Raw genomic sequence first — 72,089 nt, forward strand, 5'->3', positions numbered from 1 at the left:
GTGAGTTCCCCATGTGATGAAGATTAAGTTCTGCCATTAAATTCTGCAAGCTTTAGAATTTTACTAGATTCTTGGGGAAAAAAATAAACACAAAGGTGGCACATTTAATTATGCTTCTTGCAGGGATACTTTTACAATTGAATGAAGAAATATACAAGCTGTCAATGTAACTATAAAACTGTAACTGTTTTTTTATATATTTTAAAATTAAAAAAATACTTTTTTAACTTGCTTATACACTTTGAGAGACATGTTTGTAGCATTTTTCTTCCATGTGAATACTATACATCCCATATTTTTTGGATTTAGGTCAGCACGCTAATTTTATTCCTTTGAGTGCCTATTAACATTTTATATATTATTGGAATCACTTGTTCTAAAGTATCAGAAACAGTTCCCACTGTTGACATCCAGGCCCTTCTTTCTTAATATTTAAATCTAGCAATGTATAATATAAGTATAAACACTCTTTCACACAAGAGACTGCTTAGTTTCTGAAAGGAGGTCTCTATCAGTTCTCCTTAGCATTTGACAGTAAATGCATCTCTCTTCTCTTCGGACCATGGCGCCTTTCTGTGATTTTTGTTAATGGATGCCCTTGTCAGATTTTTTAAGTATTACTTATGTTATCTACTGTATCTGTGTTGAATTACTGTTTCTGAGCAATGAACTGAAAGTAACTCTGTTCTATAACTGTGTTCATAGTTTCCTTACTTTTGTTTCGATACAAAGACTAAACCTCAACTGCAAATTTTCACGTGCTTTAACTAAACCTTCCTCTTTTGTTAAATTAATGGTTGTCTCAAATAAAAACCCTTTCTTTTAAGAAAGCTCTCCCCCTGTTTTGAGTAAAAGAGCTGGAGACACAACATGCACTCACTGTTTCACATAGCTGAATTTCATATAACCATTCCAACCAAGTGTATAAAGTAGCTTATGTTGAAATTCCTGAGCTGGCTATTGGCACACAGGAAATTTGTGCTAAGAAACACACATTGCTTCTGGAGAAACAGTGGAGAATCTGGAGAAACTCAAAGTATTTCCTCAAAAATGCTTGCATTGTTTGCTGAAATTGGTCAGGATGTATCTACATGACTGTATGAGGGTGACCTGATCTTCACTGCTCTGGAAGCTGGTCAAGTCACTTTGATGTGGTGCTTTCCTTCACCTAACAAGGCCATTCTCACTTGTGGTTTGTTCATTTCCATTTTTTTATTTGTTTATTTTCTTAGTTTTTTGAACGTACTGCATTATATTATACTACACTCAACTCAAGGAGGTACCATCAGTATGAGCTTGGTTACTCCTCTAGCTTTCCTTATGTGTTCCTGTGTCATCTAGCATGTTCACAACTCTAGAGACTCCCCTGTGAGGTCAGACATTCATTTCATCCTGGCTTATAATCTGAATCATTTTTTTAAAATACTTATTGTCCTTTTTCATTAAGCAATGTTATGTAATATATATTATATTTCATCATCCACAGATCCTAATGTTTCAGATAGTAAAATTTACCTTGAGTTGGCTAAGACATCAGGCTATCCTTTCTGCCTTCTTACTAATCTCAGATTATATCTTCTGCATCCTCATCTTGCCCTTTATAACATAATCATATGGGTGTTTTTTTATACGCTAAAGACTGTTCTAATTAAACAAATGTTAAAATAGGTTGAAATTTTTTCTAGCTCACTAAATTACCTAAGGAGATAGTAGAACTTCAAATAATTGAAAGAAAAGTTGTCACAAAAGTTTTCAATGAAGGATTGAAATGTTGCATATTTTAGACTTTAGCTTTTTGGGAAATTTTAACAGAAAAGGTTTTTCTGACACAAGCATAACTTGTTCAAGATAATTCTGTATTAGGTTCCAGTTTAATGTACAAAAGTGAATTGATCACTTAACTAAACTAAATTATTATCTAATCTTGCCTGATTATATTTAAATACTTTAAATAGATAAATACTTAAAAATACTTAAATACCCAAGAAACAAAATACTGCAACAAATTAAATTTTGGCAATGATAGTTTTGTCCCTGCAGTGAGGCTAAAAAAGATGGAAGCACTAAATACTATTACTGTTCATTTATGGGAAAAACACAAATAATACTTACAATTATTATAATGGGATTTTTTTAATTCCAACTAGGAAGGAGCTTAGTTTTAAAACTTTCCATTTTGACAAGCTGTTAAGCTGAAGAATCTCAAAATCTAAGAAATTCAATCCATCAGTGTTTTAATAGGTCTCAGAATACTTGGGCAATGTCCAGCATCCTAGGCAAGAGCGGTAGTGATGTGCTTATACTTAGATTATTACTGCTTTTGACCACTAAACTAGTAAAGCTGGTATTGATTCTAGCCAAAAATCCTGAGGAATTGGATGAGTGAAAATCTCTTGTTGAACTTCATATGGTAACAGGCTCCCCAGCTATTGGAAACTGCAATTTCAGCAACTCTGAAATTTCTGCCTTTAAATAAGATCTGAAGGCTCGGCAGTAATCTGAGACATCTCCCAGTTTATGAAATTAAATTAGGACAGATTTAACAATAGATTATTCTGTCCCTATTTAGGAAATAGAGCCAAAGCAAACTCCCTGAGATATATCTCTGTATAGATACATTGCAGTTGTATAGTCTTTCTTTGAAATTCATAGCCTGAGTATGGCATTTTCCCACCAGAAAATGAGATCATATTTTAAAATATGAGTTATTCAACCATAAGAAGATCAGAAATTGTTGAGGAAAGTATTTATGAAGTCCAACAGAAATGTTTCTTTTACCACGTTGAGCTTGTCACACCTCTGGTCTTTTTTTTTCTCTTGCAAAGAATTCTGCTGTTGTTAGGCCCTAACAGAAATCCTCCTAGGAAAGTAAAACCAAAGAATGACAAAACCAATTATGTAAGTCTACCCTTTTCTAAGCATATATTCCCCTTTTGCAGAAATTAGGCAAAATCTGTCAAGAGAAGAAATAGAAGTTCGGAAAGGTGGTTTAAATTAGTGGGAAGAAAGTGACTAAATTTAAAAGACATGATATTCTAGAAATAAATTAAAGTTTTTAATATTAGAACTATTCTATCTGGGATTTAATTGTACAGTTTGAAAATGGGACAACTTGCAAATAGCTAAGAAAAAAAAGTGGAATCATATCTAAAGAGACTGCATAACACATAGAAAGCCAACTAACGCCGAAGAAAAAATCAGGCTTACTGCTATAAAGTTCTGTGTTGCTTTCTCAAATGTGGTTGACTTCTTCTAGACATATTCTGAGAGTGTGTACTCGTCAGACGTGCATGAGCTTTTGAGAGCTAAACACAGCTACATGCGCAAATTAGCTGTTCTACTATGTGTGAAGAAAAAAACCCCAAACTATAAAAGACATCCTCAATCAGCAAGTATTTTATGAGTTCATCAACTAAAGGCCCAAATGGATATAAGACCTAATTAAATTATCTGAATATGTTTTTGAAGGGGCACAACATTGTCTGTTGCTATGAGCAAAGTTACCTGGAGGCCCAAGAATCTCTCTGTCATACTCCTTGAAGAATAGGCATGTAGACCTAGAATTGGAGAGGGAAAATATATTTAATATAGACAGCTAATGAGCCTAAAGAAAAATTTAGAATATTTTTTTAAGTCCCTACAAACCTGGAGTTTGTTTTGCCCTATGTTCTGTTTCCAGGTGAGGTCTGCACTGTCTCATAGCAGGTGTTTGGTTGTCTCTTTACTAAAAAGCTAACTGAGGCTGACATGAAGGAAAGAAATTTTTTAAAGAGTGAAACATGAATAAAAGCTTGAATAAGCATGGTTTATATTATTAGCTCTTATTACCTACACATCTCTTATGATTTGATCCCCAGTTGGACAGAGTCTAGGTGCAACATACTAGTCTATGCTTTGTGGTAGACTTGGTCTGTATGGGAAAAAGAGCAACCAAGCATCCACATTTATATAATCACCAATTAAAAAGTTTTTTCAGGAAAAAAAAATTTGATGTTTTCTTTGAATTTTCCAAAGAAGTTGGATAGAGAAAGCAAGCATATTTGGCTTTATTGATGGGTTTATTTATTACACCACTGTAAAATAGTAAATATTTTTATAATTTTTTAGCACCAGCTTTCAAGTTGTCAAAAAGAGCTATATAAAGTTTGTTCTAAACCTTTTAAGTGATGTAAAATATATAAATTGGTAAGACTATAGAACAACAGCAAATAATTTTTTCTGTAATTTTAAAGGGTAATACTAAATATAAACCTTGTGAAAGGGGTATATGGTTAACAAATTAATTCTATATACAGGTGCAGTACAGCACAGGAAATACTTTTGCTACTTTTATTTAGTTTCTTTACCATCCCTTGAATCTCTTTGGTAAGATTCTGATTTTCCTGTATCAGACCTTCAATTTTTCTCTGAAAACTTCCCTGAAAAATTCTTCACTGGTGTGTCTGCAAACTGAAGGATGTGCTTAATGGGGCTTTGATTCACTTTCACCTAGCTTTTGAGCACCTTATAAGACAAACACTCATTAGCAGCAATAAAGAATGCAGTTAAACTCCAAATAAATGAATATAGAAACTGTTAAACTTGCATCTTCCTGAGTTTCTCTTTTTAGTTTATGTGAAGAATGATATCTGCAGTTTAAGAGTTTTGACCTTAGTTCTCTGAATTGGTTTGACCTAGAAATTGGGACAAGCTTGAGAATAAGATACCAGGACATTTAGTCACTAGCTCTTGTTATTTTACTTAGTACCTATTCACTTCTGGTACCTTAAAGAAGTTATACCATTTCTCCCCTAAAATTTTATGTATAGAAAAGGGGAAAAAAACAGATAATAAGTTCCATCTGCATTCTAGTCTCATGCTCTTTCAAATTTATTTACACACTGTTTTTATATTTATTGCTGCTCCATCCTACAATGATGGTTTATAATCTTAGTTTCCTTAGAATACCACAACTCACAAGACAAAATCACTACATAACCTGCCTGACCAGTAGTTCTCCAAACCACTAGTTTCTCTTTCTTATGGTAATTTCCTCTTGAAATGTAGGATTGGAAATTAGTTTTTGTTCTCTGATGGAGCTTAGATTCTTGTTAGTGAAGGTATCTGACTATTTTATCCATATTCATCAATGTATCTTTAGATTAAGATTAGTTAGATATTACACATTAATTTTAGAAGCTTTTTGATTCTTAACAAATATTTTTCCATAGTGAATGTAACAGAACATTTATTTTGTAGGCTACATTGACATAATTGTACGTCTGAGATAATAAGATGTGTTTTCCTGAGTTTTTCAGTGCTCACGGTGCTATAAATGGTGCTACAGTTGAAGACTACTACCTGGAACAGAACAGTATCAGTTGTAAGTCAGAGTAGTGTTTGCTATCAAGGCTGTAACTTCACAAGATTTGCAATGTAATTTTGAGGGAATTTCTGCATATTGGTTATTCCACAAGCGGTTGTGGGTAGTTTTGTTAGTTGAATGTTGACCATTTAATCAGAAGTTAGCTAGCAAAATATATTCAGTTGATGTATTCAGTCTTGTTCTAGAGAAGACATTTTTGCTACAATAAATTTTGGAAATCAGTCTACTCTGATGAAATATGGGTGAACATTATTTAATTCCACATAGGGAAATATCTTGATGACCAAGACATATTTAGCTGCCAAAATTCCACTGAATTTCTCAATCATTTCAATGAAAAAAGTAGACAGGACAGTATGTTTAAAAAGTTTAAAAAATAGAAAGATGTGTATATCCTAGCAAATATTTTTGCATAACTTCTTCATACGTGAGCTGTGGTTCCTAAGCATAACAATTCTTAGACTGAAAACTGTAATACAGAGATAATGAACTTACAACAGACATTATTATTATTAAACAGAACCAAGTGCATAATGAGGAATCTAGAAGAAAAAAGATAAAGACAGCAACAGCACTGGAAAAGATGATAGAAAATAAGTAATAAAATTGTAGAATCATACAAACATTTCTATTGAAAAGACCTTTAAGAATACAGCCATTGATCCAACTCTGCCAAGTCCACCACCAAACAATGTCCAGAAGTGCCACACCTAGACATCTTTTAAATACCTCCAGGGATGGTGACTCCAGCACTTCCCTAGGTTTCCATTCCAGTGCTTGAGAATCCTTTCAGTGAAAAAGCTTTCCTAATATCTAGTCTAAACCTCCCCTGGTACATCTTGGTTCATTTTCTCTTGTCTTATTGCTTGTTACCTGGGAGAAGAGATCAACACCCACATTCTACAATCTCCTTCCAGGTGATTGTAGAGGGCAATAAGGTCTCCCTTCAGCCTCCTTTTCTCCATGCTAAACAACTCCAGCTCTCTCAGCCGCTTCTCATAAAGGCTTGTGCTCTAAACCCCAGGTCCTTTTCCACTGGGCCACTTTCCAGACACTTTTTCCCAAGACTATGTTGCATGGGTTTGTTGTGCCTCAAGGGCAAGACCCAGCATTTCACCTTGTTGAGCCTCACAGAACTGTCCTTGACCCATCAATGCAGCCTTCCCAGATCCCTCTGCAGAGCCTTCCTACCCTCCAGCATGTCAACACTCCCACTGAGCTTGCTGTCCTCTGTGAACTTACTGACAGTGCACTCGATTCACTTATCCACATCACTGATAGAGATACTGAGCAGGGATGGGCCAAATACTGAGCCCTGGAGAACACCACTTGTGACTGGCCGCCAGCTGGATGTGACTCCTTTCATCAACACTCTGGGATTGGTCATCCAGCCAGTTTTTTAGCCAGCCAACAGTACACCTATCCAAACTATGAGCAGAGTTTCCCCAGAAGAATGCTGTGGAAAAAGGTGTCAAAGGCTTTGTTGAAGTCCAGGTAGACAATATACACAGCCTTTCCCTCATCCACTGGGCAGGTCATCTTGTCATAGAAGGAGATCAGGTTAGTCAAACAGGATATGACTTTCCCAAAACTATGCTGATGGCAGTAGCCAAATTAATTTCTAGGTGGGCTTTTATCCGTCTAATTTTCTCTCTGCATAACCTCACAACATCCTTTTAGTCCTCCTGAGCTGCCTGCCCCATCTTTCAAAGGTTATAAATTCTCCTATTTTTCCTGAATTTTAGTCAAACCTCTCTGTTTAGCTAGGCTGGTATTCCCTGATGGCTCATCTTTTGGCACATAGGAATGTCCTGCTCCTGCATCTATAGGATTTTCTTCCTGAAAAATGGCTAATCTTCCTGGACTCTTTTGCCCTTCAGGACTGCCTCCCAGGAGACTGTCATCAAGACTCCCACACTGGCAAAAGTGTTCCCTCTGGAAGTCCAAGGTATATGTTCTGGTGACCCCCCTTCTTACTTGTCAAAGAGACTAAAATTGTCATTTTGTGATCACTGATGAAAAAAATCAAAAGCTAGTCAGCAAAGAGAAAGCATTTAAATGTTTACATATGAAAAAAAGTCATTGCTAGCAGTGGCATCCAGTGGCTGTGGGACTAAACTGCAATGGCCAAGAGATGCATTCAGGAGAGGCTCGTTCTAGTAGGAAAGGTTTTCCTCCTCTGGTCATATTACTGACTAAAAGAGGCAAAAATTTATTTAAAATGTCACATAAATGTAATAAGAATAAAAAAATTAAAGATATTCTCTGCAAAACAGCCTCTTGTCTCAGAGTTCTATACTTCAGAGATGGTGTATGCAAGATACTCTCTGTATCGATCTCTACCTAAATGGTCTTCACTGTACATGTTACCTGAAGCTGACGGAAGATCCAGTCATCTTGAATTAGGCAACTATTTAGAGATGATAGTCATGACCTTCATCAAGGTTAGTGCAGGTATTGGATACTACAGTTCCTCAAAGGCAGTGTTTACTGCCTACAGCCAGATTCAAAGCTCAGAGAAAGAAAGGATTCCTACCTACCTCTTGACTATAGTGGTTGAGGGAACAGGATTTATTTAGCCTTAGAAGAGAAGGTTAGGGAGATTCCTGTTTGCTGTCTTCAAATACTTTAAGAAGGATTATGAAGAAAACCAAATCAGACTATTCTCAGAGGTACACTGTGGAAGGATGAAAAGCATAGTCATAAATGATAGTGAAAAAAGTCTAGATGAATGTGAGGAAAAATATTTTCACAATAAGAAGAAATTGTCATTGTCGGAGATTTTCTGAATTTAACTGGGCAAATCCAAAGCAACATGATCTGACCTTGAAGCTACTTTTACTTGTAGCCAGAGTTTGGACACGATGACTTCCAGACACCCTTTTCTTACACCAACCTACATTTTCCTTTGATTTTATATTCTTTCTCGGGGCCTATGCCTCAAAGAGCACTGTTTTAGAAATTTCTTAAGTATAGAAGACAAATTGCAATATTTTTGCACTGGCTTTACAGTCTTAGTTGTGGAGTTCCTACTACACTGTGTTATCAGAATCATGCTAAAGATTGGGATATTTTTCAAAGACTATCAGTATTTCTCTCAACTTCATCACACATGTAATGCTGAATATAATAACTATTGTGCTACAAACTCCATATATTCAGTTTTCTTTGTGTTGACAAACAGTACAGGCTCAGCATCGCATCTATGTCTTTTTCTTTTTTTCTGAGATCTGGAATATTGGTTAACCTATTGCATTTTTACTTTTTGACTCTAAGAATGGAAACAGTGCAGAGGCTCAAATATGATCATTAGGTAAAGTCATGTTGGACTAGGTAAACTAATCAAATATGATTTGAAATATTCTTTGTTGAACAGCTTAACTCCATTGATGATTTTGTTGATTTGTTATGATGCTGATTTTTGCTGTCAGAAAGAGGATGTGGAAAGTTTGGGATTAGGTTAGATGGTAAACACTAAGTAATTTGATTGTCTTCTGAACAGCCATTCGGTTTGTGGCACTAAAAATGGGAAAAAATAGCTCATTTTGTTTTGCCATAATATATGCTGGTTTAGGAAAGCTTCAGAATGTAAAAGTTTTTGCTTAACTACTACATTTACAGAAGCATTTGCAGTGTCTCTGCCTCTCTAAGTCAGGAGATAGGGATAAAAAACAAAGTGTAACTTCTGCTTAACTGGTCTTTTACCTCAAATTATCAGACATCTGGTTGCATGTGTTAGTTGAGTGCATTCTAACAGGAACAAAAAAGAAATAAATTTTGGCTGAAACTTATTAAAACTTTGCTATTTAACTGCTTATTTGTGGAGAGGGAGGCAAAGAAGATGAGAGAAGCAATGCATAAAGCAAATTAGGAGTTAACCGTGTGATTGCTTTCTAAGTTTAAAACCATTTGGGAGTGCAAAAGTAAATTATAAGGAAGGGAATAACCTACAGTGAGCAATCTACTCACAGGAAAAAGGACTAACAGGATACAGACGTCAAAGGAAGCCAAAATAGAAAAAAAAAGAACTTAAACCGAGTTCCACAGTACTCTTTTATTGCTATTGGTATTGAAAATAAATATATTGGCTGCTTTTAGGAGACATGTGAAAATCTAGCTGTTTTTTCTGATAAGTTTGCAGACTGAATTAACTTTATAAGGTTGTAAAGTGGTGGACATTAAGGTATGAATTCCATACAGTGTAGTGCTAATTAAGTACTTTGTTGGTTGCGTGGCCAGAACAGCTACCACTGTTGTGGTGAACCTAAACAGGGAGAGCAAGGTATTTCATTACCATGAGCATGGTATTTGTTTAGTGTTGTTTCCCCATGGATTAAAAAAGTTAATAATGTGTTAAGATGTTCAGACATAATTTAATTGCAGAGTTGCAAATTGTACTTCTCCATTAAATCATCATCAAGTCTGAGAAACCAAATTTTTTGTTTTCAATGAAATGGTTTGGTGACAGCTGTGAAGAGACTGATATTATTTCAACATTAGAATTAGAAACATAATCTCCAGAGACACGATTATCAGCAACAAAATATAACTGTTTTATAAACTGCTTTTCACAAAGAATTCTCAAATAATAATAATAAAATAATGTAATATGTATAAAGTAATTATAATAGGATAAAATATCAAATGTGATAGACCTAGAAAACTATTAAACATGGATGGGCAACTCTTTGCAATAACTATGTGGTCACCACGATTTTTCACTATGACTTCACACCTACACATAGAAGTTGTTTTACTTGTTCACCAAATAACACAAACAAATATTATATTGACTCTCAACCATTTAATTAAGGGGAATATATATATCCTGTCAAGTTCTTCTGGATTCTCTAACTGACAAAGTAAGAAAATGAGACTAACATGTATAGAACATGTCTCGAGGCACACTGTTTTTCTATTTACACTTGGACATATATAGGAGTCTAAATTGCACTTGAGATGTGAATAAGACTTTTTTTGTCAGTGATGGTCTTAATACTTGAATTACTTCTGGCATCTGAATAAACAAAACTGCTAATCTTAGACAGCAGATTATGTTAATCTCATAGCCGCATAAATCATGTAATGAAATCAATAGTTCAATAAAATAAGGTAGAAAAAAATAAAGGAAGTTAGAGACCATCCTCTGAAGCAGCTTACTACTTATAAAATCTGCCACTGGTCAAACTCTGTTTAATATTTAATACATTACATCTAACAGTAGAACATATTGAACTTGCGTAAAAATATAACGATTAAGGGAATTATTCTTTTCCTGTTACATATTTGTCATAATTTTTGAGATGTTGACCTGTTCTTTTTTCTACCTTTTATTTCTAACTCAAACACCTATGTAACGTGTGACTTAAGTTATCAGGAATTCAATTTTCTTCTCTCTCTGTTTTGAAGAGTTTGCTTGCAAAGGTTTTTGTAAGTGTGTTAACATTACCATTGTGTGTAAATGTTGCTACACACAACTTAGTATTTTCCATGCTGAATGTAAAAATTTAGTGGCAGGTATTGCTATTAGTTGAGCTACTGATGCATAATAAAAATGAAAGAAGTACTCACAACATCAATAATAAAAGATAAGACCTTTTCTTTGAAAAGTAAATTATATGCGAGAGAAAAGACTAGTTTAGAGAAAGAGAAAGTTTAGCTACTAGTGACTGTACCACAGTTAAGTACAACAGAGCATTAATGTGACAAGTGACCTCTCTTGTGTAAACTCATGTATGACCTTTAATTCTGATGCTATAAACTGCCAGAGAATCTCAGGTAAGACCAAACTCATGGCTCTCTGAGCTGGCAATAATAGCGATGGTCACTGCTCTACTTGAAGTTGAGGGAGAACAAATTGTGGAATATATGTTGTTTAATTTTGGTTTCATAAATTAATGATGAATAGCTAGAAGTAACTAGAGAATTTCTAATCTAAGTAAGCAGAGAATGTGTGTGTGTGCATGTGAAGATATATGAACATCATATTTATGCTTTGGTGTGGAACAACAAAACCTTGAATAAATAGTTTAGTACAAAAATCCTCTTCATAAATAAATTTATTTTTAAGAAAGCTATAAATTTTCTACAGATTTAGTTTTCTACTTTAACTTAAAGGTCATATGAAAGCACAGGTTAAAATGAAGCTTTTCATAGAAACTTCTAAAAATTTGTCTTAGAGGATATGCCCGTGAATACCTGCAACCTTGAGATGTATAAACTGGATTTCTTTCCAAGGAAACTAAACTATAGGCTCCAGATGGGCTTCAAATGCACTTCAAATACTGGTGGAAATGTGAATGTTCAGCCCAAAAACCAGTCCTGCAGGCAACATTGAACAATTTCGTTTGTTGTCCAGCAAAGTAAAATCTGGTTAAAAGTGAAAACCTTCATACTTCATGTAGTTAATATGTTGAAGTTTCAGAACTAAGTGTTTTGATCTACTAATTAACTACTATTGTGCCATATTATTTGCTTCTGTAGACATCTTTTGCACACAAAAACCATCTTATTCATTTTTTTGATTTAAAGGATGAAAAACACTCTGCTACACACCTTTTTGCAATTTATAACATTTACTATCTTTTTCTTAGAAAAGACCATTAAGTCTAATTTCCTGGGGGATGGGATATAATAATTATTCACACATAAAATGTCTTTTCCTAAAGGAATTATACATAGCATTTTTTTTGTGTAAAGTTATTCCATAATTTCTTGGTTTCATTTATAGGTCCCAAAATATTCATGACAAAATAACTCTAAAGGGTTGTTGAGTGAATTCCTGATAGTATGCTTCTGGAATATATTATTTGCTGAAAAGTAGTTTTTGTGCAAAACTACTGGAGGGAGGGAGAACCAGGCCATAAATCTCCCAGTAAACCCAAAACATTTGCTTTAAATCTAATAAACTGATATAAGAGTAAATTCTATTGCTGTATCCTGTAGCTAGCTACTTAAATCTCCTAATTCTGCAAAGCTGTGCTGCCTTTTGAGCCTTTAGTTCATTCCTAGCCAGGAGCATTGAGAAAAGAGTCTTTTCTTTGACAGAAGTGGTAGAATGCTAGCTCTTGGACACCACAGAATTGTAAATCCTTTCTAACCATATCATCTCAGTGTGACAGAATAGCTAATACTTCTGATGTCATAGATTAGCTGTAGGCCACCAGCAATCCAAAAGTTCTCTTATTTCTCATCTGAAACTTAAACATGCTTTTTCCAGCATTACTTGAAAGTATTTAAAATTTTTTATTTCAAATACGAAAAGTTTACCATTTCAAAAAAAAAAAAACCTGTCAATACTCATTGTGATGATAATTATCAAAACCTGAATACATGAAAAAAATTGACTTTTTGAACAAGACCATCAATGATACAATCAAAAGTAAAATATGACATAAAGAGATGAAGGCAAAGGATGTACAGAATAGTTGCTAAAGTCTACATTAGTTGAAAAACAAGATTTGTCAAGAAAAGCTGTGAACCTGATGATTCATCTGTCTGCATCTCAACAAATTTGTGTATCACAGAATTTCTGGGAGAAAACTTGGTTCATTCTTTCACGTATTCTTGAAATAACTGTTCATCACAGAGTGTACTACCGCTTTTGGCAAAGAAAATAAACTTTTCTTTCGGCTCAAAGTGCTAGATCAGCTTTGAGGAATTAGGAACCAGAACAGAAATCCAGCTCTCATGGATGTTTACTTATCCGTTTCCCCCTTCAAAACCCATCTACCTTTAGGGGGCTAGTTTAGGATATAGATGTAAGAATTGGCTTTCTATATTTACTTCAAACGATGTATTTTAAACCCCACCTTTCCTTGTATAAAAGTCAATCACCTAATAGTCAAAACATGTGAAGAAGAAATTAGCTACTGTATCTAGTTTGAACTAGCAACTGCTAGAATAAGTTATGGATCTGGTAAACTGGTATTATAATTCTCCAATTAAGCACTTGATTATATCAAACCTTTGTAAACCTCTCCTGGATTTTAAAAATTGCTGATGCTTAGTATATTTTTGGTACTATGGAAACTGAAGTAGTTGATTACTACAGATAATCCATCATAGTTATTTTTATCACAAGAAATAATCAGTCCTGGGTCAAAATTACAATGAATTTCCTGTAAGTAAATGATTTACCCTACTAAAATACAACTGTTATTTGTTAGCTGCACTAATTTTCTGAATTTTTTAAAGTTAGTACTGATCTATGAACTTTCTTAATTTTCCTAGAAATATATCATGCTTTCATGATAAAAACTGAGCTGAGATTTAAACCCTCTTTACTTTAATTCACTTTCAATGAGAAGCTATTTCAGACAATTCGGGTAGGAAATGAAAATCCCTGGTGTCACAAAGGAGATAGCCAACTCCTTATTTAGGTTAAAAAAAAAATAAATCATCATATAACTTTTCAAGGCAAGACTACCATCTTGTGGCCTTTGTGTACAATGACTAGCTGAAGGCACAGATTTTACATAAAGATATTCACAGGAAGAAATAACACTCACTTCTACTTCTATTTGTTGCTAACAGTGTAAGTCTATGTGCAGGCAAAGCTTATATATCTTTCAATGGAAGTTGTTTTGAATCAAAGACTTATTTGACTTTATGTATGACTGGCATAACAGATGCAGAATAATATTCAAAAGCACAACACAAATGCTTTGTATAAATCAGTACTGATAAAGATGTGTCCTGTTAAAGGAGAATTACAAACCAACACAACTGTGCTACAGTCTCTGACACACATGAGGTAACTGTACTCTGCTTTTTTTTCCTGCCAAATAAAAAGCAAGGCAAATACTCAGCTGGTTGTCCTTGTGAATGCTGAAATTTGTTTGGGATGGACTGCTATGGCTATCTAAAGTGGCTGATTTAAGGTGTTTACAACTTGTTTTTACTGGATTTATGTGCATTTAATGTGGTATTAGAATATAACTTTCATTTAAAGTGAAACTTCTGTCTATGGTATTTCATCTGTATTGTGCTTGAGAGACCTGCCTTCTTACTACAAATGGGATAAAAATTTAGTGTTATTTAATGAAAACTGGGGAAAAAACTGTCTTGATCACACATAAAAAAATGCTTAGATTTATCCTTTACAGGGTAACTACTGCTTTATTAGATAACATTCACTACAATCTTATATGCATACAGTTGATACATTTTACCATGTTATGTGTCTGAAAACTAATATTTGCAGGGCTTATTTCTAATTAATAGCTTATTAGAAGATAAGCACATTTTTTAATCTTACAAAAATGGGTATTGCTCTGCTATCACAGCATATACTGTTTTCTGAGTTGAATGTCCTTTCAAGAGAGGAAGTTCAAGCTTTTGCTCACCTCAGCTCTGCTACCAAGTACAGGCACCTGGGCTGTCCAAAGGCAGATTGTTCCAGCAACAGCTGAGGGAAAAGAAAACCTTTGTGGCCCTTGGGCTTTTCCCTGTCTTTTGTCATGTGGTCAACAGGAGATCCAGCTGGTCCTTTGTGTTCCATTGGTTATAGATGTCACCTGAGCATCTTTTCTGGCTTCCTGTGACTTTGGTGTGAAGCTATGGGAAGAGTCTGGCTATCCTCTCGAGGATGCTGAAACAGAGTTGAAGAGAGTAGGATGTGGCTCCACTGGCCTTTCTTCTCCAGGGAGACTCAAGTCAATTGTGCAGACTTTCCTTTCATATTCAGTGTTCTTTCTGCCTGCTCACCTGGGCCTCTTAGGCATTTGCTGTAGCTTGCTAAGGTCCTTGTCGGTGTGGTAAGTACTAAACTGGACCACTGCTGCTGTGGTCTGACAAGTGTTGGAATTGTCTTTGCCCATACTGCTGGCTTGAGTCTGATTACCAGTGTGGAGAGAGTGGTGACTAAAGGAACCAGTGTGGAACATGTGCCTGAGAACAAGGTGCTTTGAAAAAAACGGGTCCAGGCTGTAAGGAGCCTCCAATAGCAATTGGAGACTGTATCAAAGTCTTATTAAACTCCAGATAATGAACTTCTACTGCTTTCATCGCACTGAATGACTCATTTCATAGTAGAAAGTTATCAGGCTGACCAGGGAAGGTATATTAACAGTTTTTTTAACATTTACTTTACAGTACACAACAAAACCAGAGCTGGTATAAAGCTCTTGTACTCGATACAGATTCTAATAGAAACAAAAACTGTTCAACTTTTGGCTGCTGTTTATACTTTTCTTCTTGCTTTTCTACACTGAACCAAAGAAATATGGGAGAACTTCCTGAAAAATATTAATCACCAGTTTGCTGTCTGTCTTATTTATGAAGAGAATTGTAATCTTTAGTATGACTGTGTATCTTTTTTTTTTTCCCAAAGGTTTTACTGCTGCTCAGTGCTCAACATGACTGATTCAAAAAACATCTGTGGACAGCCTGCCATATACTTCAGTCTTTCACTATGATTTAAAAATATAAGGTAATATATAGTACCAAAACCAAACAAATAATCCAACACTATTTTTTTCTAAGGCTTAAAAAGTACTTTATATATAACACAAGGGTAGGAAATGTATGCTTATCCGTGTCACTGGAATATAAATGTTAATGAAATATGTAATTACAGTGTTAATAATCATTAATTCTCAGAGGTAAATGATTATTTGTGGGAACACATTGTCACATTAAAAATTAACAAAACAAATTAGTTATAATTGCTGACATTACTTGTTCATAGTACAGCAGAATCTGAGACTTCATATAGTTACCTCACTAGAACTAGAGAAAAAATTGTTTCTCTAAGTAAAATATGATGTCTATAAATCAAATAAATTGTTAACTACATTCTGTAGTTTTATTCTAGCCAAAAAATATTCTTGATCATTGTGAATATGTGTTCTCATAGCTTTAAAGACAAATCATAATTGTAATTTTTTTTTTAAATAGGTTAAGCTAAAAATAAATAAAAAACCCACAAAAAGCCAACAAAATAACCCACAGAAAAGAAGTCATTAATTTTCTTCATAGATTTTTCATTAAATGCTTTCCCGTGTGTTTTCTCTGTAGCTTTTTATCACTAGCTATTTTTCTCCACCGAAATGTAGAGCTGCCCTAGTCCCACATGATTTTGTGTTAAATTCAGTAGTATCTATTTAACTGAATTTCCTCTACAGAGACATAGAAAACATCTTGGGTTATTGGAAATGCATGACTGTATGTGCTTTTTATAGAAATATAACATTTCCAAGCATTTAGCTATGTAAAGTGGATTTCGGCTTCTCTGGAGTACTTCTCATTTACCCCAGGGACTGTATCTTGCAGGAATAGTAGTGAGCAATACATCAAAAATATCTTTTTATAACTGTGCCAAACAGATCTTATTAAAATAAATCATTTACGTGTTCTCATCACTCTTCTGGGAGCATGAAACCCCAACTGGACTAAAAAAAATAGCTTGAAAAGTCATTTAATACATCTAGGTATCCAGAAAAACATCTAAATTAACATCCTCTAAAATTGCAGTTGTTGGAAGACACACTTGGTTAATTCGATTATTGGATGGAGTATTTTTCATGTACCCTTCCTAAATCCGAGAAGTAAAGGTTACACACTTAAACACGCATAACAATTTTTGGAAGTGTTCATCTGATTAAAACGTTACCCTGTCCAACAAAAATGCTTTATATCACAAAGTCATAGAGTCAGGTTGGAAGGGACCTCTGCTGAAAATAGGGTCAACTAGTTCTAGTTGTGCAGGGCTGTGTCTAGCTGGGTCCTGAGTATCTCTGAGGATGGAGACTCTGCAGCTTCAAAGGTGTAGTGGTTTGGATTTTGTTTTCCCCCAGAGGCTAAGAAAGTGGTAGCCCCCAAGGGGTGGAAACCCCTGGAAGTTTTGAAATTCTGCCCAATGAGCACTCCTGCAAAAATGTAAACATACCACAACCAAACGGAAGAGAAGAGTGGTAGTTTTGGGTTAGAAGAAGTAGCCATGTTGTGAAAGCCACGAGGAGAGGGCAGGAGCCCTCTGGGGGGGCCTCGGGCCTCTGCCCCCCCCAGCCCCAGTTGGGGGCTACAGAGACTTGGAACAGTGTTAGGCTGGACTATGTGTCTGTAGCTGTGAGCTGGAGGATGTTTTCCATCGTGAGTGAGTAGAGACAGAGCAGAAGCGGTGGCAGCGTCCAGAGACTATGGCTAAAAGCCAACTGATAAGACCTGAACCAGAGAAGCAGCAGAAACAGCATGCAGCCAGGGAAGACTCAGAGTTGCTCAAGCTGAGGTAGAGAACCGGCAGCAGGGAACAGAACTAAGTTTCTACAGAGAGAAAGCTTGGGGGTAAGAACTGCAAAACTCCCCTAAACCTCCTTGGAGATCCCTCCAAAAATGGAGGGGGGTGGACTCTTACTGATTAGAAGTCCTAAATGGATAAAGGAGCTAAGAAGCTCGGTCGTCCTGAGAGCTCAGCCAGGACGGAGTGTGGGAGGTTGGCCTTGAGGGCCCTCCCTTGCTGCAAGCTACAAAGAAGCTCGCAGCCTGAGACAGGGCACAGAGGCCCTGCAAGGAGCTTGAATCTCCTGGAGATACCAGACCGTCACGAAGACCCCCTGTGCTTTGTGATATGATGTGGTGAAACGACCTTTGTCTGGGGTTACGAAGCCCACGGAAGACCCCTTTGCCTGCGTCAAGGGGCTGAGAGGAGCTTGGAGGCCTCCCTTGTGAGTGCTGGTAGAGATCCAGCCATCAGCTGCTGCATGAGAAAAGGACAGATGACTGCTGCTCTGAAGAAGCTGCTGCCCTGAGAGACTGGAAGGGATCTGTCCTTCTTTCCCTCCTGGACTTTATTTGGAGGGGAGAAGAGATCTGATCCATTGTAAATACTTATGTCATAGTAGAGATAGCTAAGGTTGTATATAATGTATTGTAGTATTTATTTGTCCAGTCATTGTAATATATTTCCTTTCCCCCACTTTGAGTCTGGTTGTGTTTTGTCTGGAAAAACCCATCTCACATTGGATTGAGATGTGGGAGGGGGAATGGAGCTAGGGAATTGGATTTTGGGCTATCTCAAACCATGACAAAAGGACAACCAATAACAGTATTTCATCACACTCACCGTTAAAAGGCTTTTTCTTATGTTTAAATAGAATTTTCCGTATTTCAATTTGTACCCCTTGTCTCCATCATCATTGCAGAAATAGAAATATTTTCTTCCATACAGATGTCTTTGCTTGGTTTTAAAGATGATAACTGTTGCAACCTACCTAATTTAGAGTGGATCACATGTTAATGAATGAGCCCTGTGTCTTTTCTGATTGATAGGACACACAGACATTTATAAACTAAATTGTTAAAATGACACAAAGTAGTTATCATGTATTAGTTTTTTCATTTCACCTTCACTCAGACTGGCTTTATCTACAGTTTGTGTTCAGTAAAAATAAACCTGCCATGTCCACAATATTTAAATCTTTTTAAACCATCTGTTCTTCTCTGACAGAGACAGTAAGTCTATTGCAAATGTGTTATATATTGTGGTACTTCCTCTGTTGTTCCTCCTATCTTTTCTTGTGCCTTCTAAAATTATTTCTTCCTTCTCATATCCTTCTGAAAATCCTTGTGCATAGAAAATATCATTGGTACACAAAAATAATAATTTTACATTTCTAGATACTTAAAGACTAGTGAAATTAAAAGCATTAACAGCAAACCACAGAATCTTCTTAAAGGAAAATTTATTGGTTTTTTTTTTTTTTCTTACAGAAGTCTTTTGATAGATCCTGGTTATTTTTCCTACAGCTGGTCTAAGAACATGTAAAGAGATTATCAATGTCCAGTAAGTAAAGTACTTTGCTGACTGTTCACAACCTGACATTATTGAAAAATGTAATTTCTGAATCATATTTCAAAGTTAGTTAACTTATAACAGACTCACATTTCCAAATTAACTATCACTCATTATTGTGTCTAAACAGGTCACAAATTGCCTTACAACCATCACATCTTGTCTTTTAATGACCATTCTAATAAACTTTTCAGCTCTTCTGACTGTCAGCATACTAATCCATTGAATAGGACTAAGTTTTATTCTATTGATGAAGTCTTCAGAGTTAAAATGTCATATATGAAGTCCCAGAAATTACATCAGAACTAATAACCCAATGATAATATTGACCTGATCAATAGGGTGGAATTATTTTGTTTACTGTGATTAAAGCCAATATTAAAGCCAACTCTAGACTTTTCTGGTCTACTAAATTTTTTAATTTCTTGGTGTTCACTTAATTTGATGAGTTGAAAACACATCTATCCCATAAAATAGCATTTAAGTAGTACAGTACATTTAGAAGGAAAAAATAGAACTTTGTTTTTGGGGTTAAAATTCTTTGTTCTGTTTATTATCATTGAAGCAAGTATTGTAGACTGTACAATCACCATATGATGGAATTTTATCTATAGGGATGATGTAAAGTTTTGTTATCTCACAATAATTGTACTAGTCTTTTGCATCCCTGCTCAAGCTGTCCTTCCTATTAATTTCTATCCAAAAAGGTTGCTTCATCAGATGACTTCCTTCTCCAGACATGATCATTTCACAGCTGCACTTGATTGATGTTCCTTTCCTATTCCAGGATTAAAACTTTCTAGAACTGTTTGCAAATAGTAGAGACAGGAAACTAGTGGTAGAAGGGTTGAATTGACAGGTGGGCTGAAGTATTTCTGTTGCTGCCTGGCGATCAAGATGCTTTGTGGTAACATGCATTCCTTTTTCATATCTCAAACTCATACACCAGTTCATCATTAGTATGCCCCTCTTTCCTAGTTAAAGCTGGATGAGTGAATGTAAATTTTGCTTCTCTTGTGTATCTTTCTGAACTGTAGATGTCACTCTAGGGCTGACCAATTGTTGTATGCTTCTTTCTTATCAAAGTAAAGTATCAAGCGGAGGAGGAAAGTGCTCAAGATTTTACTTGTTTACTCCTGAAATATTTATATATTTGTATGTTAATGTGAACATACAGGAATTGCAGTAAAACTCTTGCACTGAATTATGAATTATAGAACCCAGAAAAAACATCAGTTTTTCAGTATCTTATCTGACTGAATATCTTAAGTATTTTTCAGGAAAGATAGTTCTGATGAATGCTAATTTTATTGCATTCAGGAGACTTCTAAAAGCCAGATGGATGGTTTAAAAATTTTATTTTGTTTTAATCCCTAACAAAAACAATAATCTTGACTCTATATGCATTTAGACAGGTACTTTAAGACAACTACCATGTGAGGTGTCTAAAGTTGAAAGCCATTTGGTAACCTGTTAGGCTGGCTGGATGTCAGCCTTTGCATTCACTTATGCTCAGATTCAGTAGTGTGTTGACATTGAATTTAAAAATTAGAGGTCCTAAGAAAGTCAATTGCATTTGATAAATTCAGAATCTTGTTGTGGACAAAACTGGGATCCAACTGACGTGGGGAGCCAGCAATGTACTGTTAGTAAATTAACATGGTAACAGTCTAATGAAAATACAGACAGAATTTTTATTAGTCCAGTTAAAATAACACTAACACACGACAAAATATTACAGACGGGCAGGTCCTGACACCAGAGTTGTTAGGGCGGTAGAGAGCCTTGTGCTTCCCTCTAGTGGCAGCAGATTTTAATTTACTGAACTATAGACCAAATGTGTAAAAAGTCATTCACGACGGCAATAGCAGGCGTTGTGCTCGTGGCTGCATCGAAATTTAGACAGTAACTTCTGTAGCAATCTGCTTCACTGCTTGAAGGAGGAACTGACTCCAGAGGGGGTTTCAAAGTCTTAAAGGACTGCTTCTCCGAACTGTCCTGGAGAAGCATCTTTCTCAGCTCACTGCACAACAGGTCACGACCCCGAGGGCACTGCCAGCCTTCCCTGTGCCTGCCTAGCCCCCCGGGCTCTCTTCACCCTGCCCACAGCTCCGGGCCCCACCACAGCTCCCTGGGGCTGTGAGCCCCCTCCCAGGTGACCCTGAAGCAGCAGGGCCAGACTCCAGCTCCCCACAGCCCTGCCCTGACTAACCATGGGCTCTGCTGAGGCAAGACCACCTGCTGGCCTAAGTCTTGGACCACCCGCAGCCTGTCCCTGTCCCCAGGGAGGTGCCCAATGCAAGGGCTGGGACCTGATGCCCCTGGCTGCTCTGGTCCTGCTTGGGGATGAGACAGGCCCTGGCTGCCAGGCCATGACATCGCCCACTCAGGAGAGGCCCCGGAGAGCTGCTGGACCCAAGAGGGATCAAAAAAGGGCCTGTATTCTAAAGTCCAAGATGAGATGGGGCCTGAGTCATGGACAGCAGTGGAATGATGCCCTGGGATAGGCCAAACAGGGATAGAAGGTCTTGGTAGTGCCCTCAAGAGCCTGACTAGAGTACCCTGGAAACACCAGCTATTTAAATACGATGTTAAAACTTGGGTGTTGAGGATACTAATGCTGTTTCTTTCAGGTGTGACTATGCTGTGTCTTAAATTATTAAAATTGCCATCGATGAATTTTAGGATGCGTTTGCTTTTATTCTGTTCCTCTAAAATTTTTTCTGGGAGTGAGCAATGTTCAGCAGTATAAATCCCTGCAGAAGATCTGTGGTTTTATGGGCACAATGTTCCCCACTCTACACTATTCACTTTCTCATTCCCATACCTAAAATTGCTTTCTGAAATCTGCTAAGAGCTTCAGGTGCACTGTTAAATGGATTTCAAGGCATTTGAGAAGATAAGAATTCATAAGAAGTTTTGAACTCTAAAAAAGGTAAAACAAAATTTGAAACCTCTACTTAAACTGGAAGAAATGAGAGCTTTGATAGGCAGGTGACATGATCTTTTCTTAAATAAATTTTTGGACAAATGGGGTCATGAAAGGATGCAAAATATTAGAAAAGCATTTTATTTTTTTTTAGAATTCTATATACTAATACATTGGAATACCTAATGAAATCACCCTAGTGATGGATTAATATGGTAGAATTGAAGTTTCTAACTTTTGTGTAGCCAAGTGGATGACTTCTCTAGAAAGAAAATATGCTTTTAGAAAATACCTGATATGAAATATCATCATCATCATGGCTGGGCTTCGCGAACGAAGATTTGGGAAGGCTTTATCCACATTTGTTACAGGCACGTTGGTGACTTACGAGGCCAATACGTGACAGACATATCCGATTGCAAAAGGCCAAGTCAGGTATGGCAACACACTTTCTGAGCCCTTTTTAATTAAGAATGATGTGAAACAAGGCTGCGTTCTCGCTCCTACCTTATTCACAATCTTTTTTAGCATGATATGAAATATACATATGTGGAAAATGAGTGAAGGTACTCTCCCATTTGAGTACACAAGTACAGTCAAACAAACATTTATGGACATTATCTATCTGAGACAATTAGAGTTGATTTCTAGTGAGGCAAGTAAAATAGCGGCCTGAAGGAGAGCTGTCATATTACTTTTTCTGGTTTCAGTGCCCTGAATATTACTTGTTCAATTGCTGTATGAATTCAACAGCTTTCTCTTTTGCCTCTAAATCAGAAGATGTGGTAGATATGACTTTATTTCTTTAACAATACTTCTGAAAGAAAATCAGTGTATTTAATTATTTACTTCATATCATTTGCACGGTGGCATACATATTTTTTTTTCCTCCCACGCTGGTCATTCTCCTTATAGCCAACATTAACTCATTTCTTCTCAGTACCTCTGTCGAATATAATCAGATTTTTAAACAATCATTTGAATCCTTAAAAAACTGGTTCTACAACTCCATATGCTGAATCATTGTCCTTAATTTTTTTCCAGTACATCTTCAAAACTTCTGTACTTTTTGAAAGTGATTGCTTTCACATTCAGCTTTTCGAATAGGAAAACTGATGGGAAAGCTGCTGCAAACCAGAAAACTGTCTTTCTCAGCATAAAGTCTGTGAATAGAAACTCTTTATTCAACCCATATTTGCTCCTTCGTGGTCAGGACCCATAAGGAATTGTTGAGGGCCCTCGGTTTGACTGCCTGTGCTCCAGACCATCTGTGATCCAGCCCAGCTCTGGGACTTTGGGCCTGCTGCTGGAGAGGCCTGCTGCCATGAGAAACAGGTGCCTGGCTCAAATAAATCTTACTCTATTCTCAGATGATCATACTGTATACTTTCTCTGGATGTTCTAATTTTTCTGACCTTTGACTTTTTTAGGCCAAGAAGACAAATCATAAAATGAACTCTATGGTTTTGTTTCAATGTGAAATCTTTTACTAGAATGTAAATGTTTTATGAAAAAAAAAATCCTACTTAATTTTTTAAACTTTTAAAAGTCATAGTCTGTGTTAAATTGCTTTTCAATGTAACTTTAAATATATCTCCATCAGAGACTTTTCCTGACAGTTTATCAAATCAATGTGTTAGGTAAAATATTTACATATAAATTTTTTGCAGTCTTACAGCTTTTTACTGTGTCCAGTGAAATTCTGCATTAATATGATTCTTTCTGAATGCAGGCATTTGTACATACACATTATATTAACTACTCATTGTGGTGACTCTTGAACTGATATGACAATGTAAACCATGAGAAGTCTTTACATAATTTTATTAAGTTATGTGTAGAGACACCTTTTCTGAATGTAAAGAAATCTGAATGGCATTTAAAAGCAGTGATGTTCATGGCATATATGCATCAGTCTTGCATATATTATCTGCAAGTCCAGTAAGATGCTTAGTTTCCCTTAAGGACAGAAACAAAATGTCTGAAAAATCTCAAAATAACACAGTTGTATTGAAATCAAAAGGTTATAATACTTTGTCATATTCACACTAGAACTGTTGAATGTTTTAAGTACCTAATTGGCTGCCAACACTTATTGCTTCAAGAACGATTTAAAAATAAGGACTATTTAGTTTTGTGGCCTAAAAAGGTTCTATAGTTTTTACGTTAAGCACTGGGTGATCAAATATTAAACAGTGTTGTTCTACTATGGAATGATGATATTTAATTTTGGGGATGGAGGTTCCCACAGTTCTCTGGATTTAATTGCAAATTTCGATGTTTCTTTTTCCTCACCCCTTACAACTTTAATTGAAATAAAAATAGGATTTTACAAAAATGCAGAATCCAGCTTTGTTTAGGGCAGGATTGTCTTAGCTTAGTGATATCAGCTCCAAGAGGTATGTTTGCCTGCCCCCATAATATGGGTCTTGAATGTAACAAGCTTTATGACAGGACACTTATAGAGCAGAAAGTTTCCTACCATGGGGTCATCGTGAATATCAAGAAATACTCAAATAAAACAGAAGTTGTTGATCAGGTTGGAGGGGTTTTTTTGAGAACTTTGGAGAACTTGACTAGGCTTTTCTATTACAAGAGTCATGTAACTATCATGAAAGGTAACTGTCATAAAGCAAACTATAACTTTTGAAGCAAACGGTACTAAGGATACTAGAAAGTAACATTATTTGGGGTAAAGATTTGGTGCAAGGTTTTTCCCTTGAATTGACATTTAAGTCACTTAAGCAGTGCTGTGTTGTTTATTTTTAAACAATGTTGAAGATTTATTACTGTGAGTAAACAAATGAATGAGTAGCATGCACAAAAGTCAACAATTTAGGAGATATAGTGTAAGGCCACAGCAAGTAGAATTAACCTGTGACATTGTATCTGCAGTAAACAAACTGCAGCAATCAATAATGACATTAATCAGCTTTAGATAAGTAAACAAACAGATTTGTGTCAGATTTCAGGTCAAAACCCGGTCAAAGGATTCCTCATCCAGCGGATGAACAAATGTTTTGGTGTTCAATCAAATCCAGACTGAGCAATTGATGAGATTAATCCATGTGCACTTAAAAGATGGGTAGAGAGTTCTTCAGCATGGAAACATGCACCTCATATCTAAGTTGATTTTACTAGAAGTACGGGACTAAGTATGGATGTTGTGCTCTGCACTGGTAAGGTCCATGGCTATGGAAGCCTCTGTGGTTTCAAAGGAGAAAAAAGTATGGTGTGTCAGCCATGTTTCTCCCTTCCCTCTTCTCCATTCATTTCATGGTACACAGGAACAGAGACAGTGAAGAGAAAGCCCGGGACATTGGTTGTGAATGTGACTGTGCAGATGTAAAGATCAATGGGAAAGATAAGGTAACTCCCTCTTAATGACTTTGAAATGGTATTCTGTAGTACTTGGGACTATAGTTGCCCTGCCAGCCTGTTGAAACCATCATGACTCTGCCAAGATACACTTTTCAATAAGCATATTTTTGTTTCCTGCCCCCCTTCATTCTATTCCTGTAGTATTAGCGAGAACATAACTGGAGAATACTACTGCAAGCAACTGAAAATTGCTATCGGCCTTTCAGCTTTGTATTTGTACTGTGAAATAAGTAAAGCTTTCTTTAGATGCCACATAATTAATATCAGTGGGTTGTTTTTTCATATGGGCATTTCTTTACTTCTCCTAAGTAAAGATTAGAAAGTGTTTCTGCTTTTATCCCTGCTATTCTGCAAAAGCCACAATCCAAAAGCAGAGATTTAAGGCCCTCCATCCTCAAATTGACAAATATACAGTAATGCTATTTCAATATTATCATTGAGTCTTATATAATTTTCAATCTGAGAAGAAAAGTATGGATAGGAGTTTTAGCTTTGTCTTTGCTTCTCACCGTCTCGCTCTATTTTTAATTTGCAATAAATTAAAATAATTTTCCCCAAGTTGAGTCTGTTTTGCTCATGACAGTAAGAGTGTCAAACACACATGTCAAAGCAAGAATATAAGAACAAGGTAAGCATGTGTGATACATACCAGAGTATGCATCCTTGTGTTTAGTAGCCCTCAATGAACAAATCCTTGGAGGAAAAATCAAATTACTTTTTCAATCTTTACAAGCATTTGTTGCTTTCAGTCTCCTTTGGTTGTTTTCCAGATTACTTATCCATCATCTGAAGACTTTTGTTTGTAACTGCCATCCATTAGTTTCATCTGATATCATCTAATTCTTTTTTCTGTAAGAGACAGTGAAAAATGAATTTCTACTTTTTTTCACTGTCCCTCATGACCATGAAGACCTCTTTCATATCTCCTTTAGTCATCTGTTCCTCCATTTCCACTGTTCAGTGCACAGAAACCATTTCAAGTCCCTCTTGTAATCCTTTCTCTGTACATCTTCAGAAATTCCTTTGAATGCTTTTTCAGATGGAGGGGATCAGTACCCATAACTGCACACTGTAATCAGGATACTACTGAACCATAGATTCATAGTGTGTCACAAATCCCCTTTTTTCCCTTTTTCTTTCTCAAGTTTCTAGCTTTAAATTGCTTATATTTGATAGCTTTTGAGCAGTGAGTAAACATTTTATATCTATCTATTATAGTTCCAGGTTTTCATCTGAGCTGTCAATCATATGTAACATTTTCCAGTGTACAGCATTTTACATTTGTTTACAATTAATTTAATCTGTAAGTATTAGAACTTTTGAAATTCTTCTCTTGATCTTGATTTAGTAGCTTAGCATAAATCACAAAACTTGTCACTTTATTATTCACCCCTTTTGGCATTATATTGCATTGTATGGGTTTCCTCAGAGATCCTTCTGATGAGATGCTACTGTTATCTCCCTCCACTGAAAAAACGTTATGTCCCATTTTTTCAATGTTTTGATTAATTATTCATCCATTCTACACCATGACACTCTCTACATAGGTCTTTATGGCATAAAAGTACTGTGAGCAAGTAAATTTTCACAGTCTGCAGAATGGAGTAAGTCATGTTACAACTCTTGTCTAAGCTGGACTAAGAAGTTGTGCTCTCCAAAACCTAACAGAGTTTCTGTTTTAAAGAACAGAAATCTGTTTTGACTTCATGCTATTCGTCTGATGCACTGATTATGGTCTCTTAACTAGTTGAAGTGCCCTGTGTTTTCAGATATGTAGGAAAATATTTTCTGTAGCACTATAAGTAAGTTCTGTTGATCCATTGTTTCTGAAAAAACAGAAAGAATTAACATCTTTTTTTTCTTTATTCTAAGATTTAAACTGGTAATCTGACTGTTTCTAGAAGGAAGGGTGTATTAAAATGAAGAATTTTCTAGACTGTGTGTGTAGTTGTGTAGCAGTAAAGTTAACAGGAAAATAGAACAGGAAGAAGATAACATTCTTTCTCAACAGTAGCTAATGTATGTGACAGGAGGCTAATGTTTCAGTCAATTTTTGGCGTGAGATCATTTTTAAATAGATTACCAAGCATAGTTACTGAGGGACAATAATGTCTCAGTTGCCATGCAACTATGTACATTGCAGGAGAAAAGAACAGATGTTCGTCCTCTTATACAAAAAATATAGTTAATGAAGAACGTGTTTCATGAGAAAAATGTTGAAACATATGTCATTACTAATGAAGGCATAAACGACTATACCATGGCCTTTTTGTGTCACTTGTATTTAAGTTAAAATGTTGAACAAAACATAACACAGTTATGTGTTACAATATGTAATTGTACAGTACAGTATGTGTTGCAATACCTAAAAGGATATCCTGTTCATGAAACAGAAAAGCAACAAAAATATAAACTTTCCATTCAGAAAGTGTATTGCTATATTGTTGACATTTGATATTATGAGATATTACAGAAGTTGAAGTTTGCTATGGATCTGTAAGAATATGAAATTAGTGAGTTGAACCTGGCTGGTCAATGCCTTGTGTTCATCCAGAAATAAATTGTCAGACTAAAAAATCTGTAAAACAATGTATCACTGTGCCATTGCCAGCAGTTGTCATTTGTGATGGCATCTTTTTCTGGTTTGTACTTGCCAGGTGGGGGTTGGTCTCTTTTCCCAGGCAACTATCAGCAAGAGAAGAGGGCATGGTCTCAAGTTGTGCCAGGGAAGGTTTAGGTTAGATATTAGAAAGAATTTCTTTACAGAGAGGGTGGTCAGACATTTGAATAGGCTACCCAGGGGAGTGGTGGATTCTCCGTCACTGGAGATTTTTAAAAAGAGACTGGATGAGGCACTGAGTGCCATGGCCTAGTAACCGCAGCGGTAGTGGATCAAGGATGATCTCGGAGGTCCCTTCCAACCCAGCTGATTCTACGATTCTATGATTCTATGAACTTCATTTTGTGGGCCCCAAACAACTGAAGATATTTAACATTTGATTTTTAGTAGGAATATGCTATGTTAGAATGTAATTTCCTAATTTTAGGTCCAGGAAAGTTTACCAGGATCAATCTCTTCAAGTAAGTCAATACCTTAACAGACACCATTTTGCAATGCAAAGGTGTGGCAGATGAGTTTCTTTTGCTAGTTTTGGAGTCACATGCAATATACTTTAGGTATACTGCAATATATTTAAAAAATAAAAATCTGTGCGAAGGATGAGCATTTCACAGATAGACTCTGTTGTGAAGCAGAGAGAAGATGAATTCAGGATTGGGTTTTTTTCTTTGTCTTTTTTAAAAAGACATCAACCTTTTAACACCACATTCAAAGCCTACTATTCATCTCACCTAAAATTTTGACAACTATTCTAAAATTTAATAACGAGTTATTGAAATGCCTAAATCTTCCTTTAGGTGAGAAGAAATGGCAACTTCAGACAGAGAATTTTTCTACTTATCCTGAACATCAAATGTCTCTGAGAAATAGTTTTCTTGGCTGCGAAAGGGCTTTTTACATAGCTAGTTTCAAATGGATTCCTAAACTTCAGATAGTTGGAACAAGTAAAATCTATTTTGAGCTTTGCTATTTTCACAGCTCTAGCCGTTGTTTATGTAGATATGTTAGAAACCATGTGGGACAGTTCAAAATTTTGTTTGAAGATAGATAAATAAAAGCACAGTTCACATGTCCAGGGAACAGAATATGACTCTCACTTGAGAATTGCTTATATTTCATCCAACTGCCTCTTTGGAAAAAAATGTACTATTTCTTTTGTTGCAGAAAAAAAGTACAAAGAAATATGAAGATATGAATGTTTATGATCTGAAAGATTTCCTTAGGGTCTGGCTATGGTTATAATACATATGTCTTAAATGACTTTTTTTACTTGCCATTCTTTCTGTGAGATTTATGTGAATCTTTTGTTATGTGTGCTTCACTGGTTGCACCTTTGACAAAGCCACGTGCCAGTAGGGAGGAATGTATAATTAAAAAAAGTGCTCTTAAATGTTTTTTACACATGAAAGTTGAATATGGCTGGAAAAGTTGGTCTTTTCTTGGACCCTTGGTAACTAGTCTTTGAGAGATAGTATATGTGAGATTTTTCTTCCACAGTTTAGATAAATAAATAGTTTAGCCTTACCAAAGTATTATTAACAAAATTAGCTTCACAGTATATCTTTCAAATATGTTTGGGGTTCTTGTTTGTTTAGAAAGACATTAGTTTTAACATCTTCCTTTTTTTAAGGAAGTGACATGACATTTTTTACAACAATTTTAATATCAGTCATTATTCTTAGAGATCATATGAAAGAATGAAATGTCAGGGTTTTTATTTAAATAGTTAATAATTTGAAAAGTATAAATCTTACAGACATTTATGGTCTAGAACTGTTTTAGAATCTGGTTGTTAAATCTTCAATCTGTAACTTTGTTTTCAAGATTGATTGCCTTTCATATACTACACATATTTTTGCCAGTACACTTCATTTTTAATCCTTGAACTTTATTTTCCTTCCAGAGGAAAATATTTAAGGTGTGTTAAAAGTTAATTGAACTAGGGGATTTTTAGGATATAGGATTTATGAAAACATTGAATTTTTTTCCCTACATTTTCTTGCGTGTTGTTGGTTTTTATATATCTCAGGGATACCATCACTATTTTTGACTTCTAGTCAGTGAAAGGCCCTTACAGTTTCTCAGCATCCATTGAAAAAGTCAGAATATATCTGGATATGTTTAATTACTTTATATAAACACAAGTCTTTAATTAAGTTAAAAGCTAAAATAAAAGCACTTTTAAAAACATCTGATTTTCTTTTCTTTTCAAAAATAATGATTATGTTTAAAGCAGAACGTAGGTTATGCTTAAAGCAGTATTTTTTTCTTTGTTAACTGTAGTTTAACATGAATATTTATTCATGTTAACAAAGAGATGTAAGAAGGTCCCTACAACAGAATTGCGGATAATAGAACATAATTATATGTTTATGTAGTTGATTATAATGTTGCTTCTATCAAGCTGCACAGAACGGGAAAAAAAAGGCTTGTTACATGCCATACCTGATGAACACGACTGTCTCACTGTATTTGTTAGAGAGAAATGCAACTGTACTGAGTAACTTTACATGTGTAAAAATTGTGTTGAAAAAACAGAATAATGTATTGTAACAATAAACTCCAAGGGAAAAAGAAAATCTTTCTCCTCTAAGTAGTAATCTGCAAATTTTCCACAATTATTGGACGTCTTGGTGAAAGATTTAATTGGCTTGGATTTTATTTCTTTCACAAAATAGAGTGGAAATTGTAGCATGGCTTTGCATAATGTTTTAATGTATGTCAAATAGGCTACAGAAATCATGTTTATATTTTTGTATGACATTCAGTATCAGATTTTGTCATCGCTGAAGGAAGGGCAGTCTTCTAGGAGTATACCAGAATAAGTGTATGATAGCTCTGGAAGAGCAGTCAATCTGAAATATCTTCTGAGTTCTTCTTTGTAATCACAAGACCACCTGGGTGCCCCTATCAAAGGCTGACAGGTGTCCTTGATTCAACAAGTTTCATATTTTTTATTCTGTCTATATCTTGAAACTAATTTGTTATGTGTGTGAAAATATAAGTGTGAGAGAATCAAGGAATGTAAATATTTAGTATTTAATTTAAGAGGAAACAGCTGCAGGGTCGATTACTTTCAGAGAAATGCCATCAGATATGACTAAATATTTTTGAAATAAATCATCAAAAGTAATACATTAGTATTCATGTTGTTTCTGAACAAGTAAACGCTAGCCAGCAGTGACTGAAGTAAACAAGTTGCATTACCCAACTAATTTTTGTAACAATATTAAAATTTTGTCATTAAAATCATGTCGCATGTTTATTCCTGGTGACACAACTTAGTCTACTCACGCATCATACATAATTAATTTGAAAATGAAAAATATTTTTATACATGAATTGTATAAAGAAATTCCTAATAATACTGCAGAACTTTTCATGTTCTATTAGACATAGTAAAATATTAATACTATGCTAGATAGGGTTATAATCATGACTTTATTAAATAAATATGATATCTTATTAGAAATTGCTTTCATTTACCCTTGGGGTTGCAGTTTCTTATTTGTCTTTTATAATAAGAGGGCATGGCATAACAGATCATCTAAGAACTCTATGTTGTTGCAGAACTGCCAAATAAAAAGTAATTTAAGGTACCAGCAGTAAAAGAATAAGGATTTATTACCTTATTCCAACACTGTGATACTTTACGGCAGTATAATATGTAACATTTCCTTTCCACTTAAGAATATACCAATTAGTATACCCTTAATCCAGAGAAAACAAATTTAAAACTCTGACAGATTTCTAATGTTAATTTTCTTAGTAAAAAATGTTAGAGGGACAACTGTCTTATGCTTCCCATTTAACATTTTTCTTATGTTCTGGAATTTGAGAATTTGTGGTCGACATACTAAAGAAAGAATTAAACAAAAGAATCTGAGACTGACTTAATTAGCATTTTTCTATTACAAAGTGATTTCCCATGGTCAGATGGGACAGAAGAAGGTTGATATCCATTCTCATAGTTTTCTGCATGACAGAAGTCAAGCTACATTTGTAGATAAGTCAAAATGATGACCCATTGAATGTCAATATCAGCCCCATGACAGAACTTCCAGCAAAGATTTCATACAACTTTTCTGTGGTTCAGCTATACCTGCCACTGTCAGTAACCTTTAATTATTCTTTATCTTACAGAACCATGTAGAAGTTCTACTTCAATGCCAAGCCTCCCTCTGCCAACACATAGGAATCAATAACACTTGCCTCACAAAGTAAACTTTCAGAGGAAAGGAAAAGGTAGAAAAAATGAAAAATCAGTGACCCTGAAGTCATGTAATTACATCCTGGAATAGTACATTTTGCTGCTACATAAAAAACTATTTTTAATATTTTAATCCATGAAAAACAATAGCTATTAGAAATGCCTATAAATTAATTAAAGACTAGTTAGACTATTAAAGGCTAGTTAGGCTGTCAGAATTCCTTTGAATTACAATTTATAAGAAGTGTATGTCAGGTATGGTTTGGCATCTGATTTGCCCATAGTGTACCAGAAGGTAAAGCTGATGTTCAGGGTGTGTAATTTTGAGACAAGTAATTTTTAATTTTCTAGTGCAAATGGAAAAATATCTTCTATTAAAATAGATTTTTCAGTCTTGTGCTGTTCAGTTCAGTATTTGTGTCATGGAATGCATTCTTGGTTAAAATATGAAATAGGAAAATCATGTTTCTGAGGAAAGAAATGTCTTACTCATGGTATACTACATTTCTCTTTTCTACATGACTCTGCGTTTGTAAACTGAATTTATGAACTTGCATCAATGTAGGCTGAATAAGTACTGATATTTACAGTACCCTAAAAATTCCACTTCAGCAGTTGAGTCATGAATCTTTCACATTTTGTATAAGTTAGTCATCAGTGTCTCAATTTCTTGATTGATGGTTCAATATTCTATTATATGTTATATTAAGCTTATAAATACGATCTTAGATCACTGTGTACAGATCATAATATAAGTTCTTCAATTTTGATTACAGCAGGCAGAAAATGCTACATAAATCATTTCAAACCCTGTAAATCAAATTATATTTTCCCTTTTGAACTGTAAACAAAAATCCATCACCATAAAAACCTCAAGTCTTTTAGTTACACTGGTATAAACTGGACTATGTCCAATAACTATAGACTTTACATATAGCAGCATCAGCTTATAAATTTAGCACATCCTAGTTTTTAGAGGAAAGTAAAAAAATATATATATTTATACAGAGAAAGCAATATTTGCAGAAAAAAAAATGTGGTTTCTTTGAGGTAGGACAGAGACGGTCTCAAATGTGGGACCTTGACTTGTTTTTTTGTATTTAGGGTAGGGGTCCACACTGACTATTCTCAATCAACTTCTTGTCATTCTTATCATTGTATGGGTTTCCAAGAAAATTTGATGTATTACTTTCCCCAGGACTAAGGTCAGGACAACTATATATAGTTGCCCAGATTCTTCTTGATTTTCTTGAAGATGGGCATAATTCATTCTTCCCAGTCCTGAGGAAACTTTCCTTTTGAACAAGACTTCACAATGGTATCACCCAGCACTTCTGACCACCTTGGGTACAAGACAGTGGATCTCATGGTCTTGTAGGTGTTCAGCCTTGAGGCTGAGGCCTGGGAGCCTGAGGGGGGGTTTATCACTTAAGAGAGAGAGGAAGAACCTAGAAAGAACCTGTTCTATTTCTGTGGCCTTCGTCATAAAGTTATCTACCTGTAGGAACATATTTTTACAGTCTATCTTTGGCTTGGCAAAGTGATGATAGAGGCCCTTCTTGTCAATCACTTCCACTGCCAAATTCAACTGCAGTTAAGCTCTACCTTTGTTATTCCTTCTCTTCATGCTTGGGTGATGTTTCTGTACTCTTGGAAGAGCCATCTTAGTTTGGGTACAGCTTTCATAAGAACTTTCCATTTGTAAAAAATCCCAATATATTTTATAATTACTTTAATAACTCTTCTATTACAAAATGTTGCAAACTCATGATATTATTATTGATTATTGTTGATGCAATGAATCAAAACCAAGGATCTCCTTACTGAGTCATCTAATCTTGGAGACTTTGCATGCATAATGAGACCTGTGCTTTGTTGATAAAAGATAGATGTGTAAAATCTATCATAAATATTTTGTTCACATATGTTTCCCTTCATCATGTCACAAAGATTTTACAGTTTCAAGCGGATTTAAGCAACATACATAATTCACAAAATACATGAGTTGAATAGTCGGTATGCAAGTAAGATTTAAAAATTGGTTACCAGTAAAGTTCAAGTGTATAAATACAGATTGTATGTTTAGAATACCAGAATTTGGCTTGTTTCAGCAAATCTTGCACAGAACAATGATTGAACCCTTGTTTCTGTCAGTGGGCCTGATTCTACATTAATTAGTGGCATTTAATACCCTACTTTGTATGTAGCCTGTTGTAAAATTAAATCTGTGTAATTATTCAGTGTAAGTAAAGGTAATGAATTTGAGCCCAGTGGGATAGTCTCAAGAGACAACCTATAATTTGCTGGCGTATTGACACTGTTATTGTTTGCTTACTTCCATCTGTTTCTCAGTTCAACAAAAACTCTCTTTATGAAGCTTTTACATGTTTCACTCTGCTAAATTCGTGAAAATCAGATTCAAAACATGGCTGAATCAAACAATAGGAATGACAGCAAATGATAAAAGAAGAATGAAGGCAGTGTTTCCACTACAGGCAGTTGATGGTCAGTAAATATCTACAGTATTTTCAACAGTAACCACAGAACTTGTGCTCATGACTTTAGATCCTCTGCAGACTCAAAATGGAATCCATTTTTTGCTGATATGTTTTTTCTGGATGTGCTAGTTTTGCCTGGGGTACAGTTAATTTCCTTCATAGTAGCTAGTATGGGGCCATGTTTTGTATTTGTGCTGGAAATAGCTTTGATAACGCAAGATGTTTTCTTTATTGATGAGCAGTGATTACACAGCATCAAGGCCTTTTCTGCTCCTCATAATACCATGACAGTAAGGAGGCTGAGGGTGCGTAAGCTGTTGGGAGGGGCCACAACCAGGACAGCTGACCTAAACTGACCCAATATACCATGCAACATCATGCTCTGCTTATAAATCCAGGGAATAAAAAGGAAGAGGAGGACATTTGGAGTGATGGCATTTGTCTTCCCAAATCACTGTTATGTGTGATGGAGCCCTGCTTTCCTAGGGATGACTGAACACCTGCCTGACCATGGAAAGTGAATTCTTTGCTTTACTTTGCATGTGTGCATGGCTTTCACTTTACCTATTAATCCGTTTTTGTCTCAACCCATGAATTTTCTCATTTTTCTGATTTTCTCGCCCATCCCATCAGGAAAGGTGAGTGATTGGCTGCATGGTGCTTATTTACCAGCTGGGATTAAACCACAATACTGGTACTGTTCTCAACTCGTTATCATATAATGAAGTTTGAAACTGTCAGACAAGTTTATATTGGATGTTCATAAGGATACCTTAAAACCATGTATTGCAAGAATGAAACCCACTTCACCTCTATTCTTTTAAAAGACTACAGATAATTTAATGAAGGGTCAGAAAAGATACATTGTTCAACAGGAATACTTTGAAATTAAGTGGAAGAATTTCACACATTTTAGATCATGAAATACCAAACTGAAGTAACTTAAGCCCAGTCTGTAATTCTCTAAACAGAAGAACACACTCACCTCCACAGTTTGATATGCAAAGCCAGCAGTCTGTAATTAAATAAACTGCAAGTTCAGAAAAGGAAGACAATGTACATATTCATAATACATAAAGTTAACGTGTGTTATCAAGAACTGTAATACATGCTTTATTTCAACTGTTGAAGCCTGCAGGAGGATATCTGAGCTTGAAAAATAGAGTTGGTGGTGGGAAGAATTGCAGTGCAGATTGTCACACTTGTTGCTTTTGTCTCAACCATTTTGATAGTAGCCATGATTCTGAATTCCCCATATAGCATATAATCCTTCTGTAAAATTGCTTTTCCTTTTTCAGGTTCATAACTTGTTTGGGTGTTAGGTGGGAACAAGGGGGAAGAGATGGTAGAGGAGGAAGGAAACTGGTACTGATGGTATTCTTATCATTGTCTGTATGCAACCTTTCCTGTACCATTGATAGTGCTCTGCAGTTCAGCAAACCTACTCATTAAGACTGCATCTAAAAAACTGCATTGTGAAAACAGACTGAGGTCTGTGTATTGGTAATATAGAAACTGCATATTTACTAAGACAATAATTATATAACTCACCAAGGTTGGTTGACAAGTATAATTTAATATAAGTTTTTACATATACTTTATAGTTACACTCTGAACTTTAAAAAACTATTTATTTAATATGGACTGTACCCCTTTTGTTTCTAAAAATGCATATAAATTATTAATGAAATATAAATGAAATCCCTTTAAATAGTGCTTACTCTGCTTTTGTAATGTTTTGTATCAGTGAAATTTTTTTTCAACTCTATAAACATTATAAGAAATAGCAGAAGAGTATAAGATATGCATTTTATGAGATTTCTACAACACAAAATACCAGGAAGAAAAGCTGTACACTTTTGAGTAGAGGTTAGGTTAGGTCCATCATTCAATTACAAGTTCAGAAAGTAGTGAACAAGAAAAGGTCAAAAAAATACCTCAGAAAAAAATAATTATTTGCTCTAAACGGTGCATTGGCTTTTGTAGTTACAGTTGTTTTAAGAATGTCACTTATCCTTCTGCAAAAGATGCCTTTGGAGCCAGATAAACCTATTGCCACACTACCAGGCCTCTGAAATCTCTTATTCTAGTTGTAAACTCATGCATTTCATCCCTCCCCAGCACTTGATTTATCTCCCTCAGCTTTGTTTCTGTCAAGAATCACAGCTGGAAGACCTGTTGGCCACAGCAAATTCGTCTACTGCTAGCACTGTAGTGAGATAGCAGGAGATAGTGTGAGGTCCTGGGGAAGAAGGTTTTCTCCCTGGTGACATTTAAGGCAATGGGGACACAGTCCTGGGAAGAATTCCAGATAATGTACTTTTGCACAATGTAACAGGTGTGCTAAAACTTTCCGTAATGTCACAGCCTTATTCCTGGATAATGTTCATACCTTTTTTCACACTTATTATAAATTGAAAAAATACTTTATAAAGATGCTTTATTGCCACTCTGTCTCCAGCATGTGACTATTCAGAGAAAAAATACAGCAGTTCTCATTTTATAGAATGCAGCACTTCAAAACTAATTGTCTTCATTATTGCCAAGCAAGCCAAGAAAACATTTTAACTAAGGAAAATAAACTGTTATGCTACCTTCAAAATCCTGTGTTTAGATTTTTATTCCCTGTGAGATTTTTTATAATATGTCTTAATACATCTCCAAATTATGACATGTGAGATAATTTAATTTAAAATTCTAAATACTTACTCATAGCTGTGATGCCCAAAGAGGGGTCCAGTATGAAAGAGATGATGTCATGAGTGCAAAAAAAGGCATTGATGACACAGACAGAAGTATATCTGAAGTATATAAACCAAATTGATTACTAACATGCTGCAATTATGTGAAATTTATACTTTCAAGACAATTTCACATGAAGGTAATGATATATTAGAGATAACTACAAAACAATAGCAATAATACATAAACAGTAATGCAACACTTCAGAAATAAAATAAGATGTGGGAGAACATCGATATAATACTTTTGCAATAGTTCTCAAGTGTGTTTCAGACAACACACTATATTCTACTCACTTCTGTTCATCTTTCCATGGGTTATGCAATATCAGTTTAAGAGGGGATGAGAACATATTTCCTTGACCTTGACAGAAAGGATTTGATTTCTTATCTGGAGTCATCTTTTCAGTAGTCTTTACGGGATGCATTTATGTTTCATTTTTTCCCCTGGGTGGAATAAAAACATTAAAGTTTACTTTCACTTATAATATTCCCTTCTTCTTTTGTTTCTAAAAGTTCATTTTCATACTAAAGTAGATCTTCCAGTAGATGAGCACTGATTTTTTTTGTATTTTTTCTAAGGAAAAATAACTGTCCACAAAAGTGATTACTTTAAAAAACTCCTAATTTCTTACTGTTAAATAATTTTTTTCTTTTATTCATAATTCTTTCCTCATTTGGGAGTGAAAGAGGGGTTATGAGGTAGATATTCTACTCAGGTTAGCTTTAAGTGTCTTCTTGTACTGCTTGTTTGCTTTAAAAAATACCATTCAAGGTGTCATATATCCCTGTTGTTTTTGTCAGCTAGAAATCTCTGTTTGAACAAAATTTCTGAGGCATATCATAGGAACCCCACTTGGAAGAGTGAGTCATGAGGACCTGAACAGAACTCTAAAAGGAAATAAGTATTACCTAGTGTTCCTAATGAACAGTATGATCTGAAATAAATATGTTAATTTTGGATAAGTTAAAATACAGAGATTCTAAATAATATCTCTTTGAAAATAGGCTTAATAGAAGAAATACTTTCTGTAAAAGTCTTCTGGGAAACCTCTTACTTTGTTCTAATTATCACATGTAGTTACCTTACTCAGTGATTGTTCTGAAACTATATATTTCAAAATAATAAAAATAAAAGACCTCTGATTACACAGTGCATCACTTTAGATAGTATTTAATTTAGTAACATCCAGATATTTCACATAAAGGTAAGAGGTATTTTTTTTCTTTTTTAATCTAGAAACAAAAAGATTCTGGCATTTTATTGTTCTGAGAAGGAAAGAATGCAAAAATATTAAAGTTTTATATTTGGACAGGTAGTAGACTATCATACAAATGTTTCAACATGCTGCAAGAATTGTTGCACTAATTTATGCAACATTATATTTGTCTTAATTTCCCTCACAATATTCTGAAAGCATAAGCATGGCTTATTAAGCTCCCTCTACCGTTCCTGTCCTTATTATTTCAGAAAGATGGTCTCAGTACACTTTTCTGGATCTTCATGATATTGCACACTGAAATGTCAATTCCTGCCTGAAACCATAAAGAAAACCCAAATCTGTGGGCAGATTTGACACAGAGTTGACAATCTCACCATTTCATGTTTATGAAGGAGAGAGGCAATTTGTTGTTTTTGCTTTGTTTTGTTTGTTTGTTTGTTTTTAATTGAAATGAAAATCCATGTTGTGACTATTCTGTTCACACTAGCTTCATAACTGGGTTGAGCAGTGCTGGATGGGTAGCATGGATTTTCCTTTCAAGTACTTGCTGAGCATTGCAACCAGAAATACAACCAGCTTCACATGTGTGTAGCTTCACATGTGTCAATAGATAAGGGAAATTAATTCAGATGCACATTTTGACAGAGATCTCAGCACAGCAGTATGTGCTAAACAGAGTGTCAAAAATGTAGCCAGCAGTGCCTGCACATGTTCATATTTACCCTGCCACAGTCAGTGGGTCAAATCAGTTCCACATGTGAGGAACTTCTGGTTTATGTGACCAGATTTTATTCACATTTTCAGAGAAATCCTTCATCTCTGTGAGCTTCTGAGTGTTTTCATTCTCTGTTTTGGTCATTAGGCTGGGTGACATAACTGATCTAAATTGCCACTAGAACACCACTGCAGTTGAGAGAGAATTATTTTTCCTCATATAGAATATATTCAACCTTCAAATTTATTTCTCTATTTATTTGTGTCTTGGTTGTCAAACCACTAGATAGAGGATCCATATAAGAAGAACTCTATGAAAAATATATAGATATTATTTGGTCTACAATTTGCATGCCTGATAAACAGAGTATGCTCAAATAATCTTCTTTATGTCTTTTCCCTTCTGAACCTGCTTGTCTGTCATAGCCAAAGTTTGGAACTACTAGTGGGTAGATACTTGAACACTTAGTGTACAATAGACATTCAATATACACATCTGAGAGACAAAACTGAAACTCTTTTTCCATTTTAGCAAAAGATGGGATAACAATCAGAGCTGATATTACTGGAGGGCAAAGTGTCAGGAAAGCAATCAGCAGATAAGCAGATAAAATGGTGATGGAATGGTATCACATATCAGATGAGGCTGTGAAGTAATGATCAAACAAGGCTAGAGAAAGATGGAATGGATGTGGAGAATACTTCTGTCACTGGCTCCCTCAAACACCCCACGGTACTTGATATGAATCTGCTGAAGAAAAACAATTGGACTGTATCATAGGAAACATGACACTTGCCACAAAAAAAGCTTTAGAAGTGCATTTTATGATATTGCAGAATGTATTGTCTCATTTGCCAAGATTGTCTTCATTAGGTGAATGTAACATTGTTTGAACTATTTGTTGGTCTCAGAAGTTTGAGACTAACATGCAATACATGACCCAGATGATTAGTACAAAAAAAGCATCTCAGAAAAGGCAGTCTTACAATTATTAAATAAACTAAAAAATAATTTAAAAAAGCTTGAATTAGTTTGAAAATTCACAATATTTTCTTAGTGAAGTATTTAATGAAACCAGATGATTTTGTGTTAACAAGAGATTGACAAATTATTTCTGCAGATTTGTTTTTAACAGTTTCCTACAGTCTGCAGTATTTAGCTATTTTGGTGTGAGTTTTATTTATCTTACAGGTATGCAAGTCTAGAATAATTCCAATGATTTTTTGTTGAGTGACTGCATACAGTGAAGAGGCCTTGCCTACTCTTTTCAAAATTAAGGCAAGCGGCTGAACTGTAATGAAATATTCTGGGTTTTTTTTCTTCACAGTTTTTGAATATACAATGGTTTGTAACATAAGATCTCAGGTGAAACAATTAATAGGTTTTAGAAGTCAGATCTATGATACAATTATTTTCTTAGATCATGTATTTATTTTAGTGTTTTGGTTGGATAGATTTTCTACAGTAGTAGTCTACATATGGAGAATTGTATTGGAGCATGTTTCTTTTTTTTTATAAGTGCACAGTATCATGATGAAGTGAGTACTGTATAATTCATATAAGTGCTTTAAAAAGATATAAACAAAGAAATAGTATACTGTAGTTTCTGTATAATGGAATATCTAGTGCAAAAAAAATTGCTTCAGAGTTAAGTTGCAAAAGTTAGTAATCTACTCCATAATTTATACAGCTCAGAGTCTTCAAAAACTACGTGTGTTTAATCACTAAGACTGTGTATTCATCATTCTCAAGGTAACTCAAAATTAACTTTTTTCAAGTCAGGGATTTATAAGAAAATACTTAAAATAATATTAAAGCAATGACATTACCACTTATATCCATTAGTTTAGGATTTAAAGCAATAATCCAGAATATGAAGAGATCTGCATATTCTGTCTAATGCATGTACTCAATACCATTATGTCCCATTCTGGGAATGGGAGCTCTGTTAAGAGCTAACTTGGAATAATTAACTGTAAAGAGATATAGTATCAGGTCTAACAGAGCAGTCACATAAAATCTGGTCAGATCCCATCTTCCAGTCCAGAAACAACACCTCTGAATTTGGAATCACAGGAACATAGAACCACAAGACCTTCCAGGTTGGAAGGTAAGCCTAAAGATCATCCAGTCCAACCTTTCATGGGAAAGACAACCTCGATGAGATTATACAGTAATCCAATTGTGTCTTGGAAACTTTCAGTGATGGGGACTCTACCAAGTTCCTGGAGAGGTTGTTCCAGTGAATGATTATTTTAACTGTAAAAAAAATTATTTCATATATTGAGATGAATCCTTGATATATCTTGAGTATTATAATCAGAAGCTGATTCTTGTTCCAAATGGTTTCTGAGATAAGAACATGGGTCAGAGGGAGGAGAATTAATTTCATGTAAACTAAAATAAAACCATCAAAATGATGAAGGGTCTGGAGGGGAAGCTTTATGTCAGAATCATGGGTGAATGAAGTCAGATTGAATGAGTGTGTCCTGCCAAACCTTTCTTTAGAAACAAGTTTGCTTAGGATGATGTTATATTCTCCTAAAACATTGTTTTCTAAATAGTTAATACTCTCAGTGGGTACACGAAATGCCCAATTTCCAGATCTTGTTCGAAGTAATGTTTCCTGATTGAAGATATCAGTAGGAAAGATTAATGATCCCCTGGCAGGTATTACATTTTTCTGGGAGCTGGCACTGTAACTTCAAACTGTCAGAAGAGAGCATTCAAGTGGAGACTTTAATACCTTGGCTAGAGATCCTGTCCAGCATTTATTAAGTGAACAAAAAGAGGAGAGACGCTTTCTTCTTACCTGAAAAGATAGTTCATGCCCTCCTACTTTTCCACTGGAAGGTATATCTCGAGCCAAATTTTGTTCTAGGGAGGAAAGCCTATAGTATATAAGAAAAAAATATTCAATATCCGAAAAACAAGCTTTATGAATTTAAACTAATGTAACAGTTTGTCACATTTTTGCTTGAATTATTGTTGCCAATTGTTTATTAACTGTTGGTTATTTTTAGTAGCATAAATACTTTATGTATTTATTAGAACAAAATGTGACATTTCCCGCTGTTTCTTCTTCAGCAATAACACAACAGCCTTTTGAAGGAATGACTGTAGCTTGAAAGGGTAGGGTAGGGAAGAAGCTGCCTCAGGCTTGGTGTGTTTCCTCCATACTTGGCATGTGTCTTGCAGCTCTTTTGTTGAAAAGGGGCCTGAGGAAGTTAGCTGGAGTAATCTGTGAAATACAAAATAGAGGTTTATCTTAAAATAAGTAGTGTTACTACTCACTAAACCTGGTTTTCCTCAGAAAAAATGCAGGAAGGCAGTAACAACTTATTGCTAAAGATGCACTTGAAGTCTATCGTAAATATAGGAGAGTACAAATCAATGTATTTGATAATCTAGAAAAGCATCGTTGACGTTTAATTTTTCATTGGTAAGAGTAGATATTATTTATATGCAGACAGGGTAAAGTGTTCTGTAATAAATATACTGAAAATATATTCACCTTCACAGCAGTTCACAGACATAGAGAAGTAATCTGTATGGTGTACCTGGAACTGACAAGAAGGGCACTTTAAAACATGAAAACAGTCATGGTAACCTCATCCCTGTTACTGACTCTTCACTTTGATATATGAGTTAGCCAGAAGTCCTTTTTCCAGAAAAAAAAATAGTTCCTATCATAATATTTGGGATATCAGCTTTATTCAGCATGATTAGATAGCTTTCCAGACTTATTTAGGATCATGTACCTCTTTTTTCCATTCAAAAAGATCTGCACTAAAATTTTTTAATGAAAACTTCCTATATTAGATATCCTTTCCCTGACTGTGTAAATCAGAGCACACATTCCTTTATTTGGGGTAATTTTTACTTAAAAAATAATACTCATGAACAGGTGACATTATAGACTAAATAATTTGTGCTGTACTGGATGCCACACTGTTCTCTACTGAAGGTGGACTGAAGTAAGGAATCTTCGGGAATGTTCAGATTCGGAAGGCAACTTAACAATGTTCAATTTCAGATTTTCCAGTCTCAAAAATGAAAAAAACAGTTGCCTTGAACAGACTGTAGGTAGGAATATCTCTCTGTTTCCAGTACTTCTCTTGTTTTGATTTTTCTACTAGAGGAATCATCTGCCGTTCCCAGCATGAAGACATTATTTTGAGGCATGTGCCAAAGCCTCAGGAGTAAGGCTGGTCTTGAGGAAAGGAACGGATTTTCAACCCTCCTTGATCTCTCATCAAGGTCAATTTGCCACCAGTCTCAAGATCTACCACCATTCTTCACTGTTGGACACCCTTTGAAGGATAACTGGAGATATCTGTATGGTTTTTGCTCTCATCCTCTAGGCTGTGAAACACTGTTCAAAATCTCACTAGATTTTAAAATGGAAGGTCTAAGTGCTTAGCTTCTTATGATAAAAAATTTTAATTAGCAGGTCAGTATTGCTTTCAATGGGCTGTGTGCAGCAGCGCCCTTAGAAGCAAGTCCTCAGCTTCTGTTGCCTAGGAAAGAAATACTTACATATTCAAAATAACAGGTATTCAAAACTTCAAATATTTATTATTTGGTTATGTCCACAGGAGTATTTTAAATAAGCTTCTGTTCTGTCATTTCTGAATTTTATTGTAGAGAGTCGGTGCTTTCAGTGGAAAGTAAATAAAGACTGACAGCACTTCTAGCGTTCAGAAAAAAAAAAGTAAGCTGTTCAAGGATGTGTAAAAATGCAGATTGACATAAACTGAGTCAATATTACAGAAACCATTCATGCAAAGCAAACAATAATGTCATGATAAACAATAGAGTGAATATAGGGAAATGACTGTTTTATTGATAGTGAGTCACATCATTCTTTTTTAACTGCTTGAACATTAGTGTATATTTGATTAAACATGGGAATTTTGGACATAATTTCAAAACAAAACCACTTCGTGTAGAACAAGCAAAAAATTAAAACCGGATAGTGTCATTTAGATTGAACAGTTTGAAGTATGACAAAGATAAATTATCTTGATCCGTAGAGTAATAGAAATTGATTTGTAGCTTGCCAGAATGTCTGATGTTTTATTCTGCTTATCAGATAAGGAGGAAAGATACCTGTATTGAAGATGAGGGTAGGAGCTCAAATCACAAAATTTATAGCTGGTTGGACCTGAAGTATTTCTCTAGACTTTCACCTTTTGCTCTATAAGTCTCTGCAGTCAGCAAAATGACTCTGTGCTTCTTGGCACTAAATTTCACTGTCGGTTTTATTGCCAAGTGTCTTCCATTGTACCCCTTTTGGTGCTGTGCTTGCTTTCAGTGTCTTAGCAGATCCTTCCACTTTCCACCTGTCCTCATTAAGGCTAATGCACTTATTTCACAGTTACCACTAAAAGATATGGAAGGTATGGAAAGACTTTCTAACTTAAGGATCACAGAAATTCTCTGTAAAAATCACTGTGCTCTTTTACCTTTTTTCTAAAGATTCCGAAAACAGGTTTGAATAAGCCAGTTTTAAAATGTCTCAGAAGTCTGGGTTTTGTCCTGTTCAGAGAGCTATACTTCTCAGGATTCTGCAAGCAATAAGAATTTTTTTTCTTCTTTATATTTTACATGGTTTGTTTCCACCAGTGTATTTGATACCTTCCTTAATGGTGCTTGTAGAACCCATTAACCCTTCACAATTGGTGCAGTTTGGGCTGTCAAGTAACCTTTGTAATATCATCGTATTTTGTTACTTTGTAGTTCTCTCTTATTTTCCAAATAATTTCTATGTAGAACAGCACAGGCTGTTGATATTTTAATGATATCAATATCTGATTATATTCTGCTGCAAAACCTGACCGCTTTATTCCTACTATTTTGTATCTGTTAGGTTCTCTTTCAAAGCAATTCTCCTTTTCCATCGTGTCAGCTTATCTTCCTATAAATATTTTGTAAAGTATTCCATCTTTACTCCACCACTAACCTCATCTTCTGTGATGAAATAATTGAAATAGTTTCTTATTGGTGGGAGTTTTTATTTCCTACTGGCAGTTTATCTTAAACTCCTGATGAACGTCCAGATTATAAAACATTGCTGTCATAGAGTTTAGGTTTTTATGGCTAATCAAGTAAGATTCCTCTGTTCGAAGTCAAACTATAATTAGGTAGTAAGACACTGCACGTGTCCAAGCACTTTTTGTGTTCTCATCACATGAAAACTCTTTAATCACAATTGACAGTTGATGAGACATTCACAGTCTTTCACCACTGAGTTGCATCCTACCTAATGTAATTACTTTATACAGATTTTGCGTGAGAAAAAGCACTACAAGGCAATCACAGACGAAACCTCTATGCCTGGTTTGAAATTCCTTCCATCTGGATCTCAGCTTATATGTAATCTCAAATGTACTTCAAAGAATTTTAAATCCTGCCCTGTATCAGATCACATCCCTTTTTTAAAAAATTAGGGGAAATGTGGAAGGGCATGGGCAATATTTTTGTTCATAGCTTAAAGATAAGAAAACTTATGTTTTCTTATAATTGCTCTGTCCAGTATCAGTGGCTGGATCTATGGGAACCCAGGCTTCTATCTTTCAGAGACCAGTTTTAGCTATTATAAAAATACTGCTTATGTCATTTAGCACAAAGATGCCAGATTTATATACCATCACATATTTCAAAAGTGTAATGAGGGTAGAATTGTTTCTCGCACTGATAAAATATTAATATTGAAAACTGAGGTTACTAAGGAAATCATAAAAAGACAGTTCTTTTGGAAAGCCATCTCAGACACATTCCACATCCCCTCTCTCTTACTGATTACATTAGTAACACATCATTCAGTGCATTAAGCATTACATTTAACAAACAGCAATGAAAATATTACTTCCTATATAGAACCGCAGAGGTAGTGGTGTAAGAAAAACATTGTCAGAAAACTTCCTGAATTTTCTGCCCTCTGCCTGCCTCAAGTGTATAAAAAACCAAGGTGTGTTTTGTTTTTTGCATCCCCAACTAAATTCTTCTCTTGTGCTGATGAGAGAGTAAAAGAAATAAAATGCTGAAAAAATCTCAGGCTACATCAGTCAGCTTTTTTTTTCTGGAGGGTGTGTATGTAATGTGTGTGATGGAAAAGACGGCTTATCTTCTTTTCCTCCTAGTGCTTCCAAACTCATATCTAGAGGCCTGACATTCTGTCATCCTGCCTGACAATGCAGGAAGCTCCTAAAAAGAATTAGTAACCAGAGAGGGACCTCCTCATACCTGATTGCTACGGGTGGAAAACACCATTAAGTACATCTCAGCCTAGGACTGTGTCAGGTCCTTTTGCTAGAGTCCCTAGTTTGACATTCATTGTATTTTTGTTATTGACTGAAGTAATTTACTACAGTTTAATGGTATACTGACCTTCCAAAGGTTGGCCAGCATGCCAATAATGCATATAACAGGAATCTGTCTTTATGGGCCTTATGAAAAATAAAGGAGGAACTCAGGCACATACACTCTTCATGTTTAGATTAGGTAGAGGAAGTCATGGAATCAACGCATAAATATCAAACCTGCTCTGAGTGGCCTAAACCATATTTTCAGTGCTGCACTGAGAATTCCTGCCAAAAACATGTTTTCCTTTATTCCCTACTTCAACCACAAACCCCATATTTATGTCTGTGTAGTCTAAGTACTATGAAAAGACAAAACTGCAGGAGAAACACCTGTGTATAAAAAGCATATAATTCTTAGCTGTGAAAGGTAGCAGATGCAATTGTGTGTTTGTGTGTAGGGTTCTGGAGTGACTGGTTCCCACTGTCCCAAGCAAAAAGCTATCCTAGGACTGACAGATGTGACATAATCTGCACTGTGTTTTATTTTTCCTCATTTTATTTTGCAGTAACTTTAATAGTAGTATATTTTTTGTATACATCTATGCTCCAGATAGCTTTGCTACCAATGTAAATGCCATTTTTTTTTCCATTAAGGCCATTATACTGCAGAGTTTCTTAAGGTATGGAGTTGTATTAAGTATGTAGGAATACCTTCATCGGATATTACATTGCACGAAATTATACGAGAATGTCTCTGATTTCATGAAGTTTCTGGTTATTGGGCCAAATAATGATTATGCAATTTTTGTTTTGACAAGAATCACTGTAAGAGAAAAAAATGAGGTAAGAATACTTCCTTGCCAGCAGATAAAGGCAGAATAAAATCAGCCTGTCAGATTTCATAGTTGCCTCACACGAATTTCTTAATTTTTCCCTGTACTTCACCCAGCCTAAGTGAACCCTTGTATTCTCCCCCGATCACCAGCCTCTCCCACTGCTTGTACCCATACCGGACCAGAAGTAACAGTAGAGGACCAACTTCCCTCATTTCCTTCCAGTAACACTTCCAACACTATCATGTTCCTGCATGGTCATGCTCATGAACTGCAGTTCAATGATTTTCAAAATGGTATTTTCAGTTATTCCAAAATCACTAAATCCTGTAAGCTATTATAGGAGAACAGAGTTGCTTGAATATTTGCTGGGCAAGGATGGTAACAGCTATTCATATTGCTTTTCAGCAGTTTAGGAGCACCAAAATATGAAGCTTATTAGAAATATGTGGAGTTTTTATCCTCCAGGCAGAAGATGCATTTTATAGTCCTTGTTTGAAACTTTACCTGCTGTTATCCTTTCACTATCTTGTTGTAATGAGAGATATTTCTAGTAACCATTTCAATTCAAGTATTATAATGCTAAAGCTTCAGCTAATAACTCTTAAGGGTAACAGAATCCCCCTCGTAGGCTAAAACATGGCCAGGTTTCTCGAACGAAGATTTGGGGCCAAACAAAGATCTATCTAAACCAATACCACATTCCATGTCAATAGCATTTAGGCATTTTTTGATATTCTGCCCAGCCTGCAGAATAACACAGCTCAAGAATAGGTGTTGTCTTGTGTATTTTTCTTCATATGAAAGGAACTAGCAAAATATGAAGTTAATGTTTAAAGGTAATTGTTTTTATGAAGCTTTACTTTTTTCTAATATTTTCTCTAGAAAGAAATATGTGAAAAATCATTCCTACCTATCAAAATCAAAATTGTTAAAACCTAGACTTTGTGCAGATCTTAAAGTTGTAAGCCATCTAAGCAGGTTTTTTTCTAAATATATAAGAGTGATTACTCTTGCCTTTGTGGGTTATTAGGATATTGTTGAAACATGATGAAATTACTGATTTAATTCTCTCTATATTGCTACATATGAAGTTTTATAATGGTTATGTTATGTTCTAGCAAAGATCATTTTTCCCTTTTTAAAAGTGGATTAGGAGAAAATAATTCTAATTTTTGTTTAGCTCTGTTACCTGCAACTAATATGAAATAAATTTAATCCATCTCTGTTTCAGGCATTAATTTTGTGACCAGTGATTCACAACAAGCTTTGTTCTCTTGAAAATTGCATTAAAAACTGTGATTATGACCTCACAAAAAATCAAAAAATGACTAATGTTTGAGTTATTTCTAAGAGGAAAACCCCAAGTTTGTGTTTCTAAAGAAAAAGTGAATTGGGAAAATAGGAATAGAAGAGGATGGTAAAATGAAACTCCTGGGCTTCACAAATCTGTTTCTGTGTGTCACTACTTTATTTGAAGTACATCAGGGAGAAGACCTTTGGTAAGTAACTTCTCACACTTCTTTATTAGAAGAAATACTGATATTGAACCAAATACTGAACTAAATGCCTATGATTATTATCTGTAACAGCCTCTTTCCAGTAAATTTAGATATCTACCAAAAATATTGTATGAAATAAAAGTAAATGTCCAAAAGTCAAATGTGGTTCATTATCATAAGAGAAACTTATAAAGTAAACATAAAAGCTATACACTATCAAACTGCAATACCCACAAATATTACATCCATGTTTGTGGGAAAAGAGAGTATTTTCTGTTCACTGACTGAGAAAGGAGATATTTACAATGACTTAATTTGTTGCTTTTCCATCTGCAGAGTGATTGTAGTGTGGAAATGGATTTTCTGTTATATTAAACATAAAGGAATAGTTCGGGGGGGGGTTCTATTAAGAATAAATTGCTTTTGTTGTTTATTAATTTAGAAATGTTTATAAACTAATGGCCTTATTAGACTCAGAAAAAACTCATTGTGTTGACAAAATGTTTATATGGCTTAAGACAAACTTGTAATTTTGTCACCACTGCAAATAACAGAAATGTACTAAAATAATTTCCATTCTTTATATCATAAATATCAGTTAATATAGTCAGATATGCTGTAATTAACTGCCAGTGAACATGAATAGTCTTTTAATATAGGCAGAGGTAAAATGACTATTCCAAATAACACATTCCTTTTTATTTTTCTAAGCTGGAGGTGATCGGTTCATTTTTTGTTTGTTGCGTGCATTCTTAAAAGTCCAGAGGAAAACAAAACTACTCATATCTGCTGATATGTCCCCTTTTTTATATGTTTATTTTTATATTTTAGACACTGAAAAAAAATTAAGTCATCTCATGGTTTCCTCCTGAATATGTATAATTCTTGCACATATTACATTTCACTTCTCCCAAAAGATTTTGTAAAAAAAAAAAACAAACCAAAAAAAACCCTACCAAAAAACCCAACCAACCAAAGTTCAAGTTTTGGAAAGAAGGGACTGGAAAAATTGTAAATATCCTTCTAATCTCATTTTTTATAGAAGTATCCAATAGTGAATATATCTGCAAAAAAAACCCAAAACAAAACAAAACAAAAAAGGATTGGTTTCACCATAGACTTAAGTTGTGGCATATATACAGAGAGAGATATAGATATATACAGATATATATCTATATCTCAGATATAGATATATCTCAGTATATAATATATATCAGATAGTCAAGAAAGTCAAGAAAGATCTTAGCAAACCATGTCTTAGTAACTGGATTTATACAAAAATAGAAGAAAATGTTCCTCTGTTTTGGGATTTTTTTGACTTTGTGCAATTCTTCTTTTTCACTCCCATTTTCAGTGGTTAGTTAATTTTTATAGAAGTTTTAAAACTCAACAAATTGCCATTTTTTAAAATAATCATGAATGCTACCCACTACTATATCAAAACACTGCAGTTGCATTAATAGATAGCAAAAATAGAAAGCAAAAACCATGTGTCAAGAATAACATTCCTAAATATTCAGAAGGAAAAATTCTACGAAGTATGACATTCTCTGAAAAATCTAACATTATTGTCCTTTGGTTATCTCATACAGCTCAGTCTGATGCAAGACCCCTGAATTAGGACCAGACATGGAACTAAAGAGACCTTGTGTCATTATGACACACACGGCCTCTCAACTCAGCGCTAAGCGCATCAATATTGGCTTCAGCAACTGCACACTTCTTATTTGTACTGTGTAGTCCTATCAGACCACCTCTATTGTATTTGATTATGTCACCGGGATCTGACAGCCTCCTAATCTCTGGGGAAACTGCCCACTCCTAGTTATTCAGTTATATTAACTCAAGAATAAAATTATAAGTAACTAATTCACAAATATAAGATAAATTTTCATAGCTGTATACTGGATCAGAAGAAATTTAAGGGAAGGACAAGAAAAACCTTATGGTCCCGCAGTGTAATTGCTCATAAGTACCCAGCAGCAAACCAGTAAGTCTCAAAGAAGCATCTCCATTCCTCAGTCAGGTATAAGCAGAGTTATTTTTGCATGACCATTTTCCTCCTGTTCATTGCCACTGGTAAATTTGTTTCTTTTTTTTTTTTGCGTGTGTAAGTAATACTTGGTTGCATAGTCTATATTTTGCTCTGACCTGATTGGATCTAGGTGGAGTTCAGGGACAGGCAAGGGAGAAAAGTTTCAGGGATTCAAAAATGTGTTTGTTCTGTTATGGTTGTATCAAGGGGCATCAACATATCATCTTAATGAAAGTTCTGTGGCACTTTTCTGTTGCACTTAAAATGCACCTAAACTAGAATATGTTCTGTAGATAAACAAAAACATTTTCATGGCATATCTAATAATTAATAGACTTAGTTATAAAGCCTAATACATAAAGGAGCAGTATATGGATAAAGAAGCAGAGAGGTTGAACAATAGCAGAATTTCTTTTTTTCGTTTCACTACAAGGACTTCACAAGGCTGATGTAGCTTGCTGCACTTCAGCAGAGCTGAAGCCCTTCGAATACAGACCTTGTTATGACACTTGTTTTGTGCTTCCCTGATCCCATTCTGCTTCCTGCCTTGCCTGAGGGGAAGGTTTTCTCCTACCTTCTGAAAGGGCTCCTATTGCTCCTAAAACTTCATACCTCCAAGCTGTTTAGGTGAAGAGGCTTCTAATAGGCAGCCTGTTACTAAGTAATGCCACAGGTACAGTGGAGCAGCAACTGTTTCTGCTTCTTTAAATTTAACAAAACTTTTGAGATTGATTGCACTTTGATGTTGTTGGCTGTGTTCTTCTTCTAGCCTGTTTTATTTAGTAGACTTTTAATAAAAATAATTATAGACATTATTCAGTTTAGTAATGTAATCTGTCATGCAGCTTTGCATTGATTGCAAAAGTATACAGTTTAGTCAGCTGTATAATCAAGATCTAGCATCAAGTGAAATGTGTACCAAAGATATAGATCAAAAACAGATGTGAGGAGGAAAACAATGAGGTAATAGCAAGGTAAAGTCACACTCTATTTTGTGAAAATAGAAATTTTGTCTATATAAGAAACTGAAAGAATGGAACTAGAAGAACTGTAGAGTAAAATGGATGGGAACAGAGGCAGGGAGGTAAGAAAGGAGAAATTGAGTGTCCAGGTATAGAAACCAAGGGGTGCAATAGATAAGAATAAAAGAAAATCAACACTACTCTTCTGTTTAATCACAGAGTTATGCTTAAAACAATGATTAATCTCTCATGACCTTGCAAGTAGACTACAGAGCCCCATGTTAATTTAATACTGCACACAGCCACTCCCTTTCTTTCCTTATGCTCACATGCAGCCAAAGTGGGGTAGATGCAGCAGTGAGGGACAGGCTCAAATTCTCTGATTGTTCATGGTGAGCAGTGTACAAAAGGACAACAGCAGTGCAGTGACACACAAAAGAGGTAACCTAGATATAGAACAATGCATTATCTTCCTTTAGGTAACTTTCAGGTGTCTATATTACATTTGAAGTTCACCAATCAACTCAGTTTAGGACTTTACTGTGTAGTGTCCGTTCTGGGAATTGCAGCTCCTATGCCCTACAGATGCTTATGCAGTCACTAATGTACAGGAGGGAATCTTTTATATTTTCCTAGTCATTGTATTCCGGTAAAAGAAGGTGATCTGTGTTCACTGTAAGAGCAAAGCAAATACAACTGTTATAATTTCTACATTATTCCTTCCTTTTCAGTCTTTTACTTGTTCATACGGTAGTTGGGGAGAGGGAAGGAAATGCAGTAGTTCTCTGTTGTTCTGTGATTTCTGCTCCATGGCGCGAAATCAATTGTCTTCTAATCAGACAACTGTTATATATTTTATTACAATACTATGATGGTATAGTGCTTTCTGGGGTGGAATCAAGACCACAGTTTCTTCACCTTAAAGATATTAGTCAGCTTTGAGCAAGAAGTGGAGAAAAACATAATTATCTTGTTAAAATTCTGCAACAGGAATTAAAAGACAAATGACTATCAGAGTATTAATAAGTTCTGAGTTACTCTATCTGTAGGTTACATGTACTGTAACTAATCCCAGCATGGAGCTTGTAATTCCAGGATAAAAACATAACTCACCCTTGGGTTTTTCTATTTTCAAACTGTTTCATTTGTACTATTAAATACAGTGTGTGCACTTTAGATAGACAATTAATTTTTAAAAAACTTTATCTTGGAGTAAAAAAATGTCTTCTGTACTTCTTCTGCCTGCAATATTTCTTCTGAAAATGCCATTGCAATTTAAAATATTTTTAAAATAATTATAATCCTTGGTTGTGGAGCTTGTAAAACGAATGAGATTCCTAGATTAAACTTTTCAGTAGTGCTTGATAAATTTGATTTTAAGTGTGGTTCATTTATAAATGCCTGTTCAGTTTGAATTATTTATTATGGTGAGATGAACATTTTTATTCATATACTGAAGAAATAAAAGCTGGCTTAATATGTCAATTACTAATAAAGAATTTACAGAAAATTTTGAAAATATACTGATAACATGTAGAGTTTTAACATGACTGTTAAAACATATGTTTAGGAAATAAGAGAAAGGTCTGTTGAAATAAGAAATTAATTTATTGTAATAATAAGAATCTGACAAATGCAAAGAAACTGTACCTAAACTATTTCCCTCCATCTCATTGAACAGTTCTTCCGAGTGTCAGTGCAACACATATTGCAGCATGCAGTCATTTTCAGGCTGGCAGTTTTACAACAATTAGCAAGCATTGAGTTGTCTGCAACGTTGTTATATTTATTGAGACTCAGTTCCAGCTGGGGTCTGAGTGGGCAGTTTCTCCCACTCAGGAGAGGTGTTGGGGTTTTTTGTCTGTAGTCCTTAATAAATTCCGACAGAAAGACTATAAACAGTGGTCTCTAGCATAATTTGGAACTAGCCTGATTAATACAAGGTTGATATTCTTATAATAATCTCCACATTGGAGATATTAATTGTTTATTTAAGCATTTATTTCAAACTCCTACTATCACCTAAGGAAGAGGGAGAGTGAATATAACCAGATTTTCTAGTCTTTTGTTTGTTTCTAAATCTTCCTTTAGACAAATTTTCTTTAATAAATACCAGATCTTATTGCTCAAGAAAATTTGGATGAAAATCTAACATATATTAAAACTCCAAATTGATAAAAAATTATGAATATGACCCCATTTTGCTTTTTCCTGATAATATTGGTAATTAAACTTTTCCTAAACTCTTCTTCACCATTAGGCATGAAACAGAATTCCCTGTGAATCCTTACAAACTTTAGAACTTGTTTTTGATGCGAAATTACTAAAAAAAGTTTATTCAGAAAATTAAATTTATTGTTCCAAACAAAGAACCAAGCAAACTGATTTAATGTCAAGTAACTCTTATCATCATGATTATTTTTTTTTTTAGAAAATAAAAGGTACATAACTTTCAGCAAAAAGTATAACTGGGGAAATATGCAACTTTCAGTGCACAATTCATTAAAAGGGAAAAGGAAGAATTTAGAACAATTTGTTTATTGCAATAAAGGTGTGTGGTGAAAGACAAATGTAAGCTGAATTATTGAAAGTAATATGACTGAATTCCTCTTAATGTGGTATATATTTACATCTTAGCCTGCTTTGACCTTGGCTTCCATATATCACAGTTGAATTTAATTGATATGTGTCAATAAGTTTATTAAATATAAGATCAATTACTTTCTTATTTTTTAAAATTTTCATGTAACTGTCAGTATCATTTGTAAGTGATTTATTATTCCTCCTTTCCCCTCAAAGTAATGTAGGGTTAATAATCAGTAAGTTAAGGTTAATATCTCTGAATCTTATAATGTACGATTAATTATATGAAGTTGACATTTTGAACAAAGTCCTCTCAGATCATGAGAGAAGTAGATACTTGTGAATTCAAGATCCTTGCTATTTATTAGAACAGACTGTGACATTACAAGATGGGTGCCTACTAAATGTTTTTCAGGGAGGAGAATAATCTCTGCTCAGTCCACAGGGGCAAATACCAAAGAATCATCAGAACAGTTGCTGAGGAAACATTACTCACCTAGGAGGAGTTCTTCAACTAAATCCCAGTCAAATTCCTGAACAATTTCCTCAAGATGTCATTCTCTGGTGGATAAAATTATTAGAACAGTAATAAAAAGTGATCACGCAGCTAGAAAACCATGTCAATGATTATTAAGTTCTATCCTAAAAAAATACAGGGTAAAAGCAGGCACCTATTCATCACAAAGTGCTGGATGAAAATGTTAGTTCATGAAGACGTTCTTTTTCTTACGGAGTCACACCCAGAACCCAAAACCTTGCTGAATTGAAAAGAATGTTACAATTATATAAGAAAAGATTCAGGACAACAGCTCAAGATTTGAAGGACTGGGAACACGTGGTCATGCTTTTATGTCAAGCTGAATAGTACCATAGCAAAAGAAAAACTTCAATAGGAATTTACAAAGAGAAAGAACATAACAAAAACTAAAAGCAAAAGTACAATGACAAGTTGACCAGAGGAACAAATTTACAGAAAAAGGAAGATAATGAAACAGAGATGACAACTGGAGAAGAATGGGCAGTGAAAAACTCATTTTCTGTCCTCTTGAAAAGATGAGAGTTCCAGCTTGTGAACTATTCTGTTGTACACCAGTAAAAATAAATAGTGCTGTTTAGTCATGAAAAGTGGAATTGAACCTGTTACTTCCCTTCAAACGTTATCAAGAAAAATAAATGCTGTGAGGAAAAATTTTAATTAGAGTGTACAAAAGCTGGGAAAATAGCAGCTTGAGCTATATAATGAAAATAATTCGTTAAAAAATGAGCTACCTATATCCCTTAATCACAATGTACAAATTTGGTTAAAATTCATCTCTATGGGTAGCTCAGTGTTTCCTTTTTGAGGTCTATGAAATATACTGAGGAATGTGTGACAATCCATTAACATATTCTGAAAGAATATACGAGGATTAAACTAAAGTTATAGAGGAAGACACATGATTTTTGGTAGCAATTTACCTCTTGGTAGTCCAGAAATTCAAGCATTCCTGTTAAAAAAAAAGTACAACATACTTTCATGTATTGTACTTTATGAGTTACCTAATAGGGAAAGAGTTATCTTAACTAGTTTTTCCCTGACATTATCACTGGATTGACTTTTTTCAAATAGATCCTGATATTAGCTGGATATAAGATAGCAAGATCTTGATATAAGCAAGAAATCCCAATATTAGCTAAAATAAGAAAAGTCACTATTAACCATCATGACTAGTTTTGAGAAATTTTAATGCTCCCACATTAAATTCAGAATTTAAAAAGGTAAGTCATCACACAATTTTATGTTTTTAGGCTGTGCAATACTACCTTTTAGGTTTTGCAGTTGTTTCATTCCCAAACAGCATGTAGACCCAGACAAAAAAGTAAATGTAAGTAATTGAACATATTGACAGCTATAAAATGGTAATTATATCTCACTAGAGCATGGTTGTTTGGTAGCTACAGAACACAAAACATAAGCCTGATAGTCAAAGAAACACTTTTGCTGTTTGGTGTTCTTGCCTGCCTTTCATGTTGTTCCATTTTCTGTCCTGTTGCTTAAGCATAATTTCTTATCGATTTCCATAAACAAATAGGGTTTTTAAAGCCACTTCAAAGTTATCTAATAATTTAATTTGTAATTGCAAGATCTTTGCTTCAGTGGATTTATTGCATCAATCAGCACTGAAGCAATTACTTAATTTGCAGTTATACATTAGATTACATAATATTTACAAAATTAACATGCATAAACAAAAAATTATAACTTCATGAGAAACACTGTCATTCTGACAATGATAAGGAGTGCAAATATTTCCTCTTGAAAAATGCCAAGTACATGACAGTAAAATGCTTATAGGCCTGGAGGTGCAATGGCTGTCTGAATCTAACTTATTTACCACTAGTGTGATCAATACTTTAACTGAATTAAATTACATAACACTGTGTTAATGAATGACCTTTACCTTGTCTGTCTTGTCATCCAGCAGTTAATGATAAGTTGAAATACATACTCTGAATAAAAAGAAATTAAATTGAATAGTAAGAGCTATAGGCTCTTACTCCAAGCTTGCCTGATAGTTATGGACTTCATAGCTAAGGGCTATGAAGCATGCTTCAAATTGGTCTTCACTCTGCTGGTGCAGAGTGTTTTTTGAGTTTACTGCAGAGGATTTCATTACCCAGCAAATGATTCACCTTAAGGGTGAATATTCAGAACAGCTTCATTTCTGTTTTTGTATACCTGTAATTTAGGTAGAAGGTGTTAATTAGAAATACAGTTTTACTTTACTGTAATCATATCCAGCTTTTTTTCATTACTTCTATTAGTTACAAAACATAGACTGTTGCTCAGGGCCATTGCAGACGGCAGAAAAAGTTGTGTTATTTCTTCTCTGAAGAGTATGTGGTCTTTTTATCTGCCCAGTTGATGTCTTTCTGGTAACAGGAGATAAGTACTGGAAACTTTTGAATTGTTGAGAATTTAGTCAGAAAATTATATTTGGTCAATATATAATTTTCACAAAAATCAAACCATAATTAAGTAGCAGTAACATTATGGCATTCCATTTATGAAAAATCACTGAAAATAATCTTCAATTGTAAATTCATTTACTTACATGAGTTCTGTAGAAGTTTTCTCAGTTTGTCTAAGAGGAATTACAATATAAGATAAAGGCCAGAACATAAGATTGGACTTGTGGAGTCTGGAACTGAATTTGTAGTTTGCTAGAAGCAAGTCACATATAGCAAGAAAGATCAGTGCTCTTTTAAAAATTGTTTTCTATTATACAGGATAAGGATACAAATTTTCTACTGGCTTTGACAGAATGAATAACATCCACTGTAGACAGACACAGCAAGATGTATTTTGGCTGATATTATTTTACCAAAGTGTGAAGTGTCCTCCTTTAAAGCAAATCAAAACTCTGAAGTAAAATGAGACTCCCACTTCAGCAGAGTGACTGAAATGTTCTGCACTAACAGTGGAATCATCATCATAATAAAAAGCATAGTTCATTTTGTCTTGCAGAATTGACTTTCTCAACTATCTTTTTGTGTCTTTTACCTTGGAAAATCAGGTCTTTTTTACACATACTGACTTATTTTTCCTTTTGCTCTAAAATGTATTTTTGAAAGACAACCCAAAATTTTTTCTTAATGTAAACAAATGTCAGATGTCTAAACTATCCCAGTTTTATGTAATGCCTTCCACAAACTTATGCAGCATTCATCAAGAACATGTTTTAAGTTCACAAGGAATTGATCTTCTAAATAATCTTTTGAATTAAACTGAAATCCTCGTTTTATATAATGGGAAAATAGGTCCAAATAGTCACATTACTTGTATGGCTGCTAATCAGTGCAAAGAAATGGCATCTTCTGATTCTCCGCTTTACTATCGTAATCTTACCATCCTAACTATAAAAATACCTCATACATTTCTGTCGCACATTTTTCAAAGCCAAATTTCCAACATTTTATGATAGCATCGTACTTTCCTTTTTTCCAATCCTTTGCTGCTGAAAGGCGATTGTCATTAATGAAGAGGTCTGCAAACATGAAAAAATTTCTTTGCTGGACAAAATGACTCATAGACTTCAATGGTTATTTCATTAAGAATTTGTATAATCCCACATATGTTGGAATTAACATAATGATATAATTAATATAATGATTAACATACGATATGACCCAAATTTATTGGTTTTAATAGACAAAAGGCTGCAAAACTCTTCAGTGAAAAAAAGGTTTGATCACAAGACCAATGAGGAGATTACACAGCCAGAAACTCTTTCTTGAAATTTGGCCAAAATTTCCTTTCTTAAAACTGGCTGGATGGAATATTCATAGTATCCAGATCAAGGTCTTGCTAATCAAGTAATCATTATTTTAAGATTTAATCTGAGTATAAGGTAATGTTCAGAATCATAAGTGGCTTGGACTCTTCTATTAGGTAAATCTAATGACGTTAAGTTGCGCTTTAAGAAGGAAAGATAGTAACTAACTTGATCACATGGACAGGATAAGACAGTGAGTCCAAGGATATGTTTCTTAAGTAAAATTATTTTAGGAAAATGATGACCTTAATTCAGATTTAAAAAGAGGGAATTTTAATTCAATAAATATATTTAATTTTATGTTGAATTTGCATTTCTTTTTGAGGGAAATCACCAACTCATTATGTACATATTTGATATATGCAAATTATATGCCTGACACAATATATAATGTAGCCCTGAGACTGCTTTTCCTCTGTTAAATTCGTTTATATTGCTTCAACAGGGCTCAAAATTATTAGAAGGAGACAACTGTAAGAAACACAAGAAAATGAAATTTATTAACCTAGATAGAAAAAATATAAGAACAAGGATGAAAACACATAAAAATTCTGAGTAATTTTAGCAAATACGTGGAGTAATAATTACTTTTTTCCTCATATTTATTGATGAGATGAAATATGGTTTCTTTCTTTTAAGCAAGATAATCACGGGTGGGCTTCGCGAACGAAGATGTGGGAAGGGCTCTACCCACATTTGTTGCAAGTGCGTTGGTGGCTAAAAAGGCCAATATGAGATAGGCATGTCAGATTGCAAAAGGCACAGCAGAAAGACTCCTTAGGTGATATATTCTGCAAGGTTCGATTCTTTCTGCGTTGTTCTGCAAGGCACGATTCTTTCTGCGTTGTAAGCAAGACAAAGACTAACCCAGATTTGACATATTTGCTAGTTCTCCAAAAGCTCTAGCTTTTTCACCTCTTCAGAGGTCAATCAGGACAGCCAAATCATTAGTGTGTTCTTGTTAACAAATGTTACTGTCGTTTCTATGGCATTTCACTCAGCCTTTAATTAGCTAAAACATGTAACTGAGCTCCAACAATTATCGCCACATTAATCTGAGTTAATTTCTGAGCAGAAATAGCTGTCTGGAGCCCTGTATCAGATTATATGTTGTAGCATTATCTGTAATACATTTTCTCATGAAGTAGCAGTGAGACAGGCTGACTAATAAAAAGGAAAAAGAATTATAGCTCTTGCTGTCATTTGGGCAATAATTATATTATTCCTATCAGAGTCTCAGTATTTGTTTCCTTTCTTAAAATTAATTACTTTATCATTCTATAGTTAGTAAAATGTTTAAGGAGGATTCAGTACAGCTTAAGAAGCTGAAAATAGTAGTCAGTGGTCAGTTTTAGACACACAGCAATCACAACAAAAAAAAGGAGTACATTTTTGTGCCCCCTGAAATGTAAATTTAAGTTTGTATTGGATTTACATATCAATCCCGTGGTGGTTGGGGGATTACAGGGATGGTTTCTGTAAAAATCTGCCAGAAGCTTCACCTCTGTATGACAGAGCCAATGCCAGCCAGCTCCAAGACAGACCCACCACTCTCCAAGGCCAAGCCCAACAACAGTGGTAGCGCCTCTGGGATAAGGTGTTCAAGAAGTGGTAAAAAAACCCCAAACACCACAGGTGCAGATTGAGATAGAAATGAGAATATGTAAGAGAAAGAGCCTTGCAGGCACCAAGGTCAGTGAAGGAGAAGGAGGAGGAGCAAGTGTTCCAGGCACCAGAGCAGAGATTACCTGGCAACTTGTGGTACAGACCATGGTAAAGCAGCTAAGACAATCGCTCATTACACACTGTGATGCTGGAACTGCCAACAAATGCAGTCGTCTGCCATTGTTCATTTAATGTGTCCTTTAAGAGCTTCAGAGTTGACTTAAAACCTTTGTGCCAGACAAGTGCAGCAAGCAAATTAGTAATTGTCAGGGAAGGATTAATTGAAAAATTCTCCTCTGTGAATTGTCCAACTGTTAAGTGAAGGATTATCACTTCTTACATGATGCTCACTCTCAGAGCTCAGACGCGCTATATGGGTCAAGCTGACAACTTTCTGCAAGTTGTGAACATCACCAGTTGAATAATTTTGCTTCTGTAGTTCTGTCCTGCTTGTATACTTTCAGGCTTAGCACCCACAAATAGTCCACTGTCATATCACTGGAAGTATTTCATCTCTTGACAAACTATTTTTCATCTGGAGTAGTGATCTCTGTAAGCTTGCATTGATCTCCTGGAAGGAGAAATGTAGTATGCCCAGTGAAGAAAAGAGAAATTAGGCAATGAAAGACAGAAGAATTCCAGCCAGGTTGCAAGTCTTATGTTTAATGACTTTGACCTGCTTTGTTATCAGTGACCTTACCAGGGACTTTTGTGTGCTGCAGATAATTACACTGACCTTTTTTTTTCCCCCTAAAACTGTTGTCTAATTATGTTCCAGAATCAAACATTTTAAAACATCTGAATATGCAAACACCGCATTTAGTTTCTCTATGGAAGGTTACCATAAGCCTTTAAAATATAGAATCTTTTCACTGCTTCAGAAACTGAAAGATGAAAGATATAAAGTGACTTGTGAGATTTAAATAAGTGGTCAGAGAAAGGAGTTAAGAGTTCATGTCTCACTAGTTTTAGTCTAATATTCTTTCTACCGAATCCTCCTTTTTGCCAGCTTTTAAAATAATTATGTCATAGATATTGGAATTAATGAATTGGGGGCCACCATAATGTGTGTGGAGTTGTGGACTGATAATAATTCCCAGGAATTTTGTGTGGTTTTTAATCTAGAATGTTTCACTGAACAATGGATTACAGTACACAAGCAGAGTTCATCTGAAGCAAGCTACCTGTGTGCACTCTGTGCATCAATTATTAGCAACTTTGTTACAAAGTACAGCACAAAGGAATCGGTGAGATACTAATGATGCCTAAATATTCTTAGCAGTTAGACATGTAAATAAACCAATTACTGATGAAGTTAAGAAACTCTGTACTTACTCTTTTCTGCCATAGTGAAAAAAGTCTAAAATATTTCATATAATTTAATACTTAGCTTATATTGCCTTACAATTCTTTCAAAGCAAATAAAATCCCACCAGATGGATGAAAAAGGGTGGGGTTTTTTTCTGCTACATGACAGAAAACAGTAATTGCATGTCTGTGTTATGAGTGTATGATACCAGCATGAAGTTATATGAAAACTTATATTTTGAATGGATTTATCCTATCACTGAGAATTTTTGAAACACTTTGGTTGCATTGGATAAATATCAGGTTATATGTCATGTTTATGATTTTCTCTCACAGAATACTAGAGAGATGTAAGAAAAGAGATAAACAGATTGAATATTTAGTTTCAGAAACTGTTGCTACATGTTTTTGAAATGATAAAATTTTGTGTCTCGGAAACATTGTCAGGAAACTGTCATAAAGGCAATATAGGCAGGCTGGTTTCTTCTATAACTTTTTTTCCTGTATATTGACTTACTAGCATGGTCCTTAAGAATAATTCAGGAGTTAGAAATCCACAGAGTGTTTGAGTTAAAAATATCAATCTGTTTCAAACCATGTCCCTAAGTGCCACATCTTTTAAATATCTCCAAGGATGGTTACTCCACCAACTCCTGGGCAGCCTTTTCCCACGCTCAACAAGCCATTTGATGAAGAATTTTTTCCTCATATCCAACCTTAACCTCGCCTGGCACAACATGAGGCTGTTTCCTCTCCTTCTATCTCTTGTTACCTAGGAGAAGAGGCTGAGTACCATCTTGCTGCAATCTCCTGTCAGGCAGTTGTAGAGAGCGATAAGATCATCCCTAAGCCTTCTTTTCTCCGGACTAACAAACTCCCTCAGCTGCTCCTCATTGTGTTTCAGTTTCATGTTCAAGGCCAGTTTGGATGGGGCCTTGAGTAACCTGTTCTAGTGAAAAGTGCCCCTGCCAATGGTAAAGGGCCTGGAACTAGGTGATCTCTAAGGTCCCTTCTAACCCAAGCCATTCTATGATTTTATGATTCTATGATTGATTCTATGATTCTAATCTATGAGCCTATCTTCATGAGCTGAAAATATAAAAAAGGGAGATAAAGACACTTTGAATACAACCATTTTTCAGATCTATGAGTTTCCACACAATAACTGAAGGAAGTAGGGAACTACACAAAGTCTAATGGAATGTGACAACTGGTCTGCTTCTAATGAGCTCATAAAGATCCTGAAATGCATATTCCATTAATTCCTGATTTATCTACCAATTTCCAGAAACAAAGACACATGGCATAATAATTACGTAATGCTGTAATGCAACAAAGCTATGACTAGACCAGATGAGAAACCAACTATCAGTGCAATATATGTGTTCAAATAAAAATTGTCGTGTTTAAGAAAGGAGTTCAGTTTCATAAGAAATATTTAACGTGTCTGTATGGACATGGATTGAAGAGTTCATGCTTGGTCTTGATCTTGGTAGCTATTATGGGTGCCAAGTTTTATCTCAACATGTTTTTACATCCACATAGTTGAAATGTGATTTCTCTCCCTCAGGAAGGCAAGAATTTTCCTGTATTGCAGCCAGAAGCTTTTGAGACCAACAGCTCTGTCTGAGGTTAGAAGTACCAGACTTCATTCACTTTTACTACATAGTATAATTAAGTAACCTTGATTTTTTAATCTCTGTGAGTGAAACCTTATGCATAGGTTCAGATTCAGCACAGGAAAATCTACCAAAATTTAATGTGCTTAAAGGTACTGACAGCCTTCTCAGTTTATTAGCTTGAGAGTTAGTGAATTATGATTATTTTCCAAGAAATTACTTTGTAACTGATTATTATTTTTGTATCCTGAGAGATAGTATATCAATACCATGCAGTTCTTTCTTATCTTTCTCATCTTCCATGATCAGAGCTTAGTTCAAAAGAAACTCTTCAGTATAGCCCAGACTTTCACACTCTTTCAAAGGGTTAAGCTATACAGATAACTTTATAAAAATATAAACCTGTGATGACTTTCTACCCTCATAAGCTGCAGTTCTTGAACTGATTCTTTTAAATCACTAATCCCTGAAGGCCAGGCCAAAGACAGAGCAAGGAGTACCTCTACACTGCTATCAGAGTAAGTCCATGAACAAGGTTCAAGGTCTAATTATCTACCTGTCATTGTATTACTTGCAGCAGTGCCCTTGGCAGTAGTCCAGGGACACACAGGTGTGACCTATTCATGAACTGACACAATAACAAGAGTTTAAGTGATTTGGAGGGCCTGAAAAATTCATGCAGCCTGCAGCTTTCCCCTCTGCCCTTACCATGATGATTTTGTGTAGAGAAGACAGCTGAAGACACTTACCGCGGGTGCTGTTTTTGACACTGGCCATTGCAGAAGTATGAGGAAGCAGCACATAAGATTAATTCAAGTTGCCAACAAAGGACACGATGTTTCCTTTGGCCATGAACAGTGTTTAGGGACTGGCTGGACAGTAGAGAGCTTCCTGTATTCTTTTTCTGTCTGGCACATTACAAATGTAGATAATGAACCCTGTCAGATAAATCCCTGCAATTTCAGATGTTTCACACTCCCCCTCCAAGATACATCAAGAAAGACAAGGATCTGATTTACTTACACCTTCACATTCACATAACATTCTGTTTCATAGATGACCACTTATTTTTCTACTTTGTACCATAAGTGCTGCAGCAATTTTTTTTTTTCAGCAATTGCACATAGAGAAAATTCCATGAAAGGGGTGTGTTCCATTCATGCATGTAATGTATAAAACATTATACCTGGTTTTATGAATGACATGGATGTTTATGCATTATCATATCCATTATATGATAATAATATTTAAATAATAGTATTTTTAAAAAATAACACTCCATACACATATTTCTACATAAAATAAGCATACTTTAGGAAATATCTAAATTAACAAAGTAGATAAACATAACAGCCTTGATTCCCATGGGAGTAATGAAGCAGCAAATCAAAACCATTTCTAGGCACACAAAGGACAGTAAATTTACCAGGACTAGTCACCACAGATTCATCAAGGAGAAGTCATGAAAATACTGATCTGGTAGATGATGGGAGAGCAATGAGTATTGTCTACCTGGCCTTCTGTAAGGCTTTGGACACTCTCTCCTATAAGAGCCTAATAAAAAGTGTGATGAATATGGGCTGGATGAGCAGACAATGAGTGACATGGATTGAAAACTGGTTAAACAGCTGGATTCAGAGGGTGGTGATCAGTGTACAAAGTCTGATTGGAGGTCAATAACTAGAAGTTTACCACAGATCTCAATACTGGGTCCATTCCGGTTCAACATCTTAATTAACGATCTGGATGATGGTGCAGAGTGTAACTTCAGCCAGCTTGCTGATGACACACAGCTGTGAGGAGTGGCTGACAGACCATCTAGAAGGATCTGGACAGGCTGGAGAAATTAGCTGGCAGATACCTCATGGAGGTGCCTGGGGAGGAACAATTCCATGCTCTGGTATATGCTGGGGGATACCCAGCTGGAAAGTAGCTCTGCAGAGGAGGATATAGAGATCATTATGAACACCAAGTTGAACACGAACCAACAATGTGTCCTAGATGCAAAGGTGGCTAGTGGTATCCTGGGCTGCATTAGGAGGATTGTTGCCAGCAGGCTGAGGGAGGTAATACTTCTAGATACTTCTCTACACAGCACTGGTAAGGCCACACCTGAAACATTGTGTCCAGTTCTGGGCTCCTCAGAGAGACATGAACATACTGGAGAGAGTCTAGTAAGGGTCTATTAAGATGTGGGAGGGATTGGAGAAGTTTGGGAAAGCCTGGAGAGAAGGCTCTGGGGGGAATCCTATAAATTTATATAAATACCTGATGGGAGAGTGTAGAGAAGATGGAGCCAAGCTGTTTTCAGCACTGAAAGATCAAGAGGCAATAGGCACAAATAGAAACATGGCAGGTTCCCTCAACAACAGGAAACACTTTTTCTGATGGAGGAGAAAAACAGGAGACTGACTTAACACTGGCACAGATGGCCTAGAGAAGTTTTTGATGATATTCAAAAGCCACCTGAACATAATCCTGGGCAACTATGTCTGAGTGGCCCTTATAAACAAGGGCACAGGACTAGGTGACGTCCAGAGGCTGTTTCCATCCTCATACATATTTAATCTGAACTTCATAAAGCAGCACAAGAATACAGATCTGAATTATATTCAGCGAAGAATGTTGAATTTGAAGCGGTTGTTCTGATTAGATTCTAGGTAAAATGTAATAACCCATTTTTGTGTTTGTAGAGCAATACACCACAGAAATCGTGACTTAGACCCCTAAAAATAGGTTCAGATACAGCAGTCTTAGACTGTGCTCTACAGATAGCTCTGTGAAGATCCTGACAAAACTAATAGTTCTTCATGTGCAGAGTATGACCAGGGCTGTGTTTCACAAGTACAGTACTACTCTTGCCCACAGCAGAAATTGTGGGTGTTCATACAGCATTTTTTTATATCCCCAGATATACCCTGTCTCAATCAATTAAATTCCAAAAAAAAAAAATACTCTTTGCCCAAATTCCATGCTGAATCTTTGTCTATTGGCTGTTTGTGACCTGATTACAGCATGTCCAGTGCTGCAGGATACCATGGGACCCTCATCTTCAGAGTTAATGATGAGCTACAGAAGCTGTGTCTGAATCTTCACTAGATTTTCCCTGAATCACTCAGAATTTATTTCACCAATGGGGTATCCTACTTTTAAATATAAAAATATTTAAATATAAGAATAATCAAATGCTCTGGTCTTCTGTGTCTCCAAATGTTTGTAGCTTTCTTTTTTCTTCCATTACACACATATTTTTAAGTAATTGCCAGTCAAGATAGGGGTGACTCTGATTCAGTATACATTAGTAGTTATGGATACAAATTTGTTGATGTATTTCCATATGTAGAAAGTTTTATGATTCATCTTATGTTTCTGATCATGCCATGTACGTCACTTTTTTAGTCAAAGTAATCTTCCTGGTTTTGATTTTTGATAGTCACATATTTTAGGTCAAAAGATAGCCAGTTTTCTGTAAAGTCTTATGAGTGGTGAAATAAAAAGAAGCTAAAGTAACTATTGTTGTTCATAGGCATCTAGAAAGTGGAATACGTGATTTTCTTAACTTTAATAGAAACAGAGAAATGAATCCTATGGTTTAAAAACTGGAATAGCAACTAAAGATTTGTGAAATAATTTAGTGTGTGTTAAGCAGCTACATATACATGAGTTTACCAAACTTGATTGCATTTATTTTTTAATAGTTGGAACTTCAGAAATTTATTAGAGTTACCATATTCAAATAAAAATGAAATGTATAAAATCCTTTGATTTTACATTTTTCAGAATCTGGCCAAAGTATTTATTCAGTAGAAATATACTTTTATATTATGTAATCTAAATTTTTCCTCTGATGTTTACCATGAATACTCTTCTAGTATATTCTTCCCCTCCCTCCTGCATGTTTCTGCTATTGCTCATGAAATGTTTATAATTATCATGTTCCTTGTATATCAAAACAAGCCCAATTGCTCCCAAAGAACTAAAAAAATCACAATAAACAATAAAATATTCTGGTTTATGATAACTTTGACTTGGAGAATTATGTAAATCAGTGTTACTTGAGGATTCTGATATTTTCGTAATATTGAAAAATTTATTCTTGTTTATCAATTTTTAATAGAATTACTTTGCTTATTATTGTTCATTTGTGCAGTAGTAAAGACTGTATATTCCTTTGTTGGAAGATCTTTTCCAGATTCTATCTTGTTAATTTTTGCCTCCACTGGTTTAAATAAAATTGACTAAAACTACTGTCAGAAGATTTGGATGAGTAAAAGAATAATTTAAACAAAAAAGCACTTTTAATCATGCCACATGCATAATTGGGGAGTCAATATTATTGTTGCAGAAAAATCACATTAGAGCCAACACAGAGAATTTTAGTTGTTTTTATAATTGGATCACAAATGTTGTAGTTTATATACGCAGAGAGAGAGATTTCTTGTCAAAGTATAATTGCTAATTCACATCATATTATGTGTCTGTCTAAAATGCATTTCTTCAGGCATTGTCATACCCAGCCATGAGGAAGTGAGAATGTTGTCTTCTTTTTTTTTTTTCATTAACGTTTTATGTGTCTTTTTTTTAAACTGTGTAATATTATACTGCCTGGCTGGCTAGTATTAAATCAAACGACTTTGTCCAAGAAAAACTAACAAAAAGAAATAATGAGTGGGACATTAAGCCTTACAGAGACAGTGTAGAGAACAAATAATTGGTGAGTGTACTTTCTACCTTCAGCTAGATGGTCTAGGTTTACTCATTATAGGAATGAACGTAGGATCAGTCTAAAACCACAAAGATCCTAGACCTGGGAAGACACTCATCATCAAACTAGTTAAAACACAACCACACAGCTCTGGAAATAGGATATTCCCAGGACCAATAGCAGGATGCCCAGGGCAGACAGAAAAAAATATGTCAAAGAGCAAGGTATTCCTAAGTTGTTCTAAAAGATCCATACACACACACACACAAAGGAAGCATAATGTTCTAATAACCTTGTCAGAGGCATGAATTCCTGCCCTGATCCATGCCAGGGCTGTCACCAGAGGGCCATCAGCCAGGCAGCCTGAGAGTGACACGCTTGAGCTTTACTCAGCTTGTGGCACCTCTCCAGAGCACCTTTCAAACTGAGAAGGTTGCTGTTTGTGCAGATATGAGATTATGGAATACAGGCAAAGAACATTTCTAGATTTCACATCTTGGGATGTTTAGGGGAGAAACCAAAGTAGGGAAGAAAGGGGTCAAGGTGACTTGAGGAAGAAAAGGAGGGGGAAAAAAGAGCCTTAAAGGGATAAGTGAGACCAGCCATATGTATACAACTGATTGATCACTACGCTTGTCTGGCCATGATCTGCATATAATCAGCACATTCTGTCCTGTCTTATTGTAAGCATAATTTATAAATTTTCCTGAGTGACGGGACTCTTTTATCTGTGTGAATACATGTGTACTGAGGTCTATGTGCCACTGGCAAATGGGACCACATGTCACAGGAGTCCATGAGCTTATGGAGCCAGTAACTAAATAGGCTGGAGTGTGCATGTGAGTGCTTGCATGTGGGTGTGTATGCATGTCAGTGTGTGATTGGTAGCCAATAATAAGCTGCACTAAACTGGTGAATAGGGTAAGAAGCTTGGGTGCCAACTATTGGAAAGGCTGTAAGCCTGGTATTGATAGTGGAGAGACAAGAGGGATTGCAGGTCAACTGCTTGAGGGACTGGGAGGCCAAAGCAGCTACTGTAGAGACCACTACTTTGAGACCAGTTCAGCAGAAGCAGAGCCATAGATCTGGACCAACTACAGTTCAGAGATGTGTTCTTTGGTGAGGTGGAGAACTTCAAGTCTGTGACTTGAACGGTGCTCTTGAGAAGTGTTAAAAAAATTACAAAATTTATATACATTTATATATCTGTATATCGGTATGGTGAGTTTTCTTCTATTCATATCATTGAGGGTTCTTTTGATATGGGACACAGCATATTCATTGCTGAAATAATAATGCATCTTCATAACAAATAGTATATTGAGCTATTTCAAATCCCACTAAGCTCATCACTCTATGGGTTATAACACAGTGCTTCACTGCTAGCTGTCAGTCACTGAGATCTGCTGTTTCTGCTGGAGATTAAGTCTTATTCAGTATCTATTTGTCTAAAAGATCTGCTGAAATAGCACATTATCTCAGATTGGAATTTGGATACAAATTCACCAGATATATTTATGAGTTTATTACTTAATTGATAACACATAAATAAGAAATACAAGGAGGTAATTCATTGAGGGTTTATACTTGCCAAATACCTTACGAACTAAAAAAATCTGAAACTATCTATTAAATATTTCAGCTCTTATATGTATTCTCTGGGCTAGGTGTGAAAGCACCCCGTTTTCTAACCAACTCTCTATATCGACCTTTCTCGGAAGAAGGATCATGGGATGATTTCATGAATTGCGTGCTTGTGGTTCTTAGTGACACATTGCATTTCACTATTGGTTTTGATGGTGTCCAGGACCACCTGGACACTTTCTGATGGTGTCCTTATGTTGAATATACTGCAACAGGTATTAGCAGGCAAGTTGAGAGGATTAAGAAGTGAATGTCTTGATGTAACAAAACACTGTTAGAGCTGTGTTCTGGTTGGGTCATTATGATATATTGTCACTTAATTTGGTTAAATGTTCAGATTCAGAAAAAAAATGCTTCTGTCTTTATTCTAAAGGTCTGAGTAGCCTTCCTTTACAGTATGGAAAATGCTGGAAGAGAAAGCATGGAAGAGAAAACTCCTTATGAAGAACCCATTATTTTTTGAAGATATTGATTCTACAGTATGATGTCAAATCTTTGCTCTATATTTAAGAGATTTTATTGAAGTCTACAAAATACAAAGTCCTCAAAAATTTAGATTGTCCTCAAGCTTCAAGATATGATTCTACTATTTTTCTTTAGAGTCATGTTCAAGATAGTTTATGGACCGTATCTTTGAACTTCAGTATAGGAGCTATGTGGGACAATTTCCCTGGAATCAGAGGAAAGATATTGATTAATGATCAGGGCAAGAGACTTCTATGCAACAGAGAATTATGGAAAGAACGCTTCAGTCTGGAAAAGAAATAACTGAGATGAATCTTGGAAATATATATAGATATAATGAGAGATGGGGAGAAAAGTGTACAGGTTTTCATTGCTTTTTCCTCTTTTAGTAGAAAAATTAGGTAGAATTAAATGAAGTTATAAATTAGCAAGTTCAGAATAAAAGAAAAGTGGTAGTCTTTTCCACAAACTTTAAGTCAGTCATGGAAATCATTGAAGCAGGATGCTATCAATGTAGCAGTCTTCACAGAGCTTGAAAGGATCCTGAATAAGTTTGTGAACAAAAAATTCAATCAAAATTACTCAGTGCTTAGAAACTATATCTGCTTTAGGGAGCACCCAGAGAACAAATGCCTGAAGGTTAGAACAGTATATATACATAAATACACCTATAAATATGTTAGTATTTTTATACTTATGTGAGTATTCCTATACTCCACAAACTTACATTGTTAATTGCAGCCTTGGCCTGACCCTCTGCAAGGATCATTTCTTTGACTGATGTATCCCTACAACCTTATTGCCTCAAGGATTAGTATCATACTTTCACGGGGTGTCCTTGTTTATTCTCTTACCTTGCTTGCAAAATATCAGATTGTATACATGTGCCAGCTTCTTTGCATCTATCTAATGGATACAGACTTCAGCACAACCCTACTTAGCATACCCTTTGCATGAAATATAGGAATCTTAGAAGCGTTTGAAAATAGGATCAGATCACAGCATTCTGTCCTTTCATATTACAGAAAAACATACAATTACAGAAAAACCCTACAATTCACTTAATAAACTTAAGAACTTAATAATAAAACCATTCTTCCATGTTAGACCACTCTTCCACCTCTGTCACTTATACAGGCAGACTGCTCCACAACTGTTTTCTGTGCCACTAGGTTCTTGTATAGTTTCTTTCCTTTCTAGTAGCTATATTCTGCTGTGTTTAGGCAGAAGAGTATTCCCTCTTAACTTTTTTGTGCTAAGATGAAAAATTTAATTTTCTTCATTTCATTCCATAAGCTGAATCCTCTATTCTCCACATGCAGAGAGTAGTTGTCTCTTCCTCACTTCCTATTTAAATTCATCCTCTTGAACCCAGTTCATCAAAATTGATTAGAGTTCATTTTACGGTAATAGCAATATCTTGTATTTTTCACATTTAATACCACTATACATATCCATATACTTCTAACATACTTCAGGACCAGGATCATTTCAAATTTTCAGTACCATATTTTACTGATGGCTCATATTCACCCATATTGGGTACTTAACACTCCTGATCTTTCTCTTTCCTTGGTTGTAGCGGAAAATCTTAGTTTATAAAAAAAAGCTCCATATCAAGCTCTAAGTGCATGACCTGGCACCTTTTTCTCTACTGTCATCTTGTCATAC

At 35.2% G+C, this 72,089-nt stretch overlaps 2 long non-coding RNA genes across 7 annotated transcripts; one reads left to right on the forward strand and one right to left on the reverse strand.

The window, feature by feature from the left end:
* The first annotated feature begins 15,715 nt into the window (after window positions 1-15,715).
* On the forward strand, window positions 15,716-39,167 carry LOC116796940. Its single transcript, XR_004360544.1, has 3 exons — window positions 15,716-15,797; window positions 19,076-19,148; window positions 39,008-39,167. It is a non-coding gene; the product is annotated as an uncharacterized LOC116796940 (long non-coding RNA).
* On the reverse strand, window positions 21,986-57,280 carry LOC116796929. 6 transcript variants are annotated; one of them, XR_004360539.1, is made up of 11 exons: window positions 57,138-57,280; window positions 56,155-56,183; window positions 55,193-55,257; window positions 46,867-46,925; window positions 42,989-43,040; window positions 42,287-42,365; window positions 37,505-37,596; window positions 35,777-35,810; window positions 26,117-26,316; window positions 24,195-25,290; window positions 21,986-21,997 (listed from the first exon to the last, which is right to left on the reverse strand). It is a non-coding gene; the product is annotated as an uncharacterized LOC116796929 (long non-coding RNA). The 6 variants fall into 6 exon arrangements; XR_004360538.1 differs by lacking the exon at window positions 21,986-21,997 and having other exon boundaries at window positions 22,623-25,290; XR_004360540.1 differs by lacking the exon at window positions 21,986-21,997 and having other exon boundaries at window positions 22,623-25,290; window positions 35,777-35,825.
* Between the last annotated feature and the right edge of the window lie 14,809 nt (window positions 57,281-72,089).

The sequence above is a fragment of the Chiroxiphia lanceolata genome, chromosome 1 (genome assembly GCF_009829145.1).
Source record: "Chiroxiphia lanceolata isolate bChiLan1 chromosome 1, bChiLan1.pri, whole genome shotgun sequence".
Taxonomy (NCBI): Eukaryota; Metazoa; Chordata; class Aves; order Passeriformes; family Pipridae; genus Chiroxiphia; species Chiroxiphia lanceolata.